Source organism: Phragmites australis, chromosome 13 (assembly GCF_958298935.1).
Source record: "Phragmites australis chromosome 13, lpPhrAust1.1, whole genome shotgun sequence".
In the NCBI taxonomy this organism is placed as follows: domain Eukaryota; kingdom Viridiplantae; phylum Streptophyta; class Magnoliopsida; order Poales; family Poaceae; genus Phragmites; species Phragmites australis.
Genome location: NC_084933.1, coordinates 28671387 through 28727703, shown reverse-complemented (window position 1 = coordinate 28727703; position 56317 = coordinate 28671387). Strand labels below are relative to the sequence as shown.

The 56317-nt window shown below is 43.8% G+C and overlaps 5 protein-coding genes and 2 pseudogenes across 6 annotated transcripts; all 7 read right to left on the bottom strand.

Annotated features, from left to right (window-relative positions):
• Nucleotides 1-342: 342 nt before the first annotated feature.
• Nucleotides 343-2019, bottom strand: LOC133888136 (anthocyanidin reductase ((2S)-flavan-3-ol-forming)-like). The gene is made up of 6 exons (XM_062328277.1): nt 1787-2019; nt 1532-1698; nt 1233-1433; nt 1001-1160; nt 706-922; nt 343-620 (listed from the first exon to the last, which is right to left on the bottom strand). Exons 1-6 carry the CDS (start codon nt 1908-1910, stop codon nt 473-475), a joined length of 1017 nt encoding a protein of 338 aa, XP_062184261.1. The 5' UTR covers nt 1911-2019; the 3' UTR covers nt 343-472.
• Nucleotides 2020-7803: 5784 nt separating this feature from the next.
• Nucleotides 7804-14167, bottom strand: LOC133889597 (anthocyanidin reductase ((2S)-flavan-3-ol-forming)-like; annotated as a pseudogene).
• Nucleotides 14168-16039: 1872 nt separating this feature from the next.
• Nucleotides 16040-25430, bottom strand: LOC133889596 (uncharacterized). The gene is made up of 13 exons (XM_062330057.1): nt 25117-25430; nt 24858-25024; nt 24544-24747; nt 24289-24448; nt 23949-24168; nt 23721-23868; nt 21494-21701; nt 17684-18010; nt 17421-17587; nt 17037-17237; nt 16754-16913; nt 16452-16671; nt 16040-16374 (listed from the first exon to the last, which is right to left on the bottom strand). Exons 1-13 carry the CDS (start codon nt 25238-25240, stop codon nt 16227-16229), a joined length of 2454 nt encoding a protein of 817 aa, XP_062186041.1. The 5' UTR covers nt 25241-25430; the 3' UTR covers nt 16040-16226.
• A 3987-nt stretch (nt 25431-29417) lies between these two features.
• LOC133889595 (protein MAIN-LIKE 1-like) lies at nt 29418-34226 on the bottom strand. Its single transcript, XM_062330056.1, has 4 exons — nt 34102-34226; nt 30477-30576; nt 30058-30398; nt 29418-29982 (listed from the first exon to the last, which is right to left on the bottom strand). The coding sequence occupies exons 2-4, from the start codon at nt 30558-30560 to the stop codon at nt 29418-29420; spliced, it is 990 nt and encodes a 329-aa protein (XP_062186040.1). The 5' UTR covers nt 30561-30576; nt 34102-34226.
• A 4220-nt stretch (nt 34227-38446) lies between these two features.
• Nucleotides 38447-41028, bottom strand: LOC133888140 (anthocyanidin reductase ((2S)-flavan-3-ol-forming)-like; annotated as a pseudogene).
• A 5490-nt stretch (nt 41029-46518) lies between these two features.
• On the bottom strand, nt 46519-48704 carry LOC133888139 (anthocyanidin reductase ((2S)-flavan-3-ol-forming)-like). The gene is made up of 6 exons (XM_062328279.1): nt 48142-48704; nt 47879-48045; nt 47497-47697; nt 47214-47373; nt 46912-47131; nt 46519-46834 (listed from the first exon to the last, which is right to left on the bottom strand). The coding sequence occupies exons 1-6, from the start codon at nt 48260-48262 to the stop codon at nt 46687-46689; spliced, it is 1017 nt and encodes a 338-aa protein (XP_062184263.1). The 5' UTR covers nt 48263-48704; the 3' UTR covers nt 46519-46686.
• A 5374-nt stretch (nt 48705-54078) lies between these two features.
• On the bottom strand, nt 54079-55808 carry LOC133888134 (anthocyanidin reductase ((2S)-flavan-3-ol-forming)-like). 2 transcript variants are annotated; one of them, XM_062328273.1, is made up of 6 exons: nt 55579-55808; nt 55320-55486; nt 55006-55209; nt 54751-54910; nt 54411-54630; nt 54079-54333 (listed from the first exon to the last, which is right to left on the bottom strand). In XM_062328273.1, exons 1-6 carry the CDS (start codon nt 55700-55702, stop codon nt 54180-54182), a joined length of 1029 nt encoding a protein of 342 aa, XP_062184257.1. In that variant the 5' UTR covers nt 55703-55808; the 3' UTR covers nt 54079-54179. The 2 variants fall into 2 exon arrangements, with proteins under 2 accessions (XP_062184257.1, XP_062184258.1); XM_062328274.1 differs by having other exon boundaries at nt 54079-54330.
• Nucleotides 55809-56317: the final 509 nt, after the last annotated feature.

Genomic DNA, 56317 nt, shown 5'->3' with positions numbered 1-56317 from the left:
ACCACCGAGAAAACTAGCTAAACCTCCCAGATCCACCCCTAAACCTACTCCTACCTACCCTACAAGCTACGCTCGGCGTCGATCTGCCGAAACCCCCCACCTCCGACGCCGGAGAGGCAGCCGGAGGCAAGAGATCCGGATCTCAGAAACGCCCGCTTTTCGCTTTCTGAACTGTAGCGTGATATTACAGCGGTAGGTGGGCGACTCGGCATGTTGAGTTAAGAAAAACCAGTGATTGAGGTGCTCATGACATGAGACGGACGTGTTGGATTAGAGCCACAAGAAAAACCTGTGATTGGACGTGTTGGATGAGACGCAATTATTTTGCCTTTTGCCGTGATAGAAGTCATAGAACCACATTTAAACAAACTGACGGAATCGATACATTTCAGCGTAACAGTAGCGTTACTTATTTTGCAAGTACGTGGATGAGTGTTCTGAATTGCGATAAGCCAGACAAAGCAGAGGAGCATCAGCTGGGCAGAATCCCCAGGGTCTTGCCGTACTCGACCATGTCATCGTATATGTGATCCAGCGTCCTGTACTTGAACTCGAACCCTTCCCTGGTCAGCTTCGCGGACGGCAGGAGCGCTATCGGCTCCTCAAGGAGATCGCCGGAGCTGCAACGTGCAATCACACGATCACACTTGTGAATCATGATCAACGCAATGAAAGTGCCAGAATTCAGCAGCCGACGATTCTCACATATTTGTGTTCACGTTGTACTGCGGGTACTTCTTTGCCAGGAAACGGGCCATCTCGACGATGGTCGTGTCGAGGCTGCAGCAGATGTACCTCCCCGCGGCCGCTTCCTCCTCGGCGACGAAAATCTCTGCGCGGCAGACGTCCTCGACGTGCACCAGCGGAACTGAGCCGGAGGCCCTCTCGATGCCTTTGAGCACACGGAGCTCTGCCTCGTCGCCTGAAAATTAATGTGTCATCTACCGAACCTTCGGAGAAAAGATCGATCACGAGAAGTTGGCCCTTCGATTGGTCTCACCGGATAGCAAGGAGAGGATGGCGGGGACGGTCGTGTAGACCTGTCTGTCCGGCGCCTCGCCTACGGTGACGGAGGGGCACAGGGTGACCAGGCTGATGTCGTGCTCCTGCGCGAACTTGGACGCCGCCTTCTCCAGGAGCACCTTCGAGACCGGGTACGCCTGCCGCCGAGCACATCATCAGCAAATGGACCAAACGACATTCCAATTCAGAAGAGCAAAGGGTGCGCGTACCCAAAGACCAGTCCTTTTGGCTGTGAGGTACTCGACGTCGGACCAGGACTCCTCGTCCAGCACATGGCCGTAGCCTTGCAGCGGCCTGCTGGAGATGGCGGCCGTCGACGAGGTCAGGATCACACGCTTCACCGTCCCGGCTTTCACGCACGACCTCAGGACGTTGAGCGTGCCTTTGACGCCAGGCTCGATCAGCTCTTTCTGCCATCACCAAATTGATCGAGCAATTGAAAACAACATTAGTTACGCTATCGTCACAAAAGAACTGATCGAGCTGACGAGCGGCGACGTTTGTGCACCTCAGGATTCTTCGCCGTGTAGTTCACCGGAGCGGCCAGGAGGAAGGCGTAGTCGCAGCCTGCAATGGCTTCGTCGAAGCTGCCTTCATTGTCCAAGTCGGCGCGGAAGACCTCCAAGTGGCCAAGTTCCTTCAAGCCCTCGAGGTGGGAGTTCTTCTCCTTGTCATCTACGTAAAAATTACACAAAGCATGCTCCCAAATTCCGCTGCTCAACTAAAAAGAAACCGCAGAAACACAGAGTGGAATGAATCAAACCGGGGTTCCTGACCGTCGTCTTCACGGCGTACCCCTTTTCCAGCAGCATCTTGATGAGCGCCGAGGCGATGTACCCGTTCCCTCCGGTGACGCACGCCGTCTTCTTCATGTCAGCTGTTGCCATCTTGACAAAGAGAAGGAACGAGGACTGGCTCACTCGATGGAGAGGATTCCAACACTGAGCGTGGAAGTGTGGCTACTCAGCTGGTTGCCACACTAACTGGGGAACGTGCGTTATATACACAGACAAGATGGCTGGCTTGCATGTGAATCACAAGTTGAACAGTTAACGACAGCGTACTGGCTTGCAGGTACGAGAACAACGCTATTTCGTGAAAAGGTTGCAGGTTTGTTAATAGATTTGAAAGATGCAGAATGATCTGTGGAAAGCGATGTTCCAACATCCGACAAATGGTTGATCCGAGCTTGGTTATGGACAGGCACAGATGAGGCTAGTGGTTCAAGCGCAAGATTGTATGGGATCGGGTCTGCCGGCCCAAAGAGCTCGGTGGCCTCGATGGGCTAAACTTGGAAAATTTTGGCCGCACGATCAGACATTGATGGCTATGGTTCAGTTGGATGACGCAGGATAAACCACGTGTCAAGCTGAAAATGCCATGGGACAACACTAGTTGACAACTCTTCCACGCCCTCATAGTGGTGACAGTAGGCGATGGGTGCACCGTAGATTTCTGGTGCAGTAGCTAGCTATAAGGCTCAGCACCACGTAACATCGACCCTCAACTTTTCAACGCCCTCCAGCCACTGCGACAAACAGTGCGGGCCCAGTGCGGGCCGCACTCACTAACAACGCTTGAATAAACAATGTGAGAAATGCCATAACCCCAGACCTACTTCCCGATTACGTCAACATTTGGAAGGCTTACAGAGAGTAGTGTTAACATATACAAGGGACGCCATCATTTGGAAAGGAACACCCGCATGTGAATATTTGTCCCGCTCTGTATACACTGCGCAATTCACATGAAGCACCAAAGTAGATCTTCAGCTGCTTGTCTGAGACCCCTGGGCACCACCCCAGATCAAATTCTTCACCTGGCTACTAGTGCAAAAGCGAGTGTACACAGCGGATTACCTGTAGCACCGTAGATAGCTAAACTCGTATTTCTACCCCCTGTGTCACCAGAACTTGGAGACAATAGACCACTTGTTCATGGAGTGCTCCTACTCCTCACAAGTGTGGAGCATGGTGGCTTCATGGTCCCACCTCATGGAGCTAAATGCCCAGTTTCATGTCTCTCTCAGCACGATGGCATGGTTGTGTTGCTTTAGCATTGTAACAACATCGATGGAAACTCTAGAGCGTCATTCTTCTCACGGTGTGGCACCTATATAAGGAACGCAACCGCCATATTTTTTATGGGCAGCATGCCTCCTGCCAAGCCCTCCTCGTCATCATTAAGGAGGAATTCCGTGTTTGGGTGATAATAGCGGCAAAGGCCTTCTAAGAGATAGGGTTACCGTCTTGATATGTGCATGTACAATGTAAACACACCATGCTTAGATAGTAAGCCTTTTATCTGGTGTTTTTGTTTTGGTCATTTTGTACCACTTTGTTTCAACTAATAAATGAAAAAGCAGCTCTCGTATTTTCCGTAAAAAAAAGACAAATGGTTGATCCGTCGTTTCATGTCCGCTGCATGCACGAGGTCGACAGCCGCGTGGGCATTGTGTGGCGAGGAATGGCTGGGGCCTCTTGGAGCTGAACTTGCTCACGAACTCGGTCACGCGAAACACGAATGACTCTCCGTTTTTTTACTCGTCGTTTAGTAAGTCAGACACCGTTTTTAATAAATATGTTTAATTATTAGTTTTTATAATTACAACTTAAAAAGTTGATTAATATTTGATAACATAAAAGTAGTTTTCATAACAAATACACTAGTATTATTTTTATATATCAAATTATAATAGTTTTGTATATACTAATTGTTAAAGTTTTTAAAAATTAACTGTATGTATTTTAGAACAACATTTATTTTAAAACAGAGGTAATAATATATATGAACCATTGATGTATGTTTGACCATGATTACTAGTGCTTGATCTATATTGTGTCGGATTATCCAAAAGTTTATTTGGCACTTGTATTGCTCGTATAAGAAGACGAATATCAGGTTGGTTACTATGTGTCCACACATGCATGCACTTCTAGCTTCCATCCATCTCGGCGTTGGTAATTGTTTAACAAAAGTGTAAAAATAGTTGATTACATCTTGTAATACTGAGGAATACATAATTTTAACATTCTGTATTTATACTTATCTATAACACTTTAGACTCCCATGTACAAACAGTGTTACTTTTTACGAAGACTAAAAGAGACAATGCATACCTTGCGATAGAACTGACATATTTCTTTCCGCGGCTGCCACCAAGATCATCATATGCAATGAGGAATCTATCTCTTTCTGGCATTCGGCTTGGGCCAACGGCCTGTGGCTAATGGACTTTGCTCCACTCCTTTTCAATGCGAGTAGGGATAGACGGAAAAGTTTAGGAGAGGCCCTACACAACAACTCCTGGATTGCAGATATCAATCTCTCTCAAATCACATCACGTCTTCATGTTAGCCAAGCGATTTGTTTGTGACTGGCCTCTCTTGAGGTCACCTTACAGCCCAACATAGCGGATGCCATCGTATGGAGGATGAACGCTAACATGGAATACTCCACTTCTTCGACCTACAAGATGCATCTCTGGGGATACATCGACACAGACTACATCACCATCTTCTGGAAAGCGTGAACGCCGTCAAAGTGCAAGTTTTCGCTTGGTTCGCTATCCAGAACAGGCAATGGACCGTGCATCACCTAGCAAAGAGGGGGTGTCCTTCCAACTCCATCTGCACCTTGTACCGATAAGATCTAGAAACGTCACACCATCAACTGTCGTTTCACCAGGCGTATCTGGGGACGTGTTGCAACATGGCTTGCCCAACTGGCCATCGACCCCTCTAGCTAGTTGCCATCAGATTCAGTGCATGATTGGTGGTCAGCTATGGCAACCGCGCGCTTCATTCCCAAAAAAGTTTAAAGGTCTATCCTCTTATGGTTTCCTGGGAGATCTCAATAAAATCGCCACATCTTTGATTACCGAGAGCAGTCGTCGGCTTAGATATTCCATTATATTAAGGAGGAAGCCTTCTTCTTAGCTTTTGCATGAGCATGCCATATAGGGTGTCTTATATATCGAGAGTAGGCCTTCTGGCAGTTTTTGGGCATTCGTCTGGTCCCTGGTTTCTTTCTTTTAGTCCGAATTATATGTAAAAATATTTTGTTAGCTTATCAGATTTTTTTATTAATACAATAGGTAATTCTCCTATCCGTTTCTTAGAAAAAAAAAGACAATATGTGAAATGATAACTTGGTGTGCACCAATAAAATTTGTCGACAACCACGTGGGCATTATTTGGCTAGGAATGGCTGGGACTCATGAGCTGGCCTCGCTTCACTTTTCACTGGCTCGAGAATTGTCAGCCAGACGTACGCCATACCCAACAAAAATATCTTACCTTTTTCTTGTCGCGAGGCCCGACAAAAAATATTGGCACGAGCACTCACCTGAATCTGATTGGGATAGGATCGAAATTTCTGGATCTCACATGTCGAAGGCAGTGACATTGCGGTATTGGGGGACAAAAAAGGGTTTGGATTGAAGGTGGAGGCCGGACCACAACGTGCAACACGCGCATCGATAAGCGCATGCTCTGCGTGACCTGACCTTCCTTCCGGCATGTGGTGTTCGTTGTGGTCTGTACGCGAGACGCACGTATAGGATGTCCACATGGTTTTACTTACCCTTTTTTAAACTGTAACCGTTTCCAACGGTTATAAAAAAAAATACACGGTTATCGTGATAATTACTTAAATTTTGGCTGAAATTTATATAAAATTTATTTGCTAAAATATAGAATTTAGAAAAAAAAAACAGATTCTTCGTTCGATAAGCGGTCGAATCAAACCAGTTACCGATCGATTTTTTAGATTTATTGAGCAGTTTTATCGAATTCTCTATATTATCGGTAACCACTCGGTTTTCTCGATTTATAGAGCGGTTTTCACGATTTTTAGTGAAGTTAAAAAACCTAAAAATTGATTTAATCTTATAAAATCAATAACTAATTCATCTGAGCTTCAAATCAAATGAAACAAATTTTGGTAGTTTCCTGGTAACATGATCTACATGATAAAAATATTTATACTCATAAAAGTTAAAAAATTTCTGTGAGAAAATGTATTTGTTAAACAAAGTTAAATGCATAGTTTACTCTTTGCTAATTCAAAAATCATGAAACTAATTTTTTTAGTCTTCTTACACGATCCCATGTCTTTTAAAAATACATGAACTCATGAATTAGTTATTGTAACATACATGATTATGTAAATGTGTTGCGACTAGATTAATTCATAACTGACCCATCACACATCCAAAATTAGTGAAACTACTTTTATTAGTTTATTTATAGTATGATTTATGTAGGAAAAATAATGGTAGATATGAAAAAGTTAATTACGGTGTTGTTTCTTAACATATTCACTTTATGCTTGTGAACTTTGTAAAAATCATGGAGAAATTAATAAAATACTAAATGAAGTGAAGTCAATTTTAAAGATCCTCTTAAGATACGTCCTACACGAGAAAAATATGTGTTTGCCTGTTAAACTTTTTCTTAACATGAGTTAATAACTGAGCCGCACGTTTCAACTTTTTTCAATTTTTTCAAACTTCCTCCCTATAGAATATGATGAAAACAACATTATTTTTAAACAAATTTCACATAATGTCTTAAAATTGTCTCTAGTTTTTTAGGATTTTTTTGATTTTTTGATTTTTTTTTTATTTTTTTTGAATTCAAATTCGGTTACCGTTCAGTTTCTGAAACCGGACCGGAGCGGTAAGCACGTTAACCATGTTTTTGGACCGGTTACCGTAGATAAATTGAACCCTGGGTGCCGAAGCATCCGAGGAGCACGAAAATTTAACAAAGATTCTATTTTTATCATTTCATGTGATTCTATTTCACAAATTCAATTTTAATTTGTGAATGTTTGAATTCAAATTGAATTAGAAAGATAATATCATATGAAATGATAAAAATACATATAAGTGGAATATTGTAAAAGAGCTCACTTTTTCACTATGTAACTTAGTGATTTTTTAGATTTTTGAGACTTTTCTAGCCTTAAAAATTGCTAAAAGTTCTAAAAATAGCTCTCTTTGTAGTTTTTATTTTATTTTGAAACCTACACGGGGTATTGAATTATAGGCCCTACGGAAAAAGTTTAGTGAATTTTTTAGCACGGCAACCTTACCGCCCAAATAGAGAAAGATGAAAGAAGAAAAATTAAAAAAATGGTGGCTACTGTTTATCTGAGCCTAACTGTAGGTGTTAAGGGCCTTTACCGGTCTGTAAGAGGGTGTTAGGCACCTTATCATCATATGAGAAGGTGGTAGATGTCTAATTCTATAAATTTTTTTATCTAAAGTATATTTATTTAATTATTTATGTTAAAAAATATATAAAAACTTGAGATTTACTACCACATGCACATGTAACTAGGAACCGGTGAAATCTGAACCACCCGTCCACAAACTTTAACAATTTTGCTCGGTTACACAACCACTCCACTCTCACAAATCAAAGTGCCCACGTTAATTTGTGGTATCACAGATTCACAGGATATTGTCCCTACCCCTCGTTCTCTATGGACTTTATGGTAACGAGGGATGCCTTTCTTTTATTTTTTTTTTGGAAAAAATAGGCCAGTATCACCAAAAAAATACCCATTTTTTAAAAAAAAACACACACTATTTTTCATTTTCGAAATTACTCCACCAAAAGGTTGCTCCATTTAGAAAATTACCAAGCGCCCCTAGTTTACAGCCTTTTCTATTATAGCCAATGGATTTTTACCACAAATAAAATTGTATTTCCAAATCTAGTTGCACAATAGTGCGGGCAATTTGACTAGTGAACTACTTGTTGAGCGCTTGAGCCAACAATCCGAGAATTACGGAAAGAAATACATATGGAAACAAAAGGTACATTCAGACCCCACGCAATTTATCCACTCTCTTCAGCTGACAAACGCAGAACCACATTTTATTCAAGCTGACTGAATCACTACAGCTCAGTTTACTAGTAGCATAGACTTATTTTGCAAGAACATGCATGGTTTGGTGTTCTGAGTCTGATCACCAAGGGAAATCAGACGAGCATCACGTGATCAGTTGGGCAGAATACCCATAGCCTTGCCGTACTCGACGACGTCGTCGTATATCTCGTCCAGGGTCTTGTACTTGAACTCGAACCCTTCCCCGATCAGCTTTGCGGACGACAGCCACACTCTCGGCTTTTCAAGCAGCTCGCCGGAGCTGCAAAATGCGAGCACACGATCACTCACCACTCGGCAGTGCAAAGCAAGTGTCAGAATTCAGAGCTCAAAAGCCGATTCTTGTCTGCCAGGAAACGTGCGAGCTCGACGGTGGTCGTGTTGAGGCTGCAGCAGATGTACCTCCCCCCTGAGGCTGCCTCGTCCTCGGCGACGAACAGCTCAGCTCGGCAGACGTCGTCGACATGAACCAACGGCACCGTGCCGGACGCCATCTCCATGCCTCTCAGCACGCCGAATTCCGCCTCGTCGCCTGAAACCACGCAAAACTGAGGAGTCGTGTGTGACACGCGCGGGAAACTGACAAGTTCTTTGCTGCTTTGGGTCTCACCAGATAGAAGGGAGAGGCACTTCGGTACGCTGGTGCAAGCGTTCGGGGCCGGCGCCGCACCCACGGTGACAACGGGGCAGACGGTGACGAGGCTGGTGCCGTTCTCCTGCGCGAACCTGCACGCTTCCTTCTCCAGCACCCCTACGATGCAAAGCATCAGCAGCAGAGATGGCTCTGCAAGGCTAGAGCTGAAGTGATGAACATGGACATGCGTGTATCATGTATCGCACCCAGATCGGTGTCTTGTTGGCTATGAGGTACTCGACGTCGGACCAGGAGTCCTCGTCCAGTACATGGCCGTCGCCTTGCGGCTGCCTTCTGGAGACTGAGGCCGCCGACGAGGTCAGGATCACGCGCTTCACCGTCCTCGCTTTCGCGCACGCCCTCATCACGTTGAGGTTTCCTCGGACAGCTGGCTCGATCAGTTGTTGCTACAATGCATCACCGGGTTGATTTGAGCAACTCAACGCTCGGTGAATATATAGCGTCAACTGGATGTAGAGCAGACAAATGTACATAAGAACAGTGATGACCGCGCACCTCGGGATTCTCTGACATGAGGTTCACCGGAGCGGCGACGAGGAAGGCGTAGTCGCAGCCAGCGTCGGCTTCGTCAAAGCTGCCTTCTTCGTCCAAGTCGGCGCGGAGGACCTCGAGGGGACCGAGGACCTGCAACTCCTTGAGGTGGGAGTTCTTCGCCGTGTCATCTGGGGTTGCAGAATCAAAACGACCAAGAACTTTTTCAGAGCCAGAACCAATCACCCTCAATTTCTTAATTAGCATGGCTCGTCTGGGGATCATAACGACTTGCGACAATTCAGCTCGATCGGTTGGTAGTTTAGGTCTTTAGAATTCGTTCGTTTCATTTCGATGTAGCAGAGCATAGTAGTCAGGTTCTCATCTTTACTCTCTCTAAACTTATCAAAATAAAAGGGCGGATGCTATATTTTTATACTCCTGTTTTTTCTTCTTTTTTTTACAACGTTCTCGGTCATCCTATGGCTCGCCCCAGCCTCCCTCCCTCGTCCACCCATCTCCGGCAGTACTCCCGCTGCCAGATACGCCCGCGGCGCAAATCTGGCTCCACAGAAGGGTTAGAGCATATCTCTTATAACCTGGGAAATTGAATCCTCAAAGTAGTATGGCCCAGCCAAACATCGTGCCAAAACTGAGTCAGTCTTCCATTTCCAACATTATGAAGGGCACCCCATTTGAACAGAAGCTTAATTTTGTGTAAACCTTTCCAAGTGGTCTCTATCAGCAGAAGATTTGAAAAAGTCCCCCTCCGGCATGTACTTGGCTCTAAGGAGTCTACACCAGTCCTCTTCCCTATTGTTATACATTTTCCAGATCCATTTGGCAAGCAAACAAGCATTGAAAATTTTTGTGTCGATAATACCAAGACCTCCTTGATCTTTAGATCGACATACTGCAGACCACTTAACCATGTGGTATTTAAAATTTCCAGAGGCCCCTCTCCAGAAGAACTGGGATCTTATACCATCCATACTTTTGTGAATGCTAGAAGGAAGCATATAAAAACCCATAGTATAAGTAGGCAGAGAACTTAACGAGGAGTTGGTAAGGATCAGTCTTCCACCGGAAGAAAGATACTTACCTTTCCAAGGATTAAGTCTATTTCTAAGTTTACTCACCACTCCTTCAAACATCCTCCCCCAAGGCATGATTATCAATAGGAATGCCCAAATATTTCATTGGCAAACAACCCAGCTTGCAATTAAGCATATTAGCGATCCTGTGCTGTCTCTCATCCTCCAACCCAGACACAAATGCTTCACTCTTATGATAGTTAAATTTCAGACCTGATAACCATTCGAAGTAGTACAGAATAAATTTGAGGTGAAGGATAGAGCTGTCATCCCCCTCACACATAAGAACAGTGTCGTCTGCATATTGAATGTGGGTGATACCCCCAGGCATCAGGTGAGGCAAAATACCTTTAATAAGGCCCTTAGATTTAGCTTTCTCCAATAAACCAGCTAGAGAGTTAGCCACCAAGTTAAAAGTGAGAGGAGAAAGAGGGTCCCCTGCCTTAGACCTTTAAAAGTCTTAAAATAAGCACTTCTCTAGCCATTTATATTGATACAGACTTTCCCCCCTTGGATAGTCTGCATAGTCCAATTAATCCAGTCCTGTGGGAAGCCTTTCGCCACCAAGACCTCATGGACAAAAACCCATCTGGCTTTATCATAAGCTTTCTCAAAATCTAATTTCAAAATTACCCTTCTCTTTTTGATTTTTTAAGCTCATGAACAGCCTCATAGAGAATAACCACTCCTTCAAGGATGTTCCTTTCTTTAATAAAAGCAGTTTGACTCCTACTGATGGTTTTCTGGATGATCAAGTTGAGTCTGTTGGTCAGGAGCTTAGAGAAAATCTTAAAGTCTACATTCAGGAGACAAATAGGCCTGAAATGCTTAATGCTATTAGCCTCCTTAAGTTTTGGAACTAAAGTAATGACACCAAAATTCAGCCTTTGAAGGTCCAGCTTGTGATTCTGAAAATCGATCACCATTTTCATCAGGTCAGACTTAATCGTCTCCCAAATCGATCACCATTGTTGCTACAATGCATCACCGGGTTGATTTGAGCAACTCAACACTCGGTGAATATATAGCGTCAACTGGCCGTAGAGTAGACAAATGTACATAAGAACAGTGATGACCGCGCACCTCGGGATTCTCTGACATGAGGTTCACCGGAGCGGCGACGAGGAAGGCGTAGTCGCAGCCAGCGTCGGCTTCGTCAAAGCTACCTTCTTCGTCCAAGTCGGCGCGGAGGACCTCAAGGGGACCGAGGACCTGCAACTCCTTGAGATGGGAGTTCTTCGCCGTGTCATCTGGGATTGCAGAATCAAAACGACCAGGCACTTTTTCAGAGCCAAAACCAATCACCCTCAATTTCTTAATTAGCATGGCTCGTCTGGGGATCATAACGACTTGCGACAATTCAGCTCGATCGGTTGATAGTTTAGGTCTTTAGAATTCATTCGTTTCATTTCGATGTAGCAGAGCATAGCAGTCAGGTTCTCATCTTTACTCTCTGTGAACTTATCAAAATAAAAGGGCGGATGCTATATTTTTATACTCCTGTTTTTCTTCTTTTTTTTACAACGTTCTCGGTCATCCTATCGCTCGCCCTAGCCTCCCTCCCTCGTCCACCCATCTCCGGCTTTGCTCCCGCTGCCAGATACGCTCGTGGCGCAAATCTGGCTCCACCGGTCAATCTCCGCTCACCCGCGCCTTAGCACTGCTCTTTTGGTTGTCCTCCACCACTCGGCAACAAATCCACATCGAAAAGCTACCACCGCCAAACCTGGAGCCCTAACCACAACGAACGTCACGTGTTCATACATGTTTACACAGTCACCTGATTACACTCCTAAATTTCAGATATTAAAAAGTTAGTAAGTGTGAAATAAAAGCCTTCAGATTCTTATGCTACTGTCCGTTTTACAACGCCAAAGATTTTCCTTGCTCAGAGAAAAAGATCAACCAAAAAAACAAAGAAAAAATCATTGAGCTGAAAAGAGGGATCGAAGAAAACCCGGGTTCCTGACCGTCGGCTGCGTACCCCTTCTCTAGCAGCATCTTGATGAGCGCGGAGGAGATGTACCCATTCGCTCCGGTCACGCACGCCGTCTTCTTCTCACCCCTCGCCGGTCCACTAATCCTGTTTGGCGGGTGTCCGCACGCACCCAAGTAACGGACGATGGGCTGTCAGGCCGCGAGGACACCCGGGCAAAGGCAGGGAGGGGGGAGGCCCAGATGGGGAGCGGCCCATGGACTCGGCCGGGCCTCGCGCTGATTGGGCCGCACGCAGTTGAATTTTTTGTGTTGATACTTTTGTGCTGATATTTTTTGTAAAAAAAGTTTATACTGAAAATTTTGTTCAAAAAAGTTTGTGTTGGAATTTTCGTGCAAAATTTTGAGCTAAACTTTTCTCATTAACTTTTTTCTCAAAAATTTTGAGCTAAACTTTTCTCGATAACTTTTTCTCATGTAAACTTTTTCTCAAAACTTTTGAGCCAAATTTTTCTCGGTAATTTTTTTCTCAAAACATTTGAGGCAATTTTTCCTCTAAAACTTTTTCTCAATAATTTTTACTTAAATCCTTTTCTCATTAACTTTTCTCTCAAAATTTGTTTTCCAACAAAGGAAAGTTGTGGGGATTTTTTTTTTTTTTTGCATTTTCGAAAGTTGCTTGTTCCTCTGCTCACACGCGTGCGTGGAATAGTTCTGCCCTCACCGGCCACCACCTCTCCTCCGAGAGGAATAAGGTGGATTCACTCGCTCGCTCACAACAAATTGGAACCGTGAGAACAAGTTGATAGCCAGTGGTAGGAACATTTGTTCGCTTCCTACCCAAGAGCGTTATAGCCTTAGGTTCGACCCTCGTGTCTCATGGGGGCATGCTGCCAAAATAAAACCATTGTCTCTCATCACACGTAAAGCCATAATAAGAATGTAACTTGCTCGTTGCTTGCAGAGTTTTGGATAATTATGTCGATCACACTATGGACGTGATTGACTAAACTGTATGTAGTGTGTAGGTTTAAGTGTGTGCATATGTTTGAGTGCGTGCATGCGCGTGTTAGGGCCGTGTATGCATATATGTTTAGATGCTATAGCTATATCCAATTGAGAGACGTCAAAAGAAAGAAAAAAAATGAATTAGAACCACGAGAGTGTATGGTGATTGATTAATTGTGAGTTTGTGACTGTTCAAAATTTTTCTTTCTTTCTTTTAACGTCTCACAATTAAATCCCAATATATACGCACACACAATCCTAACACACCCATGCGCACACACATACATGACGAGAGTGGTATGGTGATTGACTAATTGTGAGTTTGTGACTGTTCAAAGCCTATATTATATATAGATTAGTGGACAAGATACAATAGGTTAGGTGTCAGAATCATTCATTTATGTGGAGATTTATGTTAAAGTAGTAGGTGAAAAAAATATATAATAGATGAGTAAAAAAAAAGAAGATAAATATCTTGTGAGGGTGAGAGAGATGGAGATAAGCCGTACGTGGCCTTGGATCGGTTGGTTGGCTGGTGTCGGAGGAATGGCTACATCATGGGTCTGGCTCCACATCACCCTGCTGTTATTGACATGCTAGCTCCCGGAACATGCTCCCAGAATAGTCAACCAGATCTATGAAGAAGTCACTAATAGTCGAATACTTTGCAAGTCACGGCTCACATATAGCATAGTGTTTGATTTTTCTTTCCTCACAAATAAAGCATGGTCATTAATGACAATTAACTAGTAATGAGTATTTTTTTTATAATACTAGTGGTCGCAAAAGGTATTCTTTCTTAATTTAAAGACGTGCGTACCTTCTGTGGGTTCTGAAATCACAAAAATGTATAATTTAGTGAGAATGATTTTATCAATCATAATGCTTATAGTGTTTGATTTGTGAACCTCGGCCCGGTATGGGTTGGTTTGGCCAGCGGGATATAATTTTGTAATTTTAAATGAAGAGCTTTTTTTTACCGTACTTGGGAGGTAGCAAATTTCAGTGTCTCCAAATGTATAATTTGATGGTACCTCCCAATGAGCATAAAAAGTCTCTTGATGGAAAGATCAAATCCCATATTCTCTATAGAAATTAAAAATGGTCACGAGACAATTGCAAGATTCAAAAATAGAACAGTCAATAAAAAAGTGCAGAACGATAATTGGATAAGATCGGTAAGATCACTACAAAGTGCACAGCAACTCAGGGACTTTGTTGTCCTCAGGAATAAGATCCAAACCGTAACAATTCATATAAATCAGGAAGATTTAATTGTGTGGAGATAGACTACTTATGGTGAATACATAGCAAAATCAGCATACTGGGTGCAGTTCACAGGTGGCATAACGAAATTCAATGCAAAAAAGTTTATGGAAAGCTAAGGTCGAGCCAAAAGCAATAATTTTTGCTTGATCCTACTACACGGCAAGGTCTTAACAGTATAAAATTTGGTGATTCGAGGATGACCTCATAACCCCATATGCCCTTTGTGTAAGCGTGAATCAGAGACATCTGAACACTTGCTTAAAGATTATGAGTTCACGCAAGAGGATTAGAGAAAAATTGAACTATAGAACAATTAGAGCACTCAACCAGCCACCATGCTACAGGGTACCATGACGAAATGGTGGCAAACACGCCTTCAAAATGCTCCCAAATCAGAGAGGAGGGAGGTAGCAGGAGGCATAGTATATATGTGGTGGAATATATGGAAAGAAATGGACATGAGAATTTTTCAGTGGTACAGTACCCGCGGGAGTACTGTATCACTTGAAATCGGTCTGTAGCGTGCCCATCCGGTGCTATAGTGTTGTACAGTACCTCTACAGTATTGCGGAGGAGTATGGACTGCATTTTTGACGGGCACTGCAGCAGTACGAAAAACACTGTAGCAGCGGGGGGGGGGACTGTAACAGTACTGTTTACAGAGGCTGACAGTGAAACCGGAGTGAGAAAAAGAATGAAAAAATAAGGGATATTGTAAAAGTATTTTTAGGATGAAAATTTGAGGTAGCTGCTGTAGATGAATAAGGTACGCTACAAAAGAGAGATTTTTGTGGCAAAAAAAAATCATAACAAAAGAAATCATCACACAAAAGGCAATTTTCCATCACAAAATACTGATTGTAACGACAGTCCCATTCGCTGCTAGTAGTCACTTATACTCGAGTAACAACCCATACATAACACGGTGACTAGTTAATTGTTTATACGTTGTAATAAAAATATAAGTATTGGATATAGTAACGTCAAACATAAAACTTAAGATATAAAGATATGTAGATGTTATGGGAGCACTGTCGAACAAATATGTCAGAGAGAGCTATCGTAGTTTGATTTCAGATAAATAAAAAAAATAAGGAGATTATCCGCTAATTTTTCTTCTAATTTCTTTATTTATTTATATTAGTAAAACGGGTTTTATATTCTAGCCGGCAACGAGGCAGTGAGACTGGAGCATTAGTATGGATGAAAAAAAGTAAGTAAATTATTTGAATTTTAAGAGTTTTATTATATGGGAGGAGAAAAGTGAAAGATATGATATGCAAATCAATTCGTGTTTATATAGTAGAGACTAACATTATTTCCTCGCAAATGAGCATGTCATCAGTGACCAAGTTAAATAGAACTATTAATCAGTGTTATGTGATGATATTTGTGGTCGCAAAAGATATTAATTACTTTATTAATTTAAATACATGCATATGTTCTTAGGGTCCTAGAAACACAAAAGGTATAAATTAGCAAGAACAATTTTATAACTCCTAATTTGGTTTTCTTGCGAGGGGGTAATTTGCACGGTATTTATACTTCATATCTGGCTGCAAAATGTCACGGGATATTTGATTAGTTTGAACTACTTTTGAGTGATTTGAGTCTACTATCAGACACATAAGTTATTCCGAAAGAACTCAAACCACCCGCAATTATTTTGCCTTTTGACGCGACATAAGTAGAAAACTCCGTTTTATAAAGGGAAAGTGACAAATATGAAATTATTTCTTTATACAAACTGATTGAACTCTACGGTTCAGCTTATTAGCAGCATAAGCTTATTTTACAACCACATGGTGTGGTGTTATGACTCCTGATCGCCGATCGACGGCAGAGAATGAGGCGATCAGCAATTCAGCATATCAGCTGGGCAGAATACCCAGGGCCTTGCCGTACTCCATGATGTCGTTATATATCTCATCGAGGGTGTTGTGCTTGAACTCGAACCCTTCCCTGACCAGCTTCGCGGACGATAGGCGCACTCTCGGCTTCTCAAGCAGCTCGCCGGAGCTGCAAAGTGCAAGCAAACCATCGATCATCGGTGCACAGTAAGTGTCAGAATTCAGAACTCTGGAGCCGGCTCTTACAGCAGGTTTGTTTTCACGCTGTACTGCGGGTACTTGTCAGCCAGGAAACGTGCGAGCTCGACGATGGTCGTGTTGTGGCTGCCGCAGATGTACCTTCCCGCGGCCGTGTCAGTCTCGGCGACGAACAGCTCGGCGCGGCAGAGGTCGTCGACGTGAACCAGCGGCACGCACCCGGTGGCCATCTCGATGCCTTCCAGCACGCCGAACTGTGTCTCGTCGCCTGAAACCACGCGAAATTAACCACCACACATGCATCATCCACCGCGGTCGTGTGATGAGGAAAGATCAGGACAAGTTCTCACCGGATAACAATGAGAGGCTGACGGGCACGCTCGTGTGGATATTTGAGGCCGGCGCCGCGCCCACGGTGACGACGGGGCACACGGTGACCAGGCTGATGCCGTGCTCCTGCGCGAACCTGCACGCCTCCCTCTCTAAAAGCACCTTGGAGACCGGGTACCCCTGGGACGAAACGCAGGCACAGCGCCCTACTCATCGTCAGGAAACTGATGTGTCGTGCAGGACTGGACTCAACATTGTGTTCAAAGATAACAAGGGGACGGGGCTGAACAAATGTGTGCGTACCCAGGGGCCAGATTTCCTGGCCGTGAGGTACTCGACGTCGGACCAGGAGGACTCGTCCAGGACGTGGCCGTCGCCTTGCAGCGGCCTGCTGGAGACTGCGGCCGCCGACGAGGTCAGGATCACGCGCTTCACCGTCCCCGCTTTCGCGCACGACCTCATGACGTTCAGAGTTCCTCGGATGGCAGGCTCGATCAGCTCTTTCTGCCATCACCAAACTGATGAGCAAATGGTAAAAAAATGCGCCTTCACAAAAGAATAACAAGGCTCAGAGAGCGAGTTACAACTGACAACTTGAACAATACACCCCAACTGCTGGACCAACAAGAAATGGTTACTCAAAAGTGATGTTAAAACCAACGAAGATTCGTGGTGACGTTTGCGCACCTCAGGATTCTTTGAATGCAGGTTCACAGGAGCGGCGACGAGGAAGGCGTAATCGCAGTCGGCAACGGCATCGTCGAAGCTGCCTTCTTCGTCCAGGTCGGCGCGGAGGACCTCCAGGGGGCCAAGTGCCTGCAACTCCTTGAGGTGGGAGTTCTTCTCCATGTCACCTGGAATTCGGAATCACAAAAACGCCTAGCACTTTCAGAGCTTAAACCAGTCATCGTCAAAATACAGAACTGAAAAGAAGGATCAAAGCATCGGACCGGGATTCCTGACCGTCGTCTTCACGGCGTACCCCTTCTCCAGCAGCATCTTGATGAGCGCGGAGGCGATGTACCCGTTCCCTCCGGTCACGCACGCCGTCTTCCTTCCACCCGCCGACATCGCCGGACGCCACCTCTCCTGAGTCTCTGACAAAAGGAAAGAGGATTCGCTCGCTCGATCACTGGAATTCAAAAACTGAGATTCGCCTGGTGGACTGATGCCTGCGACAGCCTGAAGCCTACATTTATATAGTGACAAGTAGGCAGGCAGGCACAAATGGATGATAAAATGAACGATCTCGTTACGGAGAAGATCAATGAAACATTTTTAGGGCCAGGAGATGCCAGAATCCACTATAGGAGAAGGAGATGCCAGAATCCACTATAGGAGAAGGCGCAGTCGGTGGTGCTTGATCGGTTGGTTGGCACACGTGCTCAGCCGTGGGCATCCGGAGAGAGGCAGTTGGGACCGACCGCGGTCCACCGGCAGGTCAATTTCACCGGACGGAACAGAAGAGCAGTCCTCGAGACATTCGACATCCGACATCCGGCAATGGCAGATGCCGCGTACCTTCAGCGATGTTAAGGTCGTCTTACATAGATATTTTAAAATTTTATTTTTTATAATACTATTATAGTATTTTTTTTAATATTATTATAATTTTTTTTATTTTTTTCTATCTCCAACAACTACTTTATTTTGTATATTCTATTACTCTCATTTTGTCTGGAACCATAATCATCCTCTACGAACAGTGTTGAGAAAAGAGTACTATAAATTTACAAATTTTAAGTACTAGCTCCTACCGCATCACTGTACCAGTGAAAAAAGACTCAACTGGAGTGGTGCACATGAATACAATAGCCTCAGATTCAGGCACTACAGTAGCATACAGGGATACCGATCGTTTTTAAGGACTTTGCTGGAGTTGGCACCAACTCCAGCAGTGGAGTGCTACAATACCACACAGTGTTGCTACAGTATTGCGAGAGAAGTGGTGGTCTGTATTTTTGCGGGTTACTATAGCAGTACGCATCACTGTAGCATACTGTTTACAGAGGCTGACAATGGGACTGGAGAGAGAAAAAAAGGATTAAAATGTAGTAAATAAGGTAGCTGCTGGAGATGAAAAAATAAGAGATGCTGTAATAGTGATATGGGATGCTGTAATATTATTTTTAGGATGAAAATTTGAGGTAGCTGCTGGAGATGGTTTAAGTGATAATAGGGATCTTGTAATTTGGATCTTTTTTGAAAGCACAGATATTACATGAAAAAATCTTCAATGTAGAGATAAAAACCATATGCGACGAATATATTATTACGATGGTAGTCAATATAAGTTACAAGTGGTGCCTACATTTACAGGCGTCTGGTGAGATTTATTCTACTAGAACACTTAGTTTGAAGCATTATTCAACAAACCTCATTTTGACTTAAAATTCTTATAAAAAAAGTTTATGAACAGAATGTCTCTGAAACCCCAAAGTAATACTAAGCACCACGAATACTATCTAAATTCAATCAATACTTTAACTTAGTACTAGAGAATGACTTGGTGTAAACAACTTTCATTTGAATCTATCATATGAAAAAACTAATTTTGATATTAAACTTCTTAATATCAAATTTAACGAATGACATGGTGAAGGAAAATTATAGGTAAAAAATATGTTTGATTCGGAAGGAAAAAACTTCATGGTATGTTGTAAGTGCAAGTAGTAATTTTCAGCTAAAAAAAGATTGTGCGTGCAAATTTCTTGATACGCTCCGCTGGTTGCGCGCAACAATATTTGAACAAAACAGAACTGTATGTAAAACTGTCAGGTGCGCGTAGCAAATTTGGCGTTGGCTGATGTCGATGAGCCGTGGGACCGACGTTAGCGATGACCTCAGTGCTCGTGCTCTAAACAGTGCTAGGCGGGATCTTCTGCGGCTAGGGATGTCAATGGCCACAAAATCTGTGAGACGGGTTATACAAATTCATACATACGAGCTAATTTCTAAACTCGTGCCGCACCTATTACCCGTCAAATAAAACACACGTCCGCCACACACAGCACGCCCATATGCCCGTCAACGACATAAAAGATCTCTCATATTACGGTGAAAGAAGGGTCACTGTGAGTTCTTGCGTCTCCGATGATCATCTCCTTCGGATACTGCGTCTCTGGTAGTACTCATGTTTGGAAATATAATGAAATGTCTATTCAAAGTTGTACTGGTAACCAATTTTACATTATAAAAATTAAAGTAGTAAGAAATCGAGGGTAAGGAATAAAATAAAAATAAAATAGCATAGAAGTATTTGGATACACCCGCTAGACTATACAAGTATTTGGGCACATATATTCGGTGCTTAGAGTGGGTACGCGGGTAAAAAGAGTATGGGTAAGGTTTTTTATGCACGCATATGTGTGTCATTGGGTTTAAATACAAACTCATACCCAGACCCATAGACAAATAACACAACTCAAACCCGCACATATTACCCATAGGCACGATGGTTATATATGCCTATTGCCATCCCTATCTGTAGCACAGTCTTTTATAGCCAATTTTGTGGCATAGATTGGGATCGGTTGCATGAGTCTGGTAGACGATAAGCGGTGGTGCGATGGCTAGCGAGCGACACACATGCACGATGAGCTGGTGGCAGGAAAAACGACGGCGATGATGGCGTGTGTTGGCGGCGACAGATCGGGATGGATCCTGGTGTTGGGGCGCACAAAGCAAGTCCCGATGGTGGCGGTGGCGGTGGCGGTGGCGGTGACGAATAGAGGTATGACACGATGAGGCTCACGAGGAGGTGTGATGGCAAGAAGGTGCGGTGAGTTGCACGGTGGGCGTGAGCATAGGCCAAGCACGACGGGATCAGCCAGAAGTTGGGCTCGACGATAGGGATGAGCACAAGAAGCCAACAGATGATGAAGTTGAAGATGAACATACCATATTGCTTTTCTAATACTATTTGTTAGGAACCCTCTAATACAGAGGTAAAAAATTATGAAAAACAAATTTATTATTACGATGGTATTGGATACAAGTTACCAGAGGTTTTCGTATTTATAGGTGTTTGATGAGACATATTTTACTAGGACACTAGACTTTGAGGCATTATCCAACCAGAGGTAGTCCACGGAGATAGAATTAAATTTGAGTATGACAGAATATATACCAATTCAAAATGACATGAGCCAATTCCACTCCGAAGTTCCACGACCTGGTCTCCAACTCACAAACTAATGGTACTCAGGTAACCGGTTAGGCTGCAAACATTTCTAGTGAGCAGCAGTAACCTGCAAATTTCAAGTTATGCTTAAGCCACTCAAGACAAAATTGCAACAGAACAATGCAAAGTTCCCACCAGGGTTCGAAAACTACTCGAAATTCATGGTTTTTGATGAATTCAGTCCGTATCGCATTCAAAACTCATACCGATATTTGTCCGATTCAAAATCAAAATAAAAAATAAAAAAATTGATAAAATTCGTCCAATTTCTACCGAATTTCATCGAATTCATACCGATATTCGTGAATTTTGGAGAATTTCCGGCCAACGCATTTCGATGGCTAAACGAATTCGTGAACCCTAGTTCCCACCTACTCCTTTTCTTCCCCAAACAACCACACCTTTTGACCTGTACCACACCAAAACTAATCCCAACTGCCACAGTACCCGCTAAGCAACGCAAAGATCCCTTGATTCGTGCACCACCAATTTCACTTCGCCAGACCGGCACAATCCCGAACCCTACAGGCACCGCGTCAACGGCGGCAGATTCAAGAAGCAAGGTCAAGAGACTCACGGTCGGCGGAGATCTTGAACTGCTCGAGCGTTTCGATACTGACCGCCTTGGCCACCGCCTGCGCCTGGGCTTGGGCCTCCACGCCGGCGTCACACAACATCACCCTGAACCGCCGCCGGCCACCCTCGAGCAAGCCGCCGCCGACACCTGCGGCCGCAGCGGCCACGAATGCTGCAGTGGCTGGAGCTGACGTCGTGCTCGCCATCATCTAGATCAAGAGAGAAAGCAGCCTCCTTCCCAAGAAAACTAATCCAGAATGCAACAAGAATCGAACGCAAACAGGTTGATATTGGTGCCGGCAAAATTTAGCTATGGCGAGCGCCATACCTCGCCATATTGGTGCCTCCGCCACTGGTAGCCATGTTAGTTGAAGCTGACCTTGCACGTCATGCACGCCTAATCTGGTTGCCTCGAGCGTACTTAGTATTTCCAAGGATCGAGTTACTTCTTTTGGAGTATTTAGACCAGACCAAAGTCACTGAGCAGATCATACGAATGGCTCTCGCAGCCCGTTTCCTGCACGGTCGGGAGATGAGTCCATTCCATTGCAAGCGCTAGGTCTTCCATGCATGCACATCATTCGGCTTCAAGAGCATCGGTGCAATGGAAGAGCGTTCAACATGAAGAGAGTATACATATTTAATAAGTTGTATCACAACAATACAAAAAATTAGCGTGTCACTGTATTAAAAACAACAAATTTAAAAAATTACCGTGAAACTACAGATTTAATGTGCAAATTACTGTAAAACTCGCCTCCATGCCAGAGAAGAGGAAGAAGAAGAGGTAGGTGGGGAGCTAAATGGCATGGAACAATTTGATTTCTTCGTCGGAACTTTTTTTTTTTCATGGAACAATTTCAGATCTTTATCGCAACAAATTTTGTATGGGGAAAGGATCTCACCGGAGGTAATCACGGTATAGATTAATTAGAACTATTTTAGTTATAGTCTATACTCATATAAAATGTATAAGTTGTAGTAGAATCGTATGATCCTTATTGTCCATCCGAGTTGATAAAACGATCACTGTGCAAATATTCTCTCTATTTCTCGTTCCAAAAATATATTTAATCTCACATTAATTGTCTTTCAAATCTAGATATCCAATATTTATCTTCTATATATTCTAAAAATACATTCAATCTCTTATTATTTTTCTTCTATACCTAAACATCTAATATTTAATTTCCATACATTATTATATACTAGATTGATTTGAGTGTGCAATTGCTAGTTTCAAGCGGATGTCAAATGTATTTGGTTTCAAGTAGGAGATAGATCACGTGTAGAACTAGGAAAGTAATTATCTTTAGTTTTCAAGTGATATTGGGCAATACATTTGTCGCCGTCGTCTATGTAACAAGTACAGAAGCACGTTATATGTGAACTAGCAAGTTGATTCACGTTAATAACTCAACTAGTCTCGTTATATCATAATAACATTTGATTAAAAATTAGTCTTTTTTATCTTTTTTTATAAGGTTAGTATCATTTAGTTACAAAATATATAAAATTAAAAGAGATAAAAAATATGTTAAAGGAAGAGAAAAATATTTATGCTTCAAGCTTGTACCTGAATCGTATATATATTGGTTTGATTCGTATACGTTTTTATCGACTACCAAAATCGTATGTCAAGTGTAGGAAGCTTAATTAAAATCAAAATAGGTTTACCTTGCTCATGTGTTGTACATTGTCTGCTACCTACTTATGCGATGAACTTGACCTACACGGTGTTTCTTGATCTAGACTATTTATTCAAGTATTTATTTTTATAATAATTTGATTTTTTTCTTAAGACTATATTTTATATGGATTCTTCTATTTTCTATTCTAAATAATTTTACAATAATTTGATTAATAAATTATTTTATTTTATTTAGACTCTTTATTTAGATATTTTGCTTCCCAAACCGTACGGAAATCGAACTGTTAATTTCTATAATTTTTAATTCCAAATTTAACTATTTATTAATTTATATATATATATATATTTTATTTAATCTAGACCGTTAGATGTTCATAATGATAAAGTTTTGTTTCTATTAACTGATAATTTTTAATGTGGTAGTTTTTTTAATACTTAAATACTAAGATAATAGGTAGATAGAACAACTGCAGTTCGGCGTACTAGTAGCATAGACTTTTATTCTGAGAATACATGATTTGGGGATGTGTTCCGACTTGTGATCATCGATCGAAAGCAGAGGAGCATCACATGATCAGTTGGGCAGAATTCTCAGGGCCTTGCCGTACTCCACGACGTTGTCGTACATCTCGTCCAGGGTGTTGTGCTTGAACTCGAACCCCTCCCTGACCAGCTTCGCCGACGAAAGGAGGACCCTCGGCTTCTCGAGGAGCTGATCGTCGGTGCTGCTAAGTGCAAGCATTGAATCACTCATGGTCAGTGCAAAGCAAGTGTCAGGATTCAGAGCTCTGGATCCGATTCTTACAGCAGATTTGTTTGCACGTTGTACTGCGGGTATTTCTGTGCCAGGAAGCGTGCGAGCTCGACGACGGTAGTGTTGAGGCTGCAGCAGATGTACCTCCCCGCGGCCGCCTCCTCCTCGGCGATGAACAGCTCGGCGCGGCAGAGGTCCTCGATGTGAACCAGCTGCACAGAGCCGGAGGTCTTTTCGATGCCTTTGAGCACGCCGAGCGCTGCCTCGTCGCCTGAAGATTACGCAAAGAAAAAAAACCACCATGCATGGATCATACACCGGAACTCCCAAGCTGAGCGGCTAGGCTATCTTTCGGTCATCATTTGGCGCTTGGAAGTTGGAACTCACTCACCGGATAGCAAGGAGAGGCTGTTGACGACGCTCGTGCGGACCTTCGTGGCTGGCGCCGCACCCACGGTGATGACGGGGCAGATGGTGACGAGGCTGATGCCATTCTCCTGCGCGAATCTGCACGCTTCCTTCTCCAGGAGCACCTTCGACACGCAGTATCCCTGATCCAAACACGGCACCCTACTTCGTCAGCAAATGTTGTCGGATTCAGGACAGAGTGAACATGCATGTATCCTGAGAGCATGGGTGTACAGACCCAGGTTGGTGGCTTCTCGGCTGTGAGGTACTCGACGTCGGACCAGGACTCCTCGTCCAGGACGTGCCCGTCGCCTTGCAGCTGCGGCCTGATGTAGACTCCGGCTGCCGATGAGGTCAGGATCACGCGCCTCACCGTCCCAGCTTTCGCGCACGAACCCATGACGTTCAGAGTACCTCGGACAGACGGCTCAATCTGATCCTTCTGAAATTCACCAAATCGAGCACGTGAAAACAGCCAGCACCCCCATCACAATAGGTAGTGATAGCACCATGGTGATGTGAAAACGAAGATTCGTGGTCACGTTTGTGCACCTCTGGATCCTCGGACGCGAGCTTCACCGGAGCGGCGACGAGGAAGGCGTAATCGCAGCCGGAGACGGCGTCGTCGAAGCTGCCTTCTTCGTCCAGGTCGGCGCGGAAGACCGTCAGGGGGCCAAGCGCCTGCAAGCTCTTGAGGTGGGAGTTCTTCTCCATGTCATCTGGGGGTTTCAGAATCACAGCTCAGAGCCTAATTAAGCAAGTCACTCACTTAATACTGAACTGAACAAGAGATGGGAGAGAATTATCGGACCGGGGTTCCTGACCGTCGTCTTCACGGCGTACCCCTTCTCCAGCAGCATCTTGATGAGCGCCGAGGCGATGTACCCGTTCCCTCCGGTGACGCACGCCGTCTTCTTCATGTCAGCTGTTGCCATCTTGACAAAGAGAAGGAACGAGGACTGGCTCACTCGATGGAGAGGATTCCAACACTGAGCGTGGAAGTGTGGCTACTCAGCTGGTTGCCACACTAACTGGGGAACGTGCGTTATATACACAGACAAGATGGCTGGTTTGCAGGTAAATCACAAGTTGAACAGTCAACAACAGCGTACTGGCTTGCAGGTACGAGAACAACGCTATTTCGTGAAAAGGTTGCAGGTTTGTTAATAGGTTTGAAAGATGCAGAATAATCTGTGGAAAACGATGTTCCCACATCCGACAAATGGTTGATCCGAGCTTGGTTATGGGCAGGCACAGATGAGGCTAGTGGTTCAAGCGCAAGATTGTATGGGATCGGGTCTGCCGGCCGAAAGAGCTCGGTGGCCTCGATGGGCTAAACATGGAAAAATTTGGCCGCACGATCAGACTTTGATGGCTATGGTTCAGTTGGACGACGCCGGATAAACCATGTGTGAAGCTGAAAACGCCATAAGACAACACTAATTGACAACTCTTCCACGTCCTCATAGTGGTGACGGTAGGCAAGGGTGCATCGTAGATTTCTGGTGCAGTAGCTAGCTATAGGGCTCAGCACCACGTAACATCGTCCCTCAACTCTTCAACACCCTCTGGCCACGGCGACGAACAGCGCGGGCCACGCTCACTAACAACGCTTGAATAAACAATGTGAGAAATGCCATTACGCCAGACCTACTTCCCGATTACGTCAACATTTGGCAGGCTTACCGGGAGTAATGTTAACATATAAAAGTGACACCATCATTTGGAAAGGAACACCCACATGTGGGCAAAAATTCGATTTTGTATAACATACGTGACCGTATTTGCTTAAATGGATAACTATTTTTCGTATTTACAATTTTAGCACATGTATTCGGCACACGGTGTGCCGAAAATGATTTTTAGGTACACGGTGTACCGAAAACGATTTTTCGGTACACGGTGTACCGAAAAAGGCATTTTCGGCACACGGAAAATGACTGTATTCGGCACACCGTGTGCCGAATACAACCAAAAAGCGTATTCGGCACACGGTGTGCCGAATACAGTTGGTATTCGGCACACCGTGTGCCGAAATACCTTTTTTTTCCGTACTCCTCCCATTATGTGATTTGCCTGTGTAATTTATGTAACAAAATTAAAAATTTGCTAATCTAAAATATTTTAAAATGCATGAGTAAAAAAACAGTCTTTAAGGCGACCAATAGTCTTAACAGGGTATATTCGAACATGCGCAAGATTAATAAGGTATCAGTGATCATCTTAAAATGGCAATAGAAAGTGATGATGTAGATTAACGAAATAGTCGAGGCATTGGTGGTATGAAATCGTCGTCGTCATCATCTGGAGGTATCACGATTGGAGCACGTGCTCTTGTATGGTTCGTTGAACCTTGTACCGTGTGGCTGTGGCTGGTGGAACGTCAAGGCATAGATGGCATGAAATCGTCGTCATCGTCGTCGTCCGGAGGTATCACGGTTCGAGCACGTGCTCTTGTATTGTGCGTTGAATCTTCTCCTGTGTGGCTGGTGGAACGCCGAGGCATTGGTGGCATGAAATCGTCGTCGTCATCGTCTGGAGGTATCACGATTGGAGCACGTGGTCTTGTATGGTTCGTTGAACCTTGAACCGTGTGGCTGTGGCTGGTGGAATGTCGAGGCATTGATGGCATGAAATCGACGTCATCGTCGTCGTCCGGAGGTATCACGGTTCGAGCACGTGCTCTTGTATTGTTCGTTGAACCTTCTCCTATGTGGCTGATGGAACGCCGAGGCATTGGTGGCATGAAATCGTCGTCGTCGTCGTCTTCAGGTATCGCGGTAGTAGGATGTGCTCTTGTAGTAAGAGTTGAACCTTCTCCTGTGTGGCTGGTGGAACGCCGAGGCATTAGTGGCATCAAATTTTCATCAGCTCTTGTACTCCTTGGGTTCGCTGATCTTCGTCGTCTTCGACGTGAACCAGGCAGCACACCCCCACCGAAGAGCATTTGCATTGCCAAGAGGTGTGGTATTTCTTTGTTGATTAACTCCGCGTCTTCTGGGAATGCCTAAAGCAGAAGAGGGGTATTCGAATCAAAAACAATAAGACAACTATGGTGATGAAATAGAAAATGACGAACCTGTATGTGGGATGCATACTGGTCGGGCAACATCGCCATCCTTCGTTGCCTCATACAGAAACCCAGTAAAGAAGGATGGTCGGCTAGTTCGCAAACCCTGAGGTATATTCGGCGGCGCTCATGTAATAGGGCCCTAAGGTCGTCGGTTGTTACATGTAGAAGTGGAACGGTGAACGCAGAATATGACGGTCTTGTATTTAATTTAGACACAGCTTGGATTAGGTTGCTCTCTTTGAAGGGATCATCCTTCCCTCCACGCACAACCTGCAAGCAGACAGTTAATGCTATATCGATCGTTGTATATGTCCATGGGAATGCAGTAGTAGAATTTCTCGCCATATTGAGATTTCCCTGCAACTTTTTTGGTCTGCACCAAAGCACGATTCGCTGGTTATTTAACAAACAATAAACATGTATGAAATGTCGAAAATGATATATATACAAATACTTAATAAGTTACTGATAAATAAGTTATGTGTCATAATTAGTTAAAAAAGATTATGTAAACTAAATATAATTACTTGAACACTGAAGTGTATGGTATAGTACAAATGAGTACATAATATAGTGTATGGCATAGTACAAATGGCTCTTTAACGATGCCTACGCCACAAGAAATCCTCAGGAGTGTAAGCGTCTGGCGGGTGTGTGGCCCTCATCCCAGCCGCCTGAGCTGGCCCCTGCCATGTGTGCCCTTGGTCCTCATCTTCGTCTTCATGATGTGTTCTAACTCCGCCGAATGTGTATCCAGAACCGCTAACTCGGCCCTGCATATACCACGCTGTAGGATCGTCATGCGGGAGTGTGACCGCCGATAGTACGTGCTCGGTGGGAGTCCGAAATGATGAAATCCCAGCTTCCTGGTACCAGTGTGAACCCCCTGGTGCATCGGGATATTGGGGGTATTGGCCGCTCAGTAGCTCCGTGAAGCTGCTCGATTGCAATGCACCAGCCCAGTCAAAATCTTGAGTGCTACTCCAAGTGGGCGTCTGGTGTGTGCAGTTAATGACATCCTCGTTGTGAGTTGATAATCCTGGTGGAGTTGTCTGCGTAGCTTGAGTAGGTTGTGTGAACGGAGGGGGCTGGGAACCTAGTATGCACTCCTCAGGAGCGGGAGCTTCAGGTATCACCTCCTCGGCTCCAGCAGAAGAACGTGTCCCATGATGTGCCGCAGACGAAGGGGCCTCCCGTGAATGTGCCTCATGAGCACTGGATGAGCGCCTGCTGTGGGAGGCACGGGACGGGTCCATGGCGGGTACGTCGTATGCCCTATAATGCGGGGCGCAACCACCTAGTCCACGTATCGCGGACCAAAGGCGAGACCCTCTCGTCCTCATGTAGTCTCGGAGAGGGTGCCTATCCCTTCGCGTGGCTGACCCACTCGCTTCCCAACGGTCATGCTCCGCATGCCTATGCATTTCGATCCCCGCTTCGGTCTGTTGTTGTTGAGGGTTATGTCAGTAATACGGATGACAAACTAATGAAAATCGTTATAAGTACAACATCACTTACCACCACATGTAGAAGTCGGGCACGATCTTCGGGGAAGGGTCTAGGGGCTGGCGGTACGCTACCGCTGAGTAAGGTGGGACGCGTTCGTGATTGATACCACGCAAGGTACTCCCAGTACGAGCTATCGTCGTACTGTCCCGCAGGAACAACGACATCCACTGCACCAGACTCCATCCACCGGGTTATGTGTTCTGCATTAATCTCCGCCCAGTCGTGGGTGCTTGCGTTTCCTTGGACACTCCTCCTGTATGTGACATAAATAGTTAAAATTTTGTAACATAAAAATGGTATCTACAGTAACACACTTACTCGTGCGCCTGACCAGCGTCTCGTGGGGGAGGTACTGGCACCAACTGACGATGACCAAACTGCCTCTGCACACGGTCAGGAGAATACACTTCTACATTGTTCATATAAAGCAGAAAACATCTAGTCATCCATAGGTCGGAGTCACGGAAACAAGATGGTGCGATGAGGCCGCTAGTCGCAATTTCGGCCACTCGTTCACTACGCCATGGATCTCACTCCACAAGATCGGCACTGAGGACATCAAGGTCACTGATCACCCGGGAGTAGTTTCCATGGTCTTGGTGGTGACTCCATCGCAGCCTGGCATGAAGCCACCTATAACCCATCGTTGGCCTCATGCCGTCGGCGACGCCGTCAGAGATGGGAACTGTATAGTAGGTCTTGCTCACCCACGGTCGACACACCGGGAGATAATCCCAGCTCCAGCGCTGTAGAAGGTGTAGGCAACCAGAAATAGATCCCATCTTTGTTGACCGTTGGGTTGCGGCACACAATCCTTTATATGTAGCAGCCAACACAGCAGATCCCCAACTGTAATGTGTCGGCTCGTACGGACGTGATGTGAGCTCATGCGCTAACCATAAAATATGCGGAAGTACATAATCACCTGCCGTGTTGCAAAACATTATGCCTCCAAGCAAGATATACAAGTACACCTCATAATGCTGCATAACTGTTGCCTCGTCCGCATCCGGTGGGCAAGGGCTGAACTGTGGTAGGCCATGAATCCATGTCATGGAGAGCCCTACATCCTTCATGTCATAATGCATGTTAAACCTACAAGATACAGAGAATCAATGAACCATGAACAACACTCCAACGTATAAAATGCTTTATGTAACAAATAATTACCTGTCGTGAATATAACTCTTCCACTGCTCCTTTCCTGGTCGTGGAAGTACTAACGGGGTGCCCCTTATCGGGAGCCCGGTCAGCATGGCAACGTCCCGTAAAGTAACGGTCATCTCTCCGCAAGGAAAGTGGAATGTGTGCGTCTCAGGACGCCAGCGGTCGACCAGGCCTGTGAGCAGTGAGACCTCGATCGGCGGCAGTGGAGTCCTGCCACCACCCTCCATGGGAGCTCCTGCCATCATAAGTGCAAACGGTAGGAGTCCGGCCTGTGCGAGGGGCTCGTGGAATCGAGGGTCTAACTCCTTAAGCTTGCGCACACTCCTGGAACGCAATGGGAGCAACTGCAAATGTATGCAATACATTTTTAGAGTAAGCACCAAGGTATTAGAGCAAATGAAATTCACGTAATATCGATGTACCTGTTGCCCTGCGAAAATCATCCTTCCCCTGTGGTTCTCGTCATACCGTAGTTGAAGAAGCTCGGGAAGGTGAATGTGAGCCATGCCAATGATTTCAAGCCTCATGGTTCAATTATAAAATAAAGTAAGATAATAGCTATTACAAAATGGGTACAACACCTAATACGTTCATAACAAATTACAATACAATCCATGTTTCCAACATACTTCATATAACAAACTCACTAGCACCAAAGCTAATACAATCCAATTTGATCGTAGCCTAATAGTTTACCGTCGGGTCGGACAAGTCCTCCTGTTATGGCCGGATTGCTTGCATATTTTGCACCTACGTAGTCCATCAATAGCATCTGCTGCATCCATATCACCTTGAAGCCTCGTGGCTCTAGGCCTTCCAGGATCCGTGCGTCTGGCCCTGGGATAAGGTACCCACTTAGGCCCCTCGATTGCTTTGTAGCTGGATCCGATGTTAAATGAACGCATCTTTGGAAGCCATGTGCTCCTCAGTGCATCGATCGTGAAATAGGGTGATACGTATTGTGATCCGTCGTTCCTGTCCATGTCCCTGCAAGCGGCCAAGATATGGGAGCACGGGATATGATGTAGCTTTGGCTTATTGCATGTGCACTTCACCTCGTGAGGACCAATTTGATATTGTTGCACGGTGTCACCCGCACTGTATCCAGAAGTGTACCGACGACGACACATGACCTCAAATTCATTATTGGTCCGGTCGTAGATCCTAGTCCGATGAAAGTGTGCCTTACTCCTCCTTCTGGATAGGATTTCCTCCACCTTAGGTGCGAACCGCGTGCTGCACTCCATTGCAGCTATACCACGGTCTCGAAAGTAGTCAGCCGTCCTATAGAATGTGAGCTCAATTATGGCACACAATGGGAGGCCGCGTACACCCTTTAGGACATTGTTGAATGCCTCAGCTATGTTCGTTGTCATAATCGTATACCTATTATAAGATACAATAATTTTAGATACAATTTTTTGCGTAACCAAAAGGAAATTACGATCTTTAAAACGTTATGTTCTCACCTGGAACCGTGAGTATCATGGAATAGGGCCCAACGCTCCGCCGGCTTTCCCGCTATCCACTGGCTAAACGTACCACGCGAACGACTAATGATGGTTTGGCCCCCCACCATTTGCGTCCGTAGATGGTCCTCCTGTGCTTCTTGCTGTGCCATCATCTTACGAGTGGTCTCATTTAACTCTCGCCATATCTCGTTGAACTTCGCCTGCTGGTTCTGAAGACATAACCCTTTGAACCTCTTCACAAGACCCTTGTTGTGATACCTTGAGTAAAGATTCGCACCTAAGTGTCGCATGCACCACCTTCTCTCCACATCAGGCCACGCAATGGAGGGGTTTGTGCTGGCATGCAGCACATCCAATGCATGCAAGAGGCCCTTATTGCGGTCTGATATGATGCAGACTCATTCCCTATTACCGACCACACGTGTCCTCACCAAGGTAAGGAACCACAACCAACTATCATTGTTCTCACTCTCAACCAATGCATAAGCGAGAGGAATTATCTGATTGTTTGCATCCGTCGCCATCGCTGTCATTAGGTTACCATGGTACTTGCCACTAAGAAATGTGGCATCCACACATACCACCGGTTTGCAATGCCTGAAAGCTTCAATGCATTGGTCAAAGGACCAGAAAAACGTAATGAGGTATCGATCAGTGTTGCTGTATGACCCATCATCCAGCCTGATCGGCTCATCCGCCATGGCCCACTGGGTCCCGGGGTTGGTCATAGCAATCTTCTGCATCAGCCTCGGTGCGTAGTGGTACGAATCTTCGAAACTTCCAAACAACATCTTCAATGCCTTCTGCTTTGCTCGCCACGCGGTGTGGTAATTGATCAGCATACCCGTCTTAGTCTGCACCTCCTCCATAATGGATTTTGGCGACAAACATATATTTGTGCCAACAAGGGTGATGAGTAGTTGGGCTATGAACCTCGCATCAACCGCGTGGCTCACATTCCTAATAGCCTCTTCGCTGCATGTATGTGGGGTGTGTCTACTTAGCACAAAATAGTTCTCGTGCTTTGGCTTATGGGCTCGTACGAAGTAAGGACAAGTCGGATGCTTCGTACACCTAACCTCATACTCTGTATGGTTAGATCGGGCACACTTGTGGTCCCTTCTTGTGATTACAGCATAGTTGCTGATAAAGTGGATGACCTCTTCCCTGTTCCGAAACCGTTGCCCCACCTGGATGTCGCTATTCTGATATCCCCAATTAGATAGGGTGTTATACTCACTGATGGTACAATTTAGTAGCCCAGCACCATGAAAGTACTGGATCGCCGGCACCGGGTCATCATTGTCAGCACCTTCTTCGTCGCCACTACCACCGGCTTCATCCTCCATGCATTGTGCATCTACCTCACCATGGTCCACTTCGGGTCCATCCGTACCCAAAGTGCCCTCCCCGACATTCCCTCCCGCCTCATCATGCATCACATTATGGTCTAATCCTTCCACAGTAGCCACCTCTTCACCATGCACCGGTCGTGATACTATGGTTACGTACACTCCTATTTCAAAGTTCTCCTCTAATGCCTTACGTGAGTACAAGGCCCAAGCGTTGTTCGTTCTCAAATCGAACAACGTATGGACAATGAGCGAGCTGTTTGGTACAGGCCTTGGCCTAACACCCTCTAGGATAACATTGTAGGACTGCTGGTTTAGACACAAAAGGCTCATAACATGTGTTTGTAAGCCTTTTAGATCAATTGGTAGCTCAACCGTACTCTCTACGTGCTGGCAGTTCTGAATGGACACGAGTCTCCCATGCAAAACAGCGGGACGTTCTCCATAATAAATATGGATAGTCATAACGTCTCTGCTAAACAAACATAAATGACCAAATAACTAATTAGATGTATGTTACATACGTACTCTATTTTAGCTAATGCATTAGCACGAAATAAATACTATACTTGCTGTAATTCCTTTTTTTATTCTAAGTATTACAGTTAATGTTACACTATAGTTACTTCTGTTGCGAGATAATAGAATATACAAATAGTATACCTACTCTATTTTACCAACTTAATATCATTTATCTAAATGATTTGAACGATCTACTTGCTCTAATTACATTTTGTAATCTAAATATTACGATTAATATTACACTATAGTTGCTTTTGTTGTGCGATCATAAAATATGCAAATATTGTACCTACTCTGTTTTTCCAACTTAATATTACTTATCCAATGTATTCGAGCAGAATAAATACTATATTTACTCTAATTACATTTTTTATTCTAAGTATTACAGTTAATGTTACACTATAGTTGCTTCTGTTACGAGATAATAGAATATACAAATAGTATACCTACTCTACTTTACCAGCTTAATATCGTTTATCCAATTTATTCGAACTGTCCACTTGCTCTAATTACATTTTCTAATCTAAATATTACGATTACTATTACACTATAGTACCATCTATTATTACAAGATCATAGAATATACAAATCTTACACCTACTCTATTTTAGCAACTTAATATCTACATGCTATAACTATATTTTCTAATCTAAATATAAGTACATACATAATCTATGATTCAAATAAATATAAGTACTTACTACTAAGGAAGGCTGTCCTGCTGCACCGCAGCTCTTCGGGCTCGACTGCTCACACTAATTTGTTGCTCTGCTCTTCTCTCCTCTCTGCTCTCCTCTCCCTGCTCTCCTCCTTGCTCTCCTCCTTGCTCTTCTCTGCTCGCTGACGCCTCCTTGCTCTCTCCATTTAAAGCCTCACCGAGCAGACAACAACACATGGGTGAGCACATGCGCCATGCAGTTGGCTGCAGCCGGCCAAAAATCGTGGGCACAAAATGACAAAAGCAAAAAGAAAAGAAAAGAGAAAAGTAAAAAGAACGACGTGACTTGACGTGACAAAAGTGTATTTCGGCACACGGTGTGCCGAATACCAACTGTATTCGGCACACCGTGTGCCGAATACAGCGTATTCGGCACATGGTGTGCCGAAAATGCCTTTTTGGGTACACCGTGTACCGAAAAATCGTTTTCAGCACACCATGTGCCGAATACATGTGCTAAAATTGTAAATACGAAAAATAGTTGTCCATTTAAGCAAATACGGTCACGTATATTGTACAAAATCGAATTTTTGCCCCCACATGTGAATACTCGTCCCGCTCTGTATACACTGCGCAATTCACGTGAAACACCAAAGTCGATCTTCAGCCGCCTGTCTGAGACCCCTAGGCGCCACCCCAGATCAAATTCTTCATTTGACTACTAGTGCAAAAATGAGTGTACACAGCGGATTGCCTGCAACACCGTAGATAATCAAACTCGTATTTCTACCCCTGTGTCACCGGAACTTGGAGACAAGGGACCACTTCTTCATGGAGTGCTCCTACTCCTAACAAGTATGGAGCATGGTGGTTTCATGGTCCTACCTCATGGAGCTTAATGCTCAGTTCCATCTATCTCTCTTAGCATGATGGCATGACTGTGTCGCTTCAGCGTCTTAACAACATCGACGAAAACTCTAGAGCATGATGGTATAAGGAACGCAACCGCCATATTTTTTATGGGCAGTATGCCTCCTGCCAAGCCCTCTCGTCATCATTAAGGAGGAATTCCGTGTTTGGGTGATAATAGCGGCAAAGGTCTTCTAAGAAATAGGGTTACCGTCTCGATATGTGCATGTACAATGTAAAACACACCATGCCTAGATTGTAAGCCTTTTATCTGGTGTTTTGTCTTGATCATCTTGTACCACTTTGTTTCAACTAATAATTGAAAAGGCCGCTCTCGTAATTTCCGTAAAAAAAAAAAAGACAAATGGTTCATCCGTCGTTTCATGTCCGCTGCAATGGCTGGGGCCTCTTGGAGCTGGACTTGATTCACGAGCTCGGTCACTCTCTCCGTTTATTTTTACTCGTCGTTTAGTAAGTCAGACACCATCTCCAATAAATATATTTAATTATTATTTTTTATAATCGCAACTACTTTTAAATAAAAGTTAATTGAAATTTGATGACATAAAAGTAATTTTCATAACAAATATATTAGTATTATTTTCATATATCAAATTATAATAGTTTTGTATGTAGTAATTGTTAAAGTTTTTAAAATTTAACTGTACGTATTTTAGAATAATATTTATTTAAAAACAGAGGTAAAAGTATATATGAACCATTGATGTATGTTTGACCATGATTACTAGTGCTTGACCTATATTGTGTCGGATTATCCAAAAGTTTATTTGGTACCTGTATTGCTCGTATAACAAGACGAATATCAGGTTGGTTACTATGTGTCCACACATGAATGCACTTCTAGCTTCTATCCATCTCGGCGTCGGTAATTGTTTAACTCTGTATTACATCTTGTAATACTTCAAATACATAATTTTAACATTCTGCATTTATACTTATATGTAACACTCCAGCTCCCATGTACATATAGAGTTACTTTTTACGAAGACTAAAAGAGACAATACATAGTTGATTACATCTTGTAATACTTCGAATACATAATTTTAACATTATGCATTTATACTTATCTGTAACACTCTAGGCTTTCATGTACAGACAGAGTTACTTTTTACGAAGACTAAAAGAGACAATACATACCTTGCAATAGAACTGACATATTTCTCTTTGCAGCTGCCACCAAGATCGTCATCGGCAACGAGAAATCTATCTCTTTCTGGCATCCGCTTGGGCCAACAGTCTGCGGCTAATGGATTTTGCTCCACTCCTTTTCAATGCGAGTAGGGATAGACGAAAAAGTTTAGGAGAGATCTTACACAACAACTCCTAGATCGCATATATCAACATCTCTCAAATCACATCACGTCTTCGTGTTAGCCAAGCAATTTGTTTGTGGCTAGCCTCTCATGAGGTCACCTTACGGGCTAACATAGCGGATGCTATCGTATGGAGGATGAACACTAACATGGAATACTCCACTTCTTCAACCTACAAGATGCATTTATGGGATGCATCGACACAGACTGCATCACCGTATTTTGGAAAGCATGGGCGCCACCAAAGTGCAAGTTTTCACTTGGTTCACTATCCAGAGCAGGCCATGGCCCGTGGATCACCTAGCAAAGAGGAGGTGTCCTTCCAACTCCATCTGCACCTTATACTGACAAGATCAAGAAACCTCACACCATCTCTTGGTCGACTGTCGTTTCACTAGGCGTATTTGGGGACTTGTTGCAACATGGCTTGCCCAACTAGCGATCGACCCCTCTAGCTAGTTGCCATCGGATTCGATGCATGATTGGTGATCAGCTATGGCAACCGTGCGCTTCGTTTCACAAAAAGGTTTAAGGTCTATCCTCTTATTAGTTTACTGGGAGATCTGAATGAAATCGCTACATCTTTGATCACCGAGAGGCCTCCTTCTTAGCTATTGCATGAGTGCGCCATACAGGGTCTTATATCTCGAGAGTAGATCTTCTGGCAGTACTCGGGGGTCGTCTTATCCCTGGGTTCTTTTTTAGTCTCGATTATATATAAAAACATTTTGTTGGCCCACTGGATCTTCTTTTATTAATACAATAGGTAATTCTCACAAAGGTTTCTTTGAAAAAAGAGACGTGAAATGATAACTTGGTGTGTACCAATAGAATTTGTCGACAGCCACGTGGGCATTATTTGGATAGGAATGGCTGGGAGTTCATGAGCTGGGCTCGCTTCACTTTCACTGGCTCGAGGGTTTTCAGCCAGACGTACGCCATACCCAACAAAAATATCTTACCTTTTTCTTGTCGCGAGGCCCGACAAAAAATATTGGCACGAGCACTAACCTGAATCCGATTGGGATAGGATTGAAATTTCTGGATCTCACATGTCGAAGGCAGTGACATTGCGGTATTGGGGGACAAAAAGGTGATTGGATTGAAGGTGGAAGCCGGACCACAACGTGCAACACGCGCATCGATCAGCGCATGCTCTGCGTGACCTGACCTGACCTGACCTTCTGGCATGTGGTGTTCGTTGTGGTCTGTACGCGAGACGCACGTATAATTTCCATATGCCCGGTGCCGAAGCATGCGAGGAGCACGGAAATTTAACAAAGATTCTATTTTTATCATTTCATGTGATTCTATTTCACGAATTCAGTTTTAATTTGTGAATGTTTGAATTTGTTTGAATTCAAATTGAATTAAAAAGATAATATCACATTAAATGATAAAAATACATATAAATGGAGTATTATAAAAGAACTTACTTTTTCACCAAGTAACTTAGGGTTGGAAATAATTTTATATATTATTAAGATATATGAGAGAATATTAGTGAATTTTTCTAGATTTTTTGGATTTTTTAGACTTTTAAAATTGCTAAAAGTTCTAAAAATAATTCTCTTTGTAGCTTTTTTTTTATTTTGAAACCTACATGAGTATTGAGGTGAATCTTTTTAAATAGATTCATCATGAATTATAGATTAAAAAAAAGTTTAGTGAATTTTGGAGCACAGCAACCACACTGTCTAAATAGAGAAAAGAAGAAAAATTAGAAAAAGAAGGTGGGCATTGCTCATCCGAGTCTAACTGTACGTGGTAAGAGTTTTTACCGGCCTCTAAGAGGGGGTTATGCACTTTACCATCACATGAGAAAGCAGTAGATGTCTAATTCTATGAATTTTTTCATTCGAAGTCTATTTATTTAATTGTTTATGTTAGAAAATATAAAACTCTTGAGATTTACTACCACATGCACGTGTAACTAAGGAACCAATGAAATCTGAACCACCCATCCACAAACTATAAAATTTTTGCTCGGTTACACAACCACTCCACTCTCTCACAAATCAAAGTGCCCACGTTAATTTGTGGTATCACAGATTCACAAGATATTGTTCCTACCCCTCGTTCTCTATGGACTTTATGGTAACGAGGGATGCCTTTCTTTTATTTTTTTTAGAAAAATAGGCCAGTATCACCAAAAAATACCCATTTTTTAAAAGAACACACACTAGTTTTCATTTTCGAAATTACTCCACCAAAAGGCTGCTCCATTTAGAAAATTACCAAGCACCCCTAGTTTACAGCCTTTTCTATTATAGCCAATGGATTTTTACGACAAATAAAATTGTATATCCAAATCTAGTTGCACAATAGTGCGGGCAGTTTGACTAGTGAACTACTTGTTGAGCGCTTGAGCCAACAATCCGAGAATTACGGAAAGAAATACATATGGAAACAAAAGGTACATTCAGACCCCACGCAATTTTTCCACTCTCTTCAGGTGACAAACGCAGAACCACATTTTATTCAAGCTGACTGAATCACTACAGCTCAGTTTACTAGTAGCATATACTTATTTTGCAAGAACATGCATGGTTTGGTGTTCTGAGTCTGATCACCAAGGGAAATCAGACGAGCATCACATGATCAGTTGGGCGGAATACCCAGAGCCTTGCCGTACTCGACGACGTCGTCGTATATCTCGTCCAGGGTTTGTACTTGAACTCGAACCCTTCCCCGATCAGCTTTGCGGACGACAGCCACACTCTCGGCTTTTCAAGCAGCTCGCCGGAGCTGCAAAATGCGAGCACACGATCACTCACCACTCGTCAGTGCAAAGCAAGTGTCAGAATTCAGAGCTCAAAAGCCGATTCTTGTCTGCCAGGAAACGTGCGAGCTCGACGGTGGTCGTGTTGAGGCTGCAGCAGATGTACCTCCCCCCTGAGGCTGCCTCGTCCTCGGCGACGAACAGCTCAGCTCGGCAGACGTCGTCGACATGAACCAACGGCACCGTGCCGGACGCCATCTCCATGCCTCTCAGCACGCCGAATTCCGCCTCGTCGCCTGAAACCACGCAAAACTGAGGAGTCGTGTGTGACACGCGCGGGAAACTGACAAGTTCTTTGCTGCTTTGGATCTCACCAGATAGAAGGGAGAGGCACTTCGGTACGCTGGTGCAGGCGTCCGGGGCCGGCGCCGCACCCACGGTGACGAGGCTGATGCCGTTCTCCTGCGCGAACCTGCACGCTTCCTTCTCCAGGACCCCTACGATGCAAAGCATCAGCAGCAGAGATGGCTCTGCAAGGCTAGAGCTGAAGTGATGAACATGGACATGCGTGTATCCTATATCGTACCCAGATCGGTGTCTTGTTGGCTATGAGGTACTCGACGTCGGACCAGGAGTCCTCGTCCAGTGCATGGCCGTCGCCTTGCGGCTGCCTTCTGGAGATTGAGGCCGCCGACGAGGTCAGGATCACGCGCTTCACCGTCCTCGCTTTCGCGCACGCCCTCATCACGTTGAGGGTTCCTCGGACAGCTGGCTCGATCAGTTCTTGCTACAATGCATCACCGGGTTGATTTGAGCAACTCAACGCTCGGTGAATATATAACGTCAACTGGCCGTAGAGCAGACAAATGTACATAAGAACAGTGATGACCGCGCACCTCGGGATTCTCTGACATGAGGTTCACCGGAGCGGCGACGAGGAAGGCGTAGTCGCAGCCAGCGTCGGCTTCGTCAAAGCTACCTTCTTCGTCCAAGTCGGCGCGGAGGACCTCGAGGGGACCGAGGACCTGCAACTCCTTGAGGTGGGAGTTCTTCGCCGTGTCATCTGGGGTTGCAGAATCAAAACGACCAAGCACTTTTTCAGAGCCAAAACCAATCACCCTCAATTTCTTAATTAGCATGGCTCGTCTGGGGATCATAACGACTTGCGACAATTCAGCTCGATCGGTTGATAGTTTAGGTCTTTAGAATTCGTTCGTTTCATTTCGATGTAGCAGAGCATAGCAGTCAGGTTCTCATCTTTACTCTCTCTGAACTTATCAAAATAGAAGGGCGGATGCTATATTTTTATACTCCTGTTTTCTCTTTTTTTTAGCGACGTTCTCGGTCATCCTATCGGCATCCAACGGCGCCGCTATCTTCTCCAACCTCTCGTTCTCTCGTGCACCTCGTGCACCTCCTTTCACCGCGTTAGCCTCCCGCCCTCGGTGTACTCGCTCCCGCCTTCCTCCCTCGTCCACCCATCTCCAGCGGTGCTCCCGCTGCCAGATTCGCCCGTGCGCCCACCGCGGCGCAAATTTGGCTCCACCGGTCAATCTCCGCTCGCTCGCGTCCTAGCACCGCCCTTTTGGTTGTCCTCCATTGCTCGGCATCAGATAAATCCTCATCGAAAAGCTGCCACCACCAACTCTAAATCCCTAACCACAACGACGGTCACGTGTTCATACATGTTTACAAAGTCACCTTATCGCACATACTAAATTTTAGATATCTAAAAAATTAGTAAGTGTGAACTAAAAGCCTTCAGATTCTTATGCTACTGTCCGTTTTACAACGCCAAAGATTTTCCTTGCTCAGAGAAAAAGATCAACCAAAAAAAACAAAGAAAAAATCATTGAGCTGAAAAGAGGGATGAAGAATCAAACCCGGGTTCCTGACCGTCGGCCTTCACTGCGTACCCCTTCTCTAGCAGCATCTTGATGAGCGCGGAGGCAATGTACCCGTTCCCTCCGGTCACGCACGCCGTCTTCTTCTCACTCGCCGACATCATATCGCCGGTCCACTAATCCTGTTTGGCGGGTGTCCGCACGCACCCAAGTAACGGACGATGGGCTGTCAGGCCGCGAGGACACCCGGGCAAAGGCAGGGAGGGGGGAGGCCCAGATGGGGAGCGGCCCATGGACTCGGCCAGGCCTCGCGCTGATTGGGCCGCACGCAGTTGAATTTTTTGTGTTGATACTTTTGTGCTGAAAATTTTTGTAAAAAAAGTTTATACTGAAAATTTTGTTCAAAAAAGTTTGTGTTGGAATTTTATTTCAAACTTTTTCTCAAAACTTTTGAGCTAAACTTTTCTCATTAACTTTAACTTTTTTCTCAAAACTTTTGAGCTAAACTTTTCTCGATAACTTTTTCTCGTGTAAACTTTTTCTCAAAACTTTTGAGCCAAACTTTTCTCGGTAACTTTTTTCTCAAAACATTTGAGGCAATTTTTCCTCTAAAACTTTTTCTTGATAATTTTTTCTTAAAACTTTCTTCTCAGTAATTTTTCTCTCAAAATTTGTTTGGAAAACTTTCCAAAAAAGGAAAGTTGTGGGGATTTTTTTTTTTCATTTTGGAAAGTTGCTTGTTCCTCTGCTCACACGCGTGCGTGGAATAGTTCTGCCCTCACCGGTCACCACCTCTCCTCCGAGAGGAATAAGGTGGATTCACTCGCTCGCTCACAACAATTGGAACCATGAGAACAAGTTGATAGCCAGTGGTAGGAACATTTATTCGCTTCCTACCTAAGAGCGTTATAGCCTTAGGTTTGACCCTCGTGTCTCATGGGGGCATGCTGTCAAAATAAAACCATTGTCCCTCATCACATGTAAAGCCACAATGAGAATGTAATTTGCTCGTTGCTTGCAGACCTTTGGATAATTATGTCGATCGCACTATAAATGTCATTGACTAAACTATATGTAGTGTGTAGGTCTAAGTGTGTGCATATGTTTGAGTGCGTGTGTGGGTGTGTTAGAGTTATGTATACGTATATGTTCAGATGCTACAGTTATACCCAATTAAGAGACGTCAAAAGAAAGAAAAAAAAGAATTAGAACCATGAGAGTCCTATGGTGATTGATTAATTATGAGTTTGTGACTGTTCAAAGTCTTTCTTTCTTTCTTTTAACATCTCACAATTGAATCCCAATATATACGCACACACAATCCCAACACACCCATACGCACACACATACATGACGAGAGTCGTATAGTGATTGACTAATTGTGAGTTTGTGACTGTTTAAAGTCTATATTATATATAGATTAGTGGATAAGATACAATAGGTTAGATGTCATGATCATTCGTTTATGTGGTGATTTATGTTGGAGAAATAGATAAAAAAATTATATAATAGATGAGTAAAATAAAAAATAGATAAATATCGTGTGAGGTTGAGAGAGATGGAGATAAGCCGTACTTGGCCTTGCATCGGTTGGTTGGTGTCGGAGGAATGGCTACATCGTGGGGCTGGCTTCACATCACCCTGCTGTTATGGACATGCTAGCTCCCGGAACATGCTCCCAGAATAGTCAACCAGATCTATGAAGAAGTCATTAAGGTAGTGTTTGGTTCAATAGACATGCGTCGGATGAGACGGTCTCGTCTAACTTTTTGTGCTCGGTGTTTGGTTCACGGATAAGGGTGGATAGGGTCATCCATTTTTGCTTCAAATCCTGGACGAGTTCATCCGGAAAATGAGTCGGACGACATCATCCAGGTTGCCTCGTCCCTGCAGCCGTACTTGTCTATGATGGAGTGTGGCTCATTTTTCTTTTAACTCTCAATTTTATTTTAAGTACAAGAGTGATCTAAAATTCTAAATATTTTTATGAGTAAATTAGATCTCATTAGCAACCTATTTTAATTGATTTGATTCCAAAAAATATGAGCCATTATTTAATTAAAATTCTTTAAAGAAACCTACTTTTTTAACTTCTAGCAATTTTTAACGCTACAAATAAATTCCTAAAAATCAGAAAAAATTCACTAATGCTCTTCTCATGTGATGTATTAATTTATAAAAATACATCAACTCAACTTATCTAATCCATCCAATCCACTCTAATCCCACCAACCAAACAAAAAACTAACTCATCCTATCCATCTAACCAAACAGAAAATTAGACCATTCCATCCTAAAAACAGAAATGAAATCATCACATCCCACCCCGCCCTCCAACCAAACACACCCTAATAGTCTAATACTTTGCAAGTCACGGCTCACATATAGCATAGTGTTTAATTTTTCTTTCCTCACAAATAAAGCATGGTCATTAATGACAATTAACCACTAATGAGTATTTTTTTTATAATACTAGTGGTCGCAAAAGGTAATTTAAAGACGTGCGTACCTTCTGGGGGTTCTGAAACCACAAAATGTATAATTTAGTGAGAATGATTTTATCAATCATAATGTTTTTAGTGTTTGATTTGTGAACCTCGTCCCAGTATGGGTTGGTTTGGCCAGCGGGATATAATTTTGTAATTTTAAATGAAGAGCTTTTTTACCGTACTTGGGAGGTAGCAAATTATACATTTGGGAAGTATCTCCAAAGGTATAATTTGATGGTACCTCCCAATGAGCATAAAAAGGCTCTTGATGGAAAGATCAAATACCATATTCTCTATAGAAATTAAAAATGGTCACGAGGCAATTGCAAGGTTTAAAAATAGAACAGTCAATAAGGAGTTGCAGAACGACAATTGGATAAGATCGGTAAGATCACTACAAAGTGCACAACAACTCAGGGAATTTGTTGTCCTTTGGAACAAGATCCAAACTGTAACAATTCATATAAATCAGGAAAATTCAATTGTGTAGAGATAGACTACTCATGGTGAATACACAGCAAAATCAGCATACAAGGTTCAGTTCACAGGTGGCATAACGAAATTCAATACAAAAAGTTTATGGAAAGCTAAGGCTGAGCCAAAAGCAATAGTTTTCGCTTGGATACTACTACACATCAAGATCTTAACAGTAGAAAATTTGGTGATTCGAGGATGACTTTATAACCCCATATGCCCTTTGTTTAAGCGTGAACCAGAGACATATGAACACTTGCTTAAAGATTGCGAGTTCACGCAAGGGGTTTGAAGAAAACTTGAACTATGGAACAATTGGAGCAATCAACCAGCCACCATGCTACAGTGTACCATGGCGGAATGCTGGCAAACACGCCTTCAAATTGCTCCCAAATCAGATAGGAGGGAGGTAGCAGGAGGCATAGTATATATGTGGTGGAATATATGGAAAGAAAGGAACAAACAAATTTTTGAGTGGGATGAATTGCATGCCGAACATATTACTTATAGAGTGCAAGAGGGTATTTAGGTAGGTAGAATGGCCTATCAAACCGAGAGCTACAAGGAGACCAACCAAATGGTTAGCAAATTTTTTGTATGGTTATGGTGTTCTTCGGTAGTCCTGTTTTCCGTCTTGTAATAAAAACATATAACTGATGTTTTGCAAATCCTTAACCCTGTTCAGGGCTGCAATCATGTAAACTTTCTTTCTTCTAAAGGCAGCGCTCCTGCCAATTTGTCCAAAAAATGGTCATGAGGGGTCAGATTTTATTCTTTTTAGTATAAATGACCTATACCACCGAAAGATAAAATAAGTTTAAAAGCATACCATAAGAAGTTTGGTGAGAATTAGAGTTAGGTGGGCTAGATTTCTTTCCTGAAGAGGGGGAGGGGTTGTTTCAACCGGACCAGTGAGCTTAAAGGAAGTAGAGGGAGAAGGGGGAGGCAACGGCCTGTAGGAGCAAGTAGCAATTGGACAGGGTGGGTCCCAAGGGAAGAAGCCAGTGATGAAGAAGAAAATGAGTGAATATCTGTTGGAAGTACTCCTCCTTTACAAAATCGTCACTACATCCACTTGTTTGATCGGTTGGTTAATCTCGACAAGACGAATGACTGTTAGGGTTGGGTCCACCAATAGGTTACTTTTGCTATCACTAGTAGTCCTTTAGAAATTTCACAATTTGAAGATGATATGATATGCATGTGCGGTGGTTAGATCAGCTTAATGTAATATGAGATTAATAAAGTTTGATTCTTTTAAAAAAAATATACCGCCAGTGACAGATACCAGTCGCCATGCGGGTTGGCAAGTCTTTTCGTTCTCATGAATAATCGAGCCACTTGATTGGGCTAATCTCGTATGGCCATATTGTATTTTTGTTGGCATATCCTGTAAGCAAATCCGACCTGAAGTTTTTGTAAGTCTCTGAAAATGACTGATTCCGTTCCGTTCACAAAAGGATCGAGCGAAAAAATATCTGACAGAAATTATCGCAGGAAAAGGACGCAGGGATTGAGGGTTGAAAGATGCAGAATTGCCCTTGGAAAACGATGTGGCAACGTCCTTTCGACAGAATCGATGTAGCAACGGATGCCTGATCAGTACGTTCAATTGGCGAGGAAGGTAAGCCACGCTACAAAAGAGAAAGATTTTTGTGGCAAAAAAATCATTACAAAAGAAAAAAAACATCACGCAAAAGGCAATTTTCCGTCACAAAATACTGCTTGTAACGACAATCCCATTCGCTGCCAGTGGTCACTTATACTCGAGTAACAACTCATACATAGCACGGTGACTAGCTAATTGTTAATGCGTTCTAAAGAAAACATAAGTATCGGACGTAGTAACATCAAGTATAAAACTCAAGGTATAGAGATATGTATAGACCATGAAATCGCTGCCGAATGAACATGTTGGGAGAGATACCGTAGTTTGATTTCAAATAAATCCGAAAAAAAGAAGATTATCTGCTAATTTTTCTCCCAATTTATTTATTTATTTATATTAATAAAATGGGTTCTATATCCGGAGCCGGCAACGAGGCTGGAGCATTAGGATGTTTGAAAAAAATAAGTAAATTATTTGAATTTTAGAAGTTTTATTAGATTGGAGGAGAGTAGGGGGAGATGTGATATAAGAATCAACTCGTGTTTTATACAGTAGAGATTAACATTCTTTCCTCTCAAATGAGCATGTCATTAGTAACAAGTTAAATACAACTATTAAAGTGTTTTGTGATGATATTTGTGGTCGCAAAAGATATTAATTACTTTCTTATTTTAAATACATGCATATGTTCTTAGGGTCCTAGAAACACAAAAGGTATAAATTAGCGAGAACAGTTTTATCACTCCTAATTTGGTTTTCTTGCGAGGGGGTAATTTGCACGGTATTAATAGTTTGAGGACCAATGTTGTGTGGTTTTGGAGTTGTAGGGTGAAAATATGACTTTTGCAATAGTTTGATGGTCAATAATGGACGTCTTCCCTTTTTATATGCAATGGAATGTTATAAACGATGCAATTATACTTCATATCTGGATGCAAAATGTCACGGGATATTTGATTAGTTTGAACTACTTCTTAGTGATTTGAGTCTACTATCAGACACAAAAGTTATTCCGAAAGAACTCAAACCACCCGCAATTATTTTGCCTTTTGACGCGACAGAAATAGAAAACTCAGTTTTATAAAGGGCAAGTGACAAATATGCAATTATTTCTTTATACAAACTGATTGAACTCTACGGTTCGGCTTATTAGCAGCATAAGCTTATTTTACAACCACATGGTGTGGTGTTATGACTCCTGATCGCCGATCGACGGCAGAGAATGAGGCGATCAGCAATTCAGCATATCAGCTGGGCAGAATCCCCAGGGCCTTGCCGTACTCTATGATATCGTTATATATCGCATCGAGGGTGTTGTGCTTGAACTCGAACCCTTCCCTGACCAGCTTCGCGGACGATAGGCGCACTCTCGGCTTCTCAAGCAGCTCGCCGGAGCTGCAAAGTGCAAGCAAACCATCGATCATCGGTGCACAGTAAGTGTCAGAATTCAGAACTCTGGAGCCGGCTCTTACAGCAGGTTTGTTTTCATGCTGTACTGCGGGTACTTGTCAGCCAGGAAACGTGCGAGCTCGACGATGGTCGTGTTGTGGCTGCCGCAGATGTACCTTCCCGCGGCCGTGTCAGTCTCGGCGACGAACAGCTCGGCGCGGCAGAGGTCGTCGACGTGAACCAGCGGCACGCACCCGGTGGCCATCTCGATGCCTTCCAGCACGCCGAACTGTGTCTCGTCGCCTGAAACCACGCGAAATTAACCACCACACATGCATCATCCACCGCGGTCGTGTGATGAGGAAAGATCAGGACAAGTTCTCACCGGATAACAATGAGAGGCTGACGGGCACGCTCGTGTGGATATTTGAGGCCGGCGCCGCGCCCACGGTGACGACGGGGCACACGGTGACCAGGCTGATGCCGTGCTCCTGCGCGAACCTGCACGCCTCCCTCTCTAAAAGCACCTTGGAGACCGGGTACCCCTGGGACGAAACGCAGGCACAGCGCCCTACTCATCGTCAGGAAACTGATGTGTCGTGCAGGACTGGACTCAACATTGTGTTCCAAGATAACAAGGGGACGGGGCTGAACAAATGTGTGCGTACCCAGGGGCCAGATTTCCTGGCCGTGAGGTACTCGACGTCGGACCAGGAGGACTCGTCCAGGACGTGGCCGTCGCCTTGCAGCGGCCTGCTGGAGACTGCGGCCGCCGACGAGGTCAGGATCACGCGCTTCACCGTCCCCGCTTTCGCGCACGACCTCATGACGTTCAGAGTTCCTCGGATGGCAGGCTCGATCAGCTCTTTCTGCCATCACCAAACTGATGAGCAAATGGTAAAAAAATGCACCTTCACAAGAATAACAAGGCTCAGAGAGCGAGTTACAACTGACAACTTGAACAATACATCCCAACTACTGGACCAACAAGAAATGGTTACTCAAAAGTGATGTTAAAACCAACGAAGATTCGTGGTGACGTTTGCGCACCTCAGGATTCTTTGAATGCAGGTTCACAGGAGCGGCGACGAGGAAGGCGTAATCGCAGTCGGCAACGGCATCGTCGAAGCTGCCTTCTTCGTCCAGGTCGGCGCGGAGGACCTCCAGGGGGCCAAGTGCCTGCAACTCCTTGAGGTGGGAGTTCTTCTCCATGTCACCTGGAATTCGGAATCACAAAAACGCCTAGCACTTTCAGAGCTTAAACCAGTCATCGTCAAAATACAGAACTGAAAAGAAGGATCAAAGCATCGGACCGGGGTTCCTGACCGTCGTCTTCACGGCGTACCCCTTCTCCAGCAGCATCTTGATAAGCGCGGAGGCGATGTACCCGTTCCCTCCGGTCACGCACGCCGTCTTCCTGCCACCCGCCGACATCGCCGGACGCCACCACTCCTGACAAAAGGAAAGAGGATTCGCTCGCTCGATCACTGGAATTCAAAAACTGAGATTCGCCTGGTGGACTGATGCCTGCGACAGCCTGAAGCCTGCATTTATATAGTGACAAGTAGGCAGGCAGGCACAAATGGATGATAAAATGAACGATCTCGTTACGGAGAAGATCAATGAAACATTTTTAGGGCCAGGAGATGCCAGAATCCACTATAGGAGAAGGAGATGCCAGAATCCACTATAGGAGAAGGCGCAGTCGGTGGTGCTTGATCGGTTGGTTGGCACACGTGCTCAGCCGTGGGCATCCGGAGAGAGGCAGTTGGGACCGACCGCGGTCCACCGGCAGGTCAATTTCACCGGACGGAACAGAAGAGCAGTCCTCGAGACATTCGACATCCGACATCCGGCAATGGCAGATGCCGCGTACCTTCAGCGATGTTAAGGTCGTCTTACATAGATATTTTAAAAATTTATTTTTTATAATATTATTATAGTATTTTTTTTAAATATTATTATAATATTTTTTTTAATTTTTTTCTATCTCCAACAACTACTTTATTTTGTATATTCTATTACTCTCGTTTTGTCTGGAACCATAATCATCCTCTCCGAGCAGTGTTGAGGAAAGAGTACTATAAATTTACAAATTTTAAGTACTAGCTCCTGCCGCATCATTGTAGCAGTGAAAAAAGACTCAACTGGAGTGGTGCACATGAATACGATAGCCTCAGATTCAGGCTCTACAGTAGCATACAGGGATACCGATCGTTTTTAAGGACTTTGCTGGAGTTGGCACCAACTCCAGCACTGAAAATCGATCTCTAGCAGCTACCTCATCTGGTGCTACATTGCTGCTACAGTGATGTGGAGAGAGGGGTGGTCTGTATTTTTCGGTAACTATAGCAGTACACATCACTGTAGCATTACTGTTTACAGAGGCTGACAGCGGGATCGGAGGGAGAAAAAGAGGAGTAGAAGGTAGAAAATATGGTAGCTGCTGAAGATGAAAAAATAAGGGATGTTGTAATAGTGATAGAGGATGCTGTAATATTGTTTTTAGGATGAAAATTTGAGGTAGCTGTTGGAGATGACCTAAGATGATAACGAGGATCTTGTAATTTGGATCTTTTTTTGAAAGCACAGATATTATATGAAAAAATCTTCAATATAGAGATAAAAACCATATGCGATGATTATATTATTACGATGGTACTCAATACAAGTTACTACATTTACAGGCGTCTGATGAGATTTATTCTACTAGAACACTTAGTTTGAAGCATTATTCAACAAACCTCATTTTGACTTAAAATTCTTATAAAAAAGTTTATGAACAGAATGTCTCTGAAACTTCAATCAATACTATGCACCACGAATACTATCTAAATTCAATCAATACTTTAACTTAGTACTAGAGAATGACTTGGTGTAAATAACTTTCATTTGAATTTATCATATGAAAAAACTAATTTTGATATTAAACTTCTTAATATTAAATTTATCGAATGACATGGTGAAGGAAAATTATAGGTAAAAAATATGTTTGATTCGGAAGGAAAAAACTTCATGGTATGTTGTAAGTGCAAGTAGTAATTTTCAGCTAAAAAAAGATTGTGCGTGCAAATTTCTTGATACGCTCCGCTGGTTGCGCGCAACAATATTTGGCCAAAACAGAACTGTATGTAAAACTGTCAGGTGCGCGTAGCAAATTTGGCGTTGGCTGATGTCGATGAGCCGTGGGACCGACGTTAGCGATGACCTCAGTGCTCGTGCTCGAAACAGTGCTAGGAGGGATCTTCTGCGGCTAGGGATGTCAATGGCCACAAAATCTGTAAGAGGGGTTATACAAATTCATACATGCGAGCTAATTTCTAAACTCGTGCAGCACCTATTACCCGCCAAATAAAACACACGTCCGCCACACACAGCACACCCATATGCCCGTCAATGATATAAAAGGTCTCTCATATTACGGTGAAAGAAGGGTCACTGTGAGTTCTTGTGTCTCCGATGATCATCTCTTTCGGATACTGCGTCTCTGGTAGTACTCATGTTTGAAAATATAATGAATATCTATTCAAAGTTGTACTGGTAACTAATTTTACATTATAAAAATTAAAGTAGTAAGAAATCGAGGGTAAGGAATAAAACAAAAATAAAATAGCATAGAAGTATTTGGATACACCCGCTAGACTATACAAGTATTTGGGCACATATATTCGGTGCTTAGAGTGGGTACGCGGGTAAAAAAAGCATGGGTAAGGTTTTTTATTCCCGCATATGTGTGTCATTGGGTTTAGATACAAACTCGTATCCAGACCCATAGACAAATAACACAACTCAAACTAGCACATATTACTCATAGGCACGAGGGTTATATATGACTATTGCCATCCCTATCTATAGCACAATCTTTTATAGCCAATTTTGTGGCATAGATTGGGATCGGTTGCATGAGTCTGGCAGACAATAAGCGGTGGCGCGATGGCTAGCGAGCGACACACATGCGCGATGAGCTGTCAGCAGGAAAAACGACGGCGATGATGGCGTGTGTTGGCGGCGACAGATCGGGATGGATCCTGGTGTTGGGGCGCACAAAGCAAGTCCCGATGGTGGCGGTGGCGGTGGCGGTGACGAATAGAGGTATGACACGATGAGGCTCACGAGGAGGTGTGATGGCGAGAAGGTGCAGTGAGTTGCACGGTGGGCGTGAGCATAGGCCAAGCACGACGGGATCAGCCAGAAGTTGGGCTCGACGATAGGGATGTGCACAAGAAGCCAACAGATAATGAAGTTGAAGACGAACATACCATATGGCTTTTCTAATACTATTTGTTAGGAACCCTCTAATACAGAGGTAAAAAATTATGAAAAACAAATTTATTATTACGATGGTATTGGATACAAGTTACCAGAGGTTTTTGTATTTATAGGTGTTTGATGAGACATATTTTACTAGGACACTAGACTTTGAGGCATTATCCAACCAGAGGTAGTCCACGGAGATAGAATTAAATTTGAGTATGACAGAATATATACCAATTCAAAATGACATGAGCCAATTCCACTCCGAAGTTCCACGACCTGGTCTCCAACTCACAAACTAATGGTACTCAGGTAACCGGTTAGGCTGCAAACATTTCTAGTGAGCAGCAGTAACCTGCAAATTTCAAGTTATGCTTAAGCCACTCAAGACAAAATTGCAACAGAACAATGCAAAGTTCCCACCAGGGTTCGAAAACTACTCGAAATTCATGGTTTTTGATGAATTCAGTCCGTATCGCATTCAAAACTCATACCGATATTTGTCCGATTCAAAATCAAAATAAAAAATAAAAAAATTGATAAAATTCGTCCAATTTCTACCGAATTTCATCGAATTCATACCGATATTCGTGAATTTTGGAGAATTTCCGGCCAACGCATTTCGATGGCTAAACGAATTCGTGAACCCTAGTTCCCACCTACTCCTTTTCTTCCCCAAACAACCACACCTTTTGACCTGTACCACACCAAAACTAATCCCAACTGCCACAGTACCCGCTAAGCAACGCAAAGATCCCTTGATTCGTGCACCACCAATTTCACTTCGCCAGACCGGCACAATCCCGAACCCTACAGGCACCGCGTCAACGGCGGCAGATTCAAGAAGCAAGGTCAAGAGACTCACGGTCGGCGGAGATCTTGAACTGCTCGAGCGTTTCGATACTGACCGCCTTGGCCACCGCCTGCGCCTGGGCTTGGGCCTCCACGCCGGCGTCACACAACATCACCCTGAACCGCCGCCGGCCACCCTCGAGCAAGCCGCCGCCGACACCTGCGGCCGCAGCGGCCACGAATGCTGCAGTGGCTGGAGCTGACGTCGTGCTCGCCATCATCTAGATCAAGAGAGAAAGCAGCCTCCTTCCCAAGAAAACTAATCCAGAATGCAACAAGAATCGAACGCAAACAGGTTGATATTGGTGCCGGCAAAATTTAGCTATGGCGAGCGCCATACCTCGCCATATTGGTGCCTCCGCCACTGGTAGCCATGTTAGTTGAAGCTGACCTTGCACGTCATGCACGCCTAATCTGGTTGCCTCGAGCGTACTTAGTATTTCCAAGGATCGAGTTACTTCTTTTGGAGTATTTAGACCAGACCAAAGTCACTGAGCAGATCATACGAATGGCTCTCGCAGCCCGTTTCCTGCACGGTCGGGAGATGAGTCCATTCCATTGCAAGCGCTAGGTCTTCCATGCATGCACATCATTCGGCTTCAAGAGCATCGGTGCAATGGAAGAGCGTTCAACATGAAGAGAGTATACATATTTAATAAGTTGTATCACAACAATACAAAAAATTAGCGTCTCACTGTATTAAAAACAACAAATTTAAAAAATTACCGTGAAACTACAGATTTAATGTGCAAATTACTGTAAAACTCACCTCCATGCCAGAGAAGAGGAAGAAGAAGAGGTAGGTGGGGAGCTAAATGGCATGGAACAATTTGATTTCTTCGTCGGAACTTTTTTTTTTCCATGGAACAATTTCAGATCTTTATCGCAACAAATTTTGTATGGGGAAAGGATCTCACCGGAGTTTATCACGGTATAGATTAATTAGAACTATTTTAGTTATAGTCTATACTCATATAAAATGTATAAGTTGTAGTAGAATCGTATGATCCTTATTGTCCATCCGAGTTGATAAAACGATCGCTGTGCAAATATTCTCTCTATTCCTCATTCCAAAAATATATTTAATCTCACATTAATTGTCTTTCAAATCTAGATATCCAATATTTATCTTCTATATATTCTAAAAATACATTCAATCTCTTATTATTTTTCTTCTATACCTAAACATCTAATATTTAATTTCCATACATTATTATATACTAGATTGATTTGAGTGTGCAATTGCTAGTTTCAAGAGGATGTCAAATGTATTTGGTTTCAAGTAGGAGATAGATCACGTGTAGAACTAGGAAAGTAATTATCTTTAGTTTTCAAGTGATATTGGGCAATACATTTGTCGCCGTCGTCTATGTGACAAGTACAGAAGCACGTTATATGTGAACTAGCAAGTTGATTCACGTTAATAACTCAACTAGTCTCGTTATATCATAATAACATTTGATTAAAAATTAGTCTTTTTTATCTTTTTTTATAAGGTTAGTATCATTTAGTTACAAAATATATAAAATTAAAAGAGATAAAAAATATGTTAAAGGAAGAGAAAAATATTTATGCTTCAAGCTTGTACCTGAATCGTATATATATTGGTTTGATTCGTATACGTTTTTATCGACTACCAAAATCGTATGTCAAGTGTAGGAAGCTTAATTAAAATCAAAATAGGTTTACCTTGCTTATGTGTTGTACATTGTCTGCTACCTACTTATGCGATGAACTTGACCTACACGGTGTTTCTTGATCTAGACTATTTATTCAAGTATTTATTTTTATAATAATTTGATTTTTTTCTTAAGACTATATTTTATATGGATTCTTCTATTTTCTATTCTAAATAATTTTACAATAATTTGATTAATAAATTATTTTATTTTATTTAGACTCTTTATTTAGATATTTTGCTTCCCAAACCGTACGGAAATCGAACTGTTAATTTCTATAATTTTTAATTCCAAATTTAACTATTTATTAATTTATATATATATATATATATATATATATTATTTAATCTAGACCGTTAGATGTTCATAATGATAAAGTTTTGTTTCTATTAACTGATAATTTTTAATGTGGTAGTTTTTTTAATACTTAAATACTAAGATAATAGGTAGATAGAACAACTGCAGTTCGGCGTACTAGTAGCATAGACTTTTATTCTGAGAATACATGATTTGGGGATGTGTTCCGACTTGTGATCATCGATCGAAAGCAGAGGAGCATCACATGATCAGTTGGGCAGAATTCCCAGGGCCTTGCCGTACTCCACGACGTTGTCGTACATCTCGTCCAGGGTGTTGTGCTTGAACTCGAACCCCTCCCTGACCAGCTTCGCCGACGAAAGGAGGACCCTCGGCTTCTCGAGGAGCTGATCGTCGGTGCTGCTAAGTGCAAGCATTGAATCACTCATGGTCAGTGCAAAGCAAGTGTCAGGATTCAGAGCTCTGGATCCGATTCTTACAGCAGATTTGTTTGCACGTTGTACTGCGGGTATTTCTGTGCCAGGAAGCGTGCGAGCTCGACGACGGTAGTGTTGAGGCTGCAGCAGATGTACCTCCCCGCGGCCGCCTCCTCCTCGGCGATGAACAGCTCGGCGCGGCAGAGGTCCTCGATGTGAACCAGCTGCACAGAGCCGGAGGTCTTTTCGATGCCTTTGAGCACGCCGAGCGCTGCCTCGTCGCCTGAAGATTACGCAAAGAAAAAAAACCACCATGCATGGATCATACACCGGAACTCCCAAGCTGAGCGGCTAGGCTATCTTTCGGTCATCATTTGGCGCTTGGAAGTTGGAACTCACTCACCGGATAGCAAGGAGAGGCTGTTGACGACGCTCGTGCGGACCTTCGTGGCTGGCGCCGCACCCACGGTGATGACGGGGCAGATGGTGACGAGGCTGATGCCATTCTCCTGCGCGAATCTGCACGCTTCCTTCTCCAGGAGCACCTTCGACACGCAGTATCCCTGATCCAAACACGGCACCCTACTTCGTCAGCAAATGTTGTCGGATTCAGGACAGAGTGAACATGCATGTATCCTGAGAGCATGGGTGTACAGACCCAGGTTGGTGGCTTCTCGGCTGTGAGGTACTCGACGTCGGACCAGGACTCCTCGTCCAGGACGTGCCCGTCGCCTCGCAGCTGCGGCCTGATGTAGACTCCGGCTGCCGATGAGGTCAGGATCACGCGCCTCACCGTCCCAGCTTTCGCGCACGAACCCATGACGTTCAGAGTACCTCGGACAGACGGCTCAATCTGATCCTTCTGAAATTCACCAAATCGAGCACGTGAAAACAGCCAGCACCCCCATCACAATAGGTAGTGATAGCACCATGGTGATGTGAAAACGAAGATTCGTGGTCACGTTTGTGCACCTCTGGATCCTCGGACGCGAGCTTCACCGGAGCGGCGACGAGGAAGGCGTAATCGCAGCCGGAGACGGCGTCGTCGAAGCTGCCTTCTTCGTCCAGGTCGGCGCGGAAGACCGTCAGGGGGCCAAGCGCCTGCAAGCTCTTGAGGTGGGAGTTCTTCTCCATGTCATCTGGGGGTTTCAGAATCACAGCTCAGAGCCTAATTAAGCAAGTCACTCACTTAATACTGAACTGAACAAGAGATGGGAGAGAATTATCGGACCGGGGTTCCTGACCGTCGTCTTCACGGCGTACCCCTTCTCCAGCAGCATCTTGATGAGCGCCGAGGCGATGTACCCGTTCCCTCCGGTGACGCACGCCGTCTTCTTCATGTCAGCTGTTGCCATCTTGACAAAGAGAAGGAACGAGGACTGGCTCACTCGATGGAGAGGATTCCAACACTGAGCGTGGAAGTGTGGCTACTCAGCTGGTTGCCACACTAACTGGGGAACGTGCGTTATATACACAGACAAGATGGCTGGTTTGCAGGTAAATCACAAGTTGAACAGTCAACAACAGCGTACTGGCTTGCAGGTACGAGAACAACGCTATTTCGTGAAAAGGTTGCAGGTTTGTTAATAGGTTTGAAAGATGCAGAATAATCTGTGGAAAACGATGTTCCCACATCCGACAAATGGTTGATCCGAGCTTGGTTATGGGCAGGCACAGATGAGGCTAGTGGTTCAAGCGCAAGATTGTATGGGATCGGGTCTGCCGGCCGAAAGAGCTCGGTGGCCTCGATGGGCTAAACATGGAAAAATTTGGCCGCACGATCAGTACCAAAGTTTATTTGGTACTTGTATTGCTCGTATAACAAGACGAATATCAGGTTGGTTACTATGTGTCCACACATGCATGCACATCTAGCTTCTATCCATCTCGGCGTCGGTAATTGTTTAACTCTGTATTACATCTTGTAATACTTCAAATACATAATTTTAACATTCTGCATTTATACTTAT

Bases quoted from the DNA above. Each gene is read 5' to 3' on its own strand.
- LOC133888136 (XM_062328277.1), bottom strand. From the start codon at position 1,910: ATGGCAACAGCTGACATGAAGAAGACGGCGTGCGTCACCGGAGGGAAC. The intron at 1,434-1,531 runs GTGCACAAACGT...TGGTGATGGCAG, and splicing joins ACACGGCGAAGAATCCTGAG to AAAGAGCTGATCGAGCCTGG. The intron at 621-705 runs GTGAGAATCGTC...TGCACGTTGCAG, and splicing joins TACAACGTGAACACAAATAT to CTCCGGCGATCTCCTTGAGG.
- LOC133889596 (XM_062330057.1), bottom strand. From the start codon at position 25,240: ATGGCAACAGCTGACATGAAGAAGACGGCGTGCGTCACCGGAGGGAAC. The intron at 24,748-24,857 runs GTGCACAAACGT...GGTGAATTTCAG, and splicing joins TCGCGTCCGAGGATCCAGAG to AAGGATCAGATTGAGCCGTC. The intron at 17,238-17,420 runs GTGCGCAAACGT...TGGTGATGGCAG, and splicing joins TGCATTCAAAGAATCCTGAG to AAAGAGCTGATCGAGCCTGC.
- LOC133889595 (XM_062330056.1), bottom strand. From the start codon at position 30,560: ATGGCTCACATTCACCTTCCCGAGCTTCTTCAACTACGGTATGACGAG. The intron at 30,399-30,476 runs GTACATCGATAT...ATACATTTGCAG, and splicing joins TGATTTTCGCAGGGCAACAG to TTGCTCCCATTGCGTTCCAG. The intron at 29,983-30,057 runs GTAATTATTTGT...TGTATCTTGTAG, and splicing joins AAGAGTTATATTCACGACAG to GTTTAACATGCATTATGACA.
- LOC133888139 (XM_062328279.1), bottom strand. From the start codon at position 48,262: ATGTCGGCGGGTGGCAGGAAGACGGCGTGCGTGACCGGAGGGAACGGG. The intron at 48,046-48,141 runs GTCCGATGCTTT...TCCGAATTCCAG, and splicing joins GACGACGGTCAGGAACCCCG to GTGACATGGAGAAGAACTCC. The intron at 47,698-47,878 runs GTGCGCAAACGT...TGGTGATGGCAG, and splicing joins TGCATTCAAAGAATCCTGAG to AAAGAGCTGATCGAGCCTGC.
- LOC133888134 (XM_062328273.1), bottom strand. From the start codon at position 55,702: ATGGCAACAGCTGACATGAAGAAGACGGCGTGCGTCACCGGAGGGAAC. The intron at 55,210-55,319 runs GTGCACAAACGT...GGTGAATTTCAG, and splicing joins TCGCGTCCGAGGATCCAGAG to AAGGATCAGATTGAGCCGTC. The intron at 54,631-54,750 runs GTGAGTGAGTTC...CGTAATCTTCAG, and splicing joins CAGCCTCTCCTTGCTATCCG to GCGACGAGGCAGCGCTCGGC.